The sequence below is a fragment of the Dryobates pubescens genome, chromosome Z (assembly GCF_014839835.1).
Source record: "Dryobates pubescens isolate bDryPub1 chromosome Z, bDryPub1.pri, whole genome shotgun sequence".
Lineage (NCBI taxonomy): Eukaryota > Metazoa > Chordata > Aves > Piciformes > Picidae > Dryobates > Dryobates pubescens.
In genome coordinates this window covers 127,820,654-127,892,742 of record NC_071657.1, presented here as the reverse complement: position 1 = coordinate 127,892,742, position 72,089 = coordinate 127,820,654, and the positions used below count along the sequence as shown (strand labels likewise).

At 41.8% G+C, this 72,089-nt stretch overlaps 1 protein-coding gene across 1 annotated transcript; it reads left to right on the top strand.

Moving 5' to 3' along the window:
• The first annotated feature begins 32,686 nt into the window (after positions 1-32,686).
• Positions 32,687-66,691, top strand: SCAF11 (SR-related CTD associated factor 11). The gene is made up of 14 exons (XM_054178099.1): positions 32,687-32,765; positions 33,581-33,735; positions 42,602-42,679; positions 44,303-44,400; positions 45,237-45,304; positions 45,906-45,961; positions 48,756-48,862; positions 49,875-49,964; positions 51,533-51,654; positions 55,513-58,041; positions 60,382-60,725; positions 63,737-63,955; positions 64,679-64,798; positions 66,179-66,691. The coding sequence occupies exons 1-14, from the start codon at positions 32,705-32,707 to the stop codon at positions 66,305-66,307; spliced, it is 4,176 nt and encodes a 1,391-aa protein (XP_054034074.1). The 5' UTR covers positions 32,687-32,704; the 3' UTR covers positions 66,308-66,691.
• Positions 66,692-72,089: the final 5,398 nt, after the last annotated feature.

Here is a 72,089-nt window from a genome sequence, read left to right as displayed (position 1 = left end):
CACTTTATTTGGAGTCTCTTTAGCATTTCTATAATAGACTTTAAAACAGCTGGAAGAAGCTGGTAGGGCAACAATAAACACCCTTACACTATGTGCTAAACATGTTCCTTTTGAGCAGTGTACCCCAATACTTGAAACATAAGGTTTGTCACACCTCAGGTATGCACTCAGCCACACTTGTAGTGTTGAACTGAACAAGTCACTACTGACTCCTCATATCAGCTTAGTGTTATTAATAGCTAAAAATAAATATAATGTGCTCCCTCAGCAGAAATGTGAGTTTCTTTTCTGTTGAAACTTCTTAACATTCCTTCTCACTAACCTGGGAGGATGGCATTTATGTGACCTACTTAGCTCTCTAGCCTACCAATTCAGAAATGTATAAAGTAGTTAATTTCATTTGATCTCATCAGTGTGTGCAAAAATCTGAAGACAGAGTACAAAGAGGACAGAGGCTCTTTTCAGTGTTGTCACAAGGCAAGACCCAAGGTGGTGTGCACAATGTGAAACACAAGAGGTTCCCTCTGAATATCAGGAAACACTTTTTCACTGAAAGGTGACCAAGCACTAGCACAACTTGCTGAGGGAGGTTCTGGTCTCCCTCTTTAGAAATATTCAAAACCTCATCTGGATATGGCCCTGGGCAGTTACAGAATCACATAATGTCAGAGGTTGGAAGGGACTTCCAGAGATCATCAAGTCCAACCCCCCTGCCAAAGCAGGATCACCTAGGGTAGTCCGCACAGGAATGCATCCAGGTGGGTTTTGAAAGCCTCCAGAGAAGGAGACGCCACAACCTCCCTGGGCAGCCTGTTCCAGTGCTCTGTCACCCTCACGGCAAAGTTTCTCCTCATGTTGAGGTGAAATCTTCTATGTTCAAGGTTGTATCCATTGTTCCTTGCCTTATTACTGTGCACCACTGAAAAGAGATTGGCCCCCTCCACTTCATACCCATCCCTCAGATATTTATAGACATTGATCAGATCACCTCTCAGTCTTCTCAAGACTAAACAGCCCCAGGTCTCTCAGTCTCTCTACATAAGGAAGATGCTCAAGTCCCCCAATCATCCTCGTGGGTCTCTGTTGGACTCTCGCCATCAGATCCCTGTCTCTTCTGAACTGGGAAGCCCAAAACTGGACACAATACCCCAGGTGTGGACTCACCAGGGGAGAATAGAGGGCGAGAAGAACATCCCTAGACCTGCTGGACACACTTTTCTTGATGCACCCCAGGATACCATTGGCTCTCTTGGCTACAAGAGCACATTACTGTCCCAGGGAGAACTTGCTGTCTACTAGGCCCTGCTTGAGCAAGGCAGGGTTGGACCAGACAGCCTCCAGAAGTCCCTCCCAACCTCAATCATTCTGTGACTCTGTCTGATAAACATACAGATACACAGCCATCCTGTATGGGTCACATGGACATATCCAGTATCAAAAGCTCACACAGCCCATGAAGGGCAATCGCTCACTAAGGAGTTGCTGTGGGCAACAAGGGCAGTTACCTGCAGACACACTGCCTAAACAGGTCTATGGTAACAGCAGGGTGTTGGGGGAAGAAGATAGCTAAGACAGTGTTGGTTCCCTTGACAGCTGGCTAACTGGGCTTGATAGCTCACATGCCTTCTAATTTCTGACATTACATGACAGTCACAACCCAGTCACTCTTAGGGATCAGGTTATCTCTTGGGTCCATTGACAAGACATGTTTTCCTTTCAGGCAGTATTCCAAAATGTGTCTTTCACCTGTGTCCCATGAGCCTCACTTGGGGGACATGTTCATATGGTGGCAGTCCCACTGTTCCCCTACAAAGGGCTGAGAGCGGCAGGAATGGCAACCCCACAGCATATGGTGTGCCCCACGGCTCAGGGGCCCTGAGACTGCAGGATGAGGGGCATCAGAAAGTGTCTGGCCCACTTAATTCCTTTTGGCGAGGTTGCCTCACTATTTCTCATTATTGTTTACAAGGATAAAAGGTGCTTACAGTTTGGGGTTGATTTTTAGTGTTTTAAATTCAAAAAACTAAGGAACTTTCAGGTGGAAAAAGCCCCAGTGGGAAAAAAATCATAGCTTAAATGCTGGAAATAATTTTTTTCATGTAACCACAGGAGAACAAAAAAAATCCCACCCAACAGTCTAGAAAAACTTCAAGGCATGTGATGATGAACCTAGGAAATAATCATATTTGTGCTTAGTTTTACCTCCTGTGAGTAAACTCAGCAATTCAACAAAACTCCTCAGAATGAAGAAAGCTAAGCACCTCCCCCAGTCCAGCCCAGATGGTGGCTGCATGAGATTGAGCACCATAGCATTAACAACTCCTCCACCTAGCTGTCTTTCCCCATAATGTCAACCCAAACAGCTGCAGACAGAGGCTCCTTCAAGTGTTATTTTGGGGGAAGTGCCAGAATTCATTTATTTCAACAGACTTTTTGAACATACTGTACTACTATTCTTAGAGTGTATTAAGTGAGGTGTTATTTTTAGTAGAGTGGATGCCTAGTTCTTGTTTTGGGTAAAAATATCATTTATTATGCACTAAAAATACACCAGCCATATTACATGTGATTAGGGGTGCCCTGATTAGTGAGTCTGCCACGAAAAAATGTATTTGTTAGATAGCAAACAGCACTTCAGTTTGTATTGGACCATTAGCTAGCAACCTCATGGGTGATTCTACTGCTGTTTCTGGGTGATCAGATGGGGATTACTGCCTAGGGACTGTCATAACATAGCCCAGGTTGCGTGCAGTAAATCACCAATGTCCAAATCTTGTTACCAACATAAAGCATTTGATAAAGTACAAAGCTAAATGACTCTTTAGAAAAGCTGATGATGGTGGTTGGCACTGATGTAATTCATGTGAGCTATACAGCAAATAATCTGAAGTCTGCAATGACATTTTTTAAAGTTATGGCCAAGTTTTGCTCTCATTTTAGCCACTTGGATAATTGCCTATTGTGCTTGGGACTTGACATTTGCTGTATGCATTTAAAGAAACATAACACAACTCTAAAACTAATTCATAGAAGTTAACAGAAGAAATGGTCTGGAGGTCCTGTGAGAAGGTGCCCAGTCCCTCAGAGTTGCTGCCTCAGAGCAGCTCCTCTTTCCACTTGCGTGACACTGAGCTACACTTCTGTCTTCTGCCTTCTCTGAAGAAGATCCATACAACCAACACAGGAAATCAACAAACCAACTTGGCAGGCTCAGACTTACTGAAAAGATGAAAGGAGGTGTTTCAAAACAGCAATGATTGAGTAGCATCATCCTTCCTTGTCACCACCTCACCAATTCTGACAACTCTACCCAAAGTGACCATGGATCATCCGCCCTCTCTGGGTATTTCCAACAAGCTTTGTTGACTCAGGTAGAGCAATCAAATCAGGTATTACCATCTCTATAGCTATCTGCTTTTCCCTTTTGCTGATGGTTACCACTACATAAGAGGCAACAGAATCAATGTTTCAAACTGCAGAGTATATGTATGTAAAGCACCATCAGATTAGAATTTATTGATTTTTTGTGTGTGGTGGGTTTTGCTTCCTGAAATGGAAACCTTCAGGAGAGGGGCAGACTACACAAGGGAGGACTGTTTCTTGGTATGAACAGATAGGCATTTTCTAGAGACACTGTTCTACACTATATTCTTTAACTTCTCTTGGATCACAACTAGATGGCATGGCAGGTTGAATTTCACAGATTCCTGATCAACCTCCAAGTTACTGCCATTGTTAAATCATGTTATGGATACAGACCTCCTCAACTAGGGGAATAGCAACTGAAAGAGATTTTGAGAAGTATTCAAAACCTTCAGAAGGGCAAATGACACTGCAAGACTCAAAATGCTGAGCATCTCAGGAAGAAAAATATTTCAAGCTAGGTTTTTGGGGGTTTGGGGGGGGTTGGGTTTTTTTCTAAGCACCTTTGAACTGTAGTAGTTAACCAGTACTTTGGAGAAAGTCTGTGCTAAAGATTTAGCATTTTACATTAAATGCTAAATGCCCTCCAGAGAAGGGCAACAAAGCTGGTGAGGGGTTTCGAGCACAAGCCCTATGAGGAGAGGCTGAGGGAGCTGGGGTTGCTTAGCCTGGAGAAGAGGAGGCTCAGGGGAGACCTTATTGCTCTCTACAACTACCTGAAGGGAGGTTGTAGCCAGGTGGGGGTTGGTCTCTTCTTCCAGACACCAGCACCAGAACAAGAGGATATAGTCTCAAGCTGCACCAGGGGAGGTTTAGGCTGGATGTTAGGAAGAAGTTCTTCATAGAAAGAGTGATTGGCCATTGGAATGCTCTGCCCAGGGAGGTGGTGGAGTCACCATCACTGGAGGTGTTTAGGAAAAGACTTGATGGGGTGCTTGGCGCCATGATTTAGTTGATTAGATAGTGTTGGATGATAGGTTGGACTTGATGATCTAAAGGTCTCTTCCAACCTGGTCTATTCTATTCTATTCTATTCTAAATATATAGGACCCTTCTAGAGTAAAACCAGAAAAGGCCAAAGAGTGTTCCTAACCTCTTGAAGTTAAATAAGGAAGATCAGACAAATCAATCCACCCTTATGTGTCATGAAAAAAAAAAAAAATCAACTAATGAACCTTCTGTATCTATTTAAAAAATAACATCTTTCAGATATTCATCTGAGTGAAAAAGTATTGATTCACATGGCACAAAGCTACTAAATTGCAGTGTTATAGTTTTCTCCAGTATGGTTCAGACTGTATAAGCTCTTGATAGATGAGATGTTTTCACCCCTTATGGTAAACAAAAAGAAGGGGGGGGGGAAAGGTAGGCTAGGAACACTGTTTTACCAGCTTATTGATGTGAGACAGTGCTGGTATGCAGCAGGAGCAAAACGTCCGTTTATGGAGTCCAGCTGTATGGTACAAATTATGCGTCAACATCCAAATAAAAGAATCAATGCTCCTATGTGACAGGTGTCAGAATAGTTTTATTTCATAGGGTTCCACTAGGTGCACCTAAATCATTACCTATTTTCAATAAACACATGAAGTTGAAGAAGTCAAACTCATGAATTTGCGGTGAACTACTGCTTTAGTTGAAATATTGTGAAGCTGTCAGAAAGGTGCAGTTTACTCATGCCCTCATTGATCAAGAACATTCATGAGTTTATTCCTGTCAAAAGGAAAGAAAAGATGAGACCTTACACAACATATGTTAAGAAACAGCCATTTAAAAATTCAATATATAACTATAAATGTTCTTCTTTCTACTGCCACATGGGAAAAGGACATATTGTTTTTATTCATATGCTTTTTATATCAAGATGATTATGGTAAAGCGTTTCCCAAATAGAGAGCTGAATCTATTGCAGGTACAGACTGAAACAGAACCAGAAGCACCGTCAATGTTGGCTGAGAAGGACATATCAAAAGCTGTCCAGCTGAACTGCCTATTTAGATAATATTAGATGATAAAAGACAAGGGCACTGATCTGTCATAAAAACATTAATCACCCATTATTTGAGTAAAAGTTTCTCCCTTGAGACATTCAGGATCAGACTTGATGTGACCCTGTGCGGCCTGACCTAGTTGGAGGCGTCCCTGCTCACGGCAGGGGACTTGCACAAGATAACCTCTTAAGGTCCCTTCCAACCCAAAGTAATCTGTGAATCTGTAAATAATACACATAGATTAGATAGATAGATAGATAGATAGATAGATAGATAGATAGATAGATAGATAGATAGATAGACAGACATAGATAATAAATGAAAGAGAGGCATAAAACACAGACTAGTGCTTTTAGAAAGGAGAGCATGAAAAAGCAGAAAGGGATACTCAGCATTTTGCCATTCCTGCGTCTTTGGAGACTGCAAGGATTTTGAAGAAGTGACTTAGCAGCTGCATCATGTAACACATCCTTGGGCAGTATCTGAAGCTAATCCTAATCACAGCTACAGCCTGAAGCATGCAATCCCTGGCTGTAGCTTGTAGTGCCACCAGCTCCTATTATGTACACCTTTATAATGTACAGCTTGCACTCACATTTCATGTATGGAGCAGCTGAGGGAGCTGGGATTGTTTAGCCTGGAGAAGGGGAGGCTCAGGGGAGACCTTATTGCTCTCTACAACTACCTGAAAGGAGGCTGTAGCCACCAGAGGTTGGTCTCTTCTCCCAGACAACCAGCACCAGAACAAGAGGACACAGTCTCAAGCTGCACCAGGGGAAGTTTAGGCTGGATGTTAGGAAGAAATTCTTCACAGAAAAGAGTGACTGGCCATTGGAATGGGCTGCCCAGGGAGGTGGTGGAGTCATTGTCGATGGAAGTGTTTAAAAAAAGACTGGATGAGGCATTTAGCACCATGCTTTAGTTGATTAGATGGTGTTGGGTGATAGGTTGGACTTGAGGATCTCAAAGGTCTTTTCCAGCCTGGTTAATTCTGTGATTCTGTGATGTCAAGTTGGTCTCTGGCACTTGTGAAGGACGTGTGTGACTAAGAAGTTAGGCACCGTTATGTCACTTGATGGAAATGGGTAGTTAGCAGTGTGAGATTCTATGGCTCAGTGTGAGAAGAGGCTGGTACAGGAGTAAGGAATCTTTCATTGTATTTTTGCTTATTCTGGTTATTTGCACAACTGCAAAAGACTTGGCCTCCCTAAACATTCCAGCTGTGCTCTGTTTACTCTTCCCATTATTAGTTAACTCTGCTCACTCTCATCCTTCCCTTGCTCTGTCACATGCAGTCGCAGAGCAAAACCTCTCCACCCAAAGAGTTCAAGCCCATATGTGCCTTTGATTTGAGCTTAACTTGGCTTTTACTTAGCTATGTCCCACAGATCTTCTAAGAGGAAAGGTGGTAGTTACACCCAATGCTTTCAATATTTACCTCAACCTGTTACAGCAGGTTTGAGTGAAACCAGCAAGCCTGTTCTGGGTGATGCAGAAGACCATTGCATAATGTGGTTCAGCTTAAGTCCAATGTGCTAAATTGGTTAGACAGGTCACCATCCCACAAATTAGAGCACACAATTTGGCACTAGGAAAGAATGCAGGCTATTTTTGCTAAGGACTGCACTGTTGGGTTTTTCTGTTAGAAACTGCAAGGTATGCACATACTCAACACTGGTGTTAAAAGCTCCAAGCATTTTCTGTCTTAATACTGTGAATAAATGTGGTTAGTCACAGCTCACTGTTAGAATATTTGTAAAGTGCTCCTGTGAACTCTTGGAATAATTAAAGAATGGTGTCTCCAGGACACAATAACACCCATCCCATTTCTTGCCAAGGAAACGGTATGGTTATATATTACAAATTATGGCTAATTATTTCACATCCTGTTTCCTCATAGGCCTAAACACAGGAAGCCTTTTCTTTTTCATGATATTCAATCCTGCTGTTCATAACATCTTTTATTTCCACAGTGCCACGTGTCCCAGAGGATTGCAGTCTATCTCCACAGAGCACAGTCAAAGTGTGACTATGACTTGGCATGGCAAGAGGAAAATTCTGGTCAAGACCATTATAAAATTCCTCTGATCCTCTATAAAAGGGTTGCTGCTATCAACCAAGAACTAAGAAAGTCTGGTTTTGTAGGATTCTGTTCAAGATCTTCAGCTTCAGAGCCAGAACATACTTTAACTGAACAAGAAAGTCTAAGGAACTGGTACATGGTTACTCTGTATGGAAATACTGTGAATCTGAAATGTGTGCTGCCAGATTTTATTTGATCTGATCCCATCTAGCACGTCCTTGTGAAGCACAGTTTTAACAAAGTTTAAACCAATGGGGGGGGGGGTTGTATTTACTTTACTGAATGGTAAATATGGCTGGTTCAAACACCAATAGCAGGATCCATAGTAGCTGATTAATCTCTTCTAATGAGTTAGAAAACAAAAAAAAAAAAAATCTGATCAACAAACCAACCAAAAATCCAAAGCAGAGGTTTTATAACTTTCCTTCCAATCTGGCCTGTAGCATTTATTAAAACAAATACAAGAGGGGGGAAATGAAAAAGAACAGTTGTCTATATTCTGACTCACATAGAAAAAGAAAGAAAAACAAGAGATACTTTTTCTTTAGGTGTTAGACCAATCTTTTGCATTCCCTTTGGCTAAAAAGCCTAAATCTTGACTTCATCGTTACTGTATGTTAACTCAACCCACTTACTATTATTTATAGAATATCATGCTATATTTCCAAACAATTAAGCTTGCAAGCAAAGGCACACTGCATGCAAATAAAAACCACAATATCTCAATCAAGCAGTTTTACAAAACAAGGAAAGAATGAAAATCTCTAACACTGAAATAATATCCTCAGTGCAGCCAAGTATCTAAGGCATCTTGACATACAAAACACACAGCCTGCTTACTTGGATAGATACCCATATGGCACAACTTCAAAATCAAAAATTCCCTAAAAAGCAATGAGAAGACAAGTACCAAACACAAAGACTTCAGAACACTACATTATTAGACAAATGAGCTAATCCACCTAGCTTATTGCCAGATACTTTTGGGGGGTTGGTTGTTGGTGAGGTTTTTTGCATTATATATAAACACAAGCCAAAGTTGAATTTGAAAAGCAAGCAATAATCCAAATTCACTGCTGGAAAGAGGGAGAGAGAGAGCTCCAGCACATTTCTGGAAAAATATAATTAATCAACTGATTTGCAAGTACTTTGGAGATAAGAAGATAAGCACCAAAAAGACTAATTTTTCAGGAACTTCTGATGCCAAACCAATCTTATTTCCTCTTCTAGCAAAGAAACAGGCCACCTGGATAGATCAAACAGAACACTTATATTTGATTTTAGTAGGCTGTTCAGTGCTGTTTAACCAACAAAGGAGATGGAGAAGGGATTTTAAAAGTAGATAAAAACCTGTTGCAAGGAGAAAGGGGACAATCTGATCCCAGTGCTCACAGTGAGCAAGAGCAAACGTACAGGCTTCTGATGCTGCAGGATGCATCCCAGTTATGAATCAGAACAGCTTTCCAAAAGCATAAATTTTAAACTAGACAAAGAGTCTTCTTGAGGTGGCTTTGGAAGTCCACTACCAGCAATCTTGAAGAACAGACTGAATGAAGGAGCAACATATGCATGAGTGACCCTGTATGGGGGCAGAGAGGGTGAATGAGATCTGAATAAACTTCCAGGAGTCTGCTTCAGACTTTTTTTTTATTATTTCATTTGACTGTATCTGCATTCTACAAAAGCTCAGAATCAAAGAACCTTTCATTGCTCAAATGAGCATCTGAAACCAGACAGCAAAAATATTATATTATCAATGGTTCTTTTCTTCCCTGGGCATATGATATTTTGATGGCTCGAATCAAACACTCCCAACAACTGGAGTACAACTCACAATTCAGAATGGGAAGAACAACTGACTATGCTAAATTTTTTTCACCTTATCGCTTCCAGAGAAAGAATGAAGTATTGGCAGCTTCACGACTTCACCAATACCACTTTAGGCTCATGCAGGCTTATTACATTGATAAAGTAATAACAACAATGAAGTCACCTGTGCTTTTCTTGCAGCGTTCTGTAGATGATAAATGGCATAGGATGGCACAAGGTACTTTCAAGCTAAGATTTCAAATTCACAGCACAAAAATGCAAGCATCTCCATCTCCCCCTCTGTGCTACATGCCAACCTTAATTTATGCACTCTAGGATAACTACCATTTTGTCCTCCAAGAGTTCCACTTGTTTCCATGTCCCGACTCATCCCTGCTTTCTCCATCCACCATCTTCCCCCCGAAGACATACTATATTACAATCAAAAGCTCTTAGGCTGTTCTGCAATAATTTCCCTCCCTCTTTCCCCCAATACCACTCTTATTTCTAGTATCACACACTGTTGTTCCCCTCTCCCAGGGATCATGTCCTCATTCACACCATTCTCCCTGCATCTCTTCCAGTTTTCCTCTGGCACATATAGCTTCTACTTGTTCTCACAGCTGTGCCACTAATACAGCACTGCTTCTGTTTCACACAACACAGCCTTCCTGAGAGATGTGCAAGTCAGCAAGTGGCTCAGCTTCAGGGAAGCTTCCGAGGGAAACTCTGAAAACATGGGCAGAGTACAGCTCTTAGAGAAAACACAGGGCATATGACAAGGGCCTACAAAGTACTGCAAAACACCATCTGCCTCCTACAACTTGGAGTTCACTCATGATCTTTGTGTAGAATATTCTGGAGCGAACTGTGAAACGAAGAAACAGTCCTACTTATGCCTAACTACAAAGACAACCCACAATAGTAACTGTGTTCACTAGTCCTATCCTTCACCTACAAAGGCAGCCCACAATAGTAACTGTGTTCACTAGTCCTATCCTTCATCTACAAAGGCAACCCACAACAGCAACTGTGTTCACTAGTCCTATCCTTCACCTACAAAGGCAGCCCACAATAGTAACTGTGTTCACTAGTCCTATCCTTCATCTACAAAGGCAACCCACAACAGCAACTGTGTTCACTAGTCCTATCCTTCACCTACAAAGGATTTAGTGTTTGTGGCGTCCACTTTGACTAAGGACTATCTCTGCCATCAGTCACTTGAAGAACACCTAAAGCTGAAGGCTTTGGAATACATAAAAATAGACTAAAGAAACTGGTTTTACCATCCTAAAGCATGGGTGGGGGAGTGAAAAAAAACCAAAACCACAACAACCAAAAAAAAGGTAAAAAATCACAAGCTTGGCTCCCAAATAATGATTCTGAAAATAAGAGTCTCCTTTTGGCAAAACTGACAGGTGCTCCCAACTTGTCCCCTAATCCAGAAATGGTAACCATTATTTCTGCAACCATTCATATCAGCTTTGTCCCACTCTAATACCTCTTTTCCTGCCAGCTTCACCTCAGTTCCCAATGATATTTCATCCATCCCTTCAGGCCAAACTGTCCTTCCTTCTTGATTTTCAAGAAATGTATTGACAAGTACGTGAACTAGTGGAGGCTGATAAATTTATGAATATGCCTGTATCATAAGGTTTGCAGAAAATCAGAGCTCATGACACTCTGCTTCCATGTGCGTGTACAAAACGTGAACCCCTGGCTCCTCCTTTCACCAAACATAAAGCAGACAGGAGTTGCATCTCACGCTGCCCTCCTCCTTTGACAGAACTGACCAACTGTTCATCCCTGACAAGGTGATTTGGGGAGCAGACATCCAACTGGACAGCACCATCCTTCAGCCCCAGCTGTCTGGAAACCTTTGCTGGTTTCAACTTCACCTACACATGGAATAGCTCAGGACATATTTGCCAGAGCTAACAGCAGTGAAGTCCCAGTTTTTTGCCTCAATCATAAAGAGTGTACAGTATACAACCATCTCAAAAGGTATTCTTCTGTTACTGTGTATCTTCAAGTTGTGTGAGTAGCTATAAAGGCCAGTGCTGGAATGGATGCAAGATACACAGAGGATCAAACAAAAATATGGATGGTACCTCAGAAGTCATGAGTGTTTCTCTTTGCACGCCTCTCACAGACATCTCTCTCCAGCTTGCCTGGCTCTTCTGTGCAACATGATTTATGCAGTATGAATAGATGACAGCAAAGTCTCCATGACTTGTCACAGAAATAGTGCATACCAAGGCCTTCTCTGCATCGGTGAATCCCAAGTGACTTAGGAAGAATTTTAGACTTAACATTAAAAAATAACAACATATAGTGGTTCTGTATAGTATACCCTCCTTGCAACAAAATGTTGCCTCTGTGGTCAGCTAGTCAAACAGCTGTTTTTCTGCTGTCATTCTCCCTCTTAATCATTTCAGTGTCTTGTTCTAGGCTCATTCAAGACTTCAGTCTATTCAAAATACAGCACTGAAAGTCATCTTTCTTACTCTGTAAACAGCTTATTCCTTTCTTTAGCTGACCCCGTTGAAGACCTGGAGAGTTCATTAACCATAATAACTTTAAAGTCTAACTAACCTTAAACATTTTATTGCCATTCCTAAGTTTGTACTTAGTCTTGCTTCTTACTGCATTTCCCTGCATCCTGCTAGGAACCCATTCCTTTAATTTCTTTTGTGAGGACTCTTACACACTGTCCCGGCAAGCTGTTCTTAATTCGAGCTCTTCTTAGCTAATCCTAAATTAATACTTAGTCGGTAATCATGGCAACTAATAACGTATCATCATTCCTGACAGACTGACGTTCAGAGATTTCACTCCACTCCGGCTGCAAACTTCATTCTGGAGGCAAGGAGACGCTCAACCAAGCCTGTGTGTTTGAAGCAGCGGATTCCCCATGCCTGATGTTTGTTTCTGTGGCAGGTGCGCTGCCCTGGAGGTTCAGCTAAGGGTTTGGAGCTCCGCGGCGTTTCCCAGCTCCCCACTGCCTGTGAGTGCGTACGGAGGAGCCACCGGGAGGCGGAAAGAGTCTGGCACAGCCGTGATGGCGTTTTATAAACAGGATCGGCCCGCAACAGGAACTGCCGCATTGAAAAACTTTTCCCTTTGCCACAATCAGGATACATGACAATATGGCAAATTGGGGGGGGGATATAGAAATACATAAGGACTCGCTACGTCAGTGAGGCCCGCCAGCACCAGCCACCACCGGCGCTCGCAGCAGCCGCGCTGCCTCTTCCGGCACAGCCGCGGGGGGCGCCGGGAGGCTGTGGCCGTGTCGGTGGCTCAAAGTAAACACACAGGGACGCTGCCAGGCACTCATTTACGGGCCCAGGTGAACGCTCCGCACTTTTCTGCGAGCCGTCAGGGCAGCGGCGCGCAGCGCCCTGAGCCTCAGCCTGCCCAGGCTTCTCGCCCCACAGCTGCCGTCGCCATCGCCCCTAGCAGAAAAGAGCAGGCCCAGGCGGGGCTTAGGCCGGCTCGACAGCCCCCATAGCCTTCTTATACGGGTCACAGGGTTCTATCCAAAGTTCGTTTTGTATACTGTTATTTAAATAATCGTTCCATTTCATTGAAAAAAAGAGGGTCACGGAGGATGGCCCGCGTCGCGGCCGCATGACGCCATCAGCCAAGCGTCCTCCGACCACGCCCTGTGGCCTCACCGCCACAAGAGGGCACCCGCGACGCGCGGCTACCCCCAACACCCCCCCCCACTTTCTCCTCGCCCCTGTCCCGCTCTCACGCCATTGGCTCCACGCCGACTGGCGGCGACGGGTCACGTGCCCTCCCCCCCCCCGCCTCCCCTCGCTCTCTTGCGACTGCCCCGCCCCTGCCCCGCCCCTGCCCCCTTCAAACGGCGCTGGAGAACCTATCCCACAATGCTCTCGCCCGCGGCGCGGGACGGTTTGGAGGCTGCTTGCTGGGGGTGTGCGCCGCCCTCCTGCCGCCACGCCACCGTCTTCTCCCACCCCTCCCCCTCGGCGGAAGGCGGCAGAGCAGCGCCGCCCAGCGGTCTCCACCGGAGCAGCGTACTCCCCGCCGCGCGCGGACATGTGGCCGGGCGGCCGCTGAGCGGGGCCTCGCCGAGCCCGCCTCCCTCCCCCCCCCGCTCCCCCCAGCCTCCCCCCGCTTGTCGCGCCTCCCGTCCGGGCAGACGCTCCTCGGCCTCAGCGGCACGGCGGGTGCCGTTCCCGGAAGCACCGGGACGGGGAGCCGGAACGTCCGCCTCAAGCGGGTGGCCGCGGAGCAGTGACCGCAGGAGAGAACGCCGCGGTACCAGGTGATCAGCGGGGATTTGGGCTGGAGGCGGCGGGGGTCAGGTGCCTCCCTCGGGAGTTTCCGTGAGCCAAGGAAAGTGCTTGGGGTTGTTCCCCTACGTGGACCGGTGGCGGGCTGGAGCAGGGTGCTGGCGGGAGGGACCGAGGAAGGAAGGGGAGGCGGGCGGTGCTGCTGTCCCGCTCTCACTGGGGCCTTCGCCTCCGCTCGGAGCCCGCCGGGCTCGAATGTTCTCTCTTTCCTTTCGCTCCGCCGGGCAGAGGGCGGGGCTTGGTGCCGGCGCCGGCCTCGGCTTTTCCCCTTCCCCTCCTCTCGCTGCCCTCGTTGTGGTGCCGGCCGGGAGGCTGGTCCTGCCCGGGGCCGGCGCTCGGCCGCTGTGACAGGCCGCTGCGAGGCGTGTGGGGGGGAAGCCTCATCTCCCGGGGCGAGAGGGGAAACAAAGGGGGGCGGCCGCGGCAATCCGCGGTGCCCGGGAGACCGCCGTCCCCTCCGCGCCGTAAGCTTTTGTGAAGGCGCAACGGGGGGAGTAGCAGCCCTGCCCGGGCATACGTGAGCGGGGTTGGCGCGGGGACTTCTCCGTGGAGCTGCCCTGAACAAAGATCCCCGTCCGGGGAGACACCGCTGTCGCTCTTCTTCCCGGGAGCGGCAGCCTTCTGGCGAGGCGGGTGCTGAACCGGCCTCTCGGAGTTGTAAATCCTGGGAGCGTTTGCTGGAAGAGTGTCTTCGAGTAGCAAGACTTACTGGAAGACTTTGCAGTTGTGGAGGAAGTTGCACGGAGAGACTCGGCGTAAAGCCCAGCTCTGCTCTTAAGGAATCGCGACAAACTGAAACATCGGTAAAGTTGCACAGAGTAACGCTGGAGAGTGGAAGTGATACAGTTCTCAAGTCACTCAGAGATTCTCCAGTTCTTGTGGTTTAGAGTACATTGTGTCCTAATTTTCTTTTTCCCCTTTGGTGAGTATTAAAGAATATTATTAGCCTGAGCTCCAAATGCAAGTTATCTTTGACAACCCATCTCCACGTTTATAACTTCAGAAGAAAACCGTTTCGGTAGGGCTAAAATTGATCTGCTTCCTCTCACAATATTTTTATATTAGCCTACTAATTAATCCTAAATTTTTAGGAAGAATGAGTCAACAGAGAGAAAGGCCAGGTAGTTACTGTTTGTTTGGTATCAGTAACTAGGCACTGTTGGCAAAGAATCGTTTCTTTAAAATGTCAAGAGACAGTTAAGACTGTTCACATCTGAGTAGTAATTATATATAGTGGATTGGAATGCCTCTGATTATTGAATAGCTATTTTAAGATGGTAATTTTGTAGCTTTTTAGGACATCTGTAACCTTAAAGTGAGATCTGGCTAAGTTACTGTCTGATGGTTTGTTTGCATATCACTAATATATTGGGGGGTTTCATTTTCTCTTGGATCATTGTTTTAAGTGAAGTGCAATCTAAAGAGTTTTGCTATGTGGGTGTTGAGACTCTCTTGCTCATGAGAGAAGGACAGAACTATTTAGTAGCTTTATCGTGGGTTTCTTTTGATCTTAGCAGAAATAAATAGTAGGCTTCTTAAATGACAGGATGACAAAAAATTGCTATGATTCGGCTGATGATACATGGTAATGTTGCTTCTATTTTAACTGGGAAGCTGTATGTAGGGATTCACAAGATTACAAAAATGGATAGCATCCTCTTCAGTGACATGGAGAAGACTTGGAAATCATCCCAAATACTTTTTTCAAGTGTTTCCTTTAGAGTTTCTAGGAATATAGTGTTAGCTTTTCTGTTTCCCTTAGATAAGATGAGAAATAGGGGGATGGGGCAGGGGCTACTTAGGCTGATAGTCACAGTGTTAAATCTTTCGCAGCTTTTCTTTAGTGTTGTATATATGTCAATTTCACGTGTGATAAATGGTCCAAATAAGAAATACATCAGTTTTCTTTCATGTTCCTTTCTTTCACTTACCTTATGTCTGTTTGTGAATCAGTAGAACAGACAGCAGCTGTTGCCTTGGGTGAGACTGGGGAGTGGTGGAGGAGGAGGAAATCTCTCTTCCCAATGGTCTTGAAAGAGAATGTTTTTCAGACCTTTTTTAATAGCAATAAATCTGGCTTCACTAATTTATCTCATACTCGGATACCTTAAAGATTGGGAACACTTCTCCAGGATTTTGAGGTTTTTAAACATTAATTTATAGTGCTCCAACACAGTCTGTGAAGATTGTTTAGTCTGACTCAACAAGAAGATGTAAGTTTATCTTATCTTCCAGTTACTCAGCTATCACTTGTGAAATAGCCACATAATAGAGTTTTCTTTCTGCTCTTGACAAGCTGTAGTTTGACTCAGTTGATGCGTAACTTCTACCCTCTGATTTTATAAAACTTGTAGATGATTCTGCTCGTGGTATGTGGTGGTTTGGCTCCAGTTACAAATGTCTGTTGGGAGTTTTGGGGGTTTTAAACCTGTTACAAGGATTCCTTACAGAATCTTCTCAGTTTTCCACTGTCCTGAATACAAAAAAAAACCCCAAAACTATGCAAGAAACCTTCAGTTAGGGGAATTTGGCTTTTAGCAATTAAAGGGTGTTTTGTATCTCAATGGTGTATTAAAACAGACATTATATTAATGGGGGTGAAATACACTGCTGGAAGAATTTTGATGGACTGACTTCCCATACTTACACCAAAATTACTGAAGCATGGTCTTCTGTCAGTTCACTGCTGGGATTTTCTTTGCCAGCAATCTAAGGAAATAGAAATATCCTTCCAGTTAATAACAAAAACATGTGTCAGAGTCATGCAGATAGCTGAACATTATTCAGTCAACCATTGTTATCAATTTGCCTGAACTAATTCTGAAATTGTTAGAATAGATTCTATAAATCTCATCATTGCCCAATTTTTTTTTACATTGTTTTGCAGGTTTGAGATAGTGTTAAATCAGTTTATACCCTGACCCTTCTTTTGCAGTCATAAATACTGGCGGTCTCTAACATATATATTCTTTAGAATGCTTCGAAGCAAGGCTTCCAAGTTCATGGCTTTTCAGCAGTGCAGGCACACTTTGTTTCATCTGTATGTACTAGTAGCTCTGAAGAGCAGTGACCTCAATCTGAGAGGATAGGAGTGCAGTGACAGTGTATCTTCTCTTCCTTGTCTCTTTTTACCCCAGTGATTGAGGATATCGGAGTAGCTTGCAAGCAGAAGGCAACAAACATCTCTGCTTTGGTTTTGAAAGCTGCTTAGGTTTGGTCCCCTGAACCTACTTGAGGAGGGTGATTGTCTTGTGTAGGAAGTTAGCTGTGGTTGTGAAGGGAGGACTGCAGCTCACAGTATCACTAAGGTTGGAAGAGACCTCAAATATTGTTGAGTCCAACCTGTCACCACAGACCTCATGACTAGACCGTGGCACCAAGTGCCACGTCCAATCCCCTCTTGAACACTTCCAGAGATGGTGACTCCAGCACCTCCCCGGGCAGCACATTCCAATGACGAACGACTCGCTCGGTGAAGAACTTTCTCCTCACCTCAAGCCTAAACTTCCCCTGGTGCAGCTTGAGACTGTGTCCCCTTGCTCTGGTGCTGGTTGCCTGGGAGAAGAGACCAACCCCTTCCTGGCTACAACCACCTTTCAGGTAGTTGTAGAGAGTAATGAGGTCACCTGTGAGCCTCCTCTAGCTGCTGGAAGCTCTGCTGTTCTGAACAGTTGTCCATTACCTCTACATCTGGGTCTGGTAAGGCACCAAAGGTATAGTAATTGCACTGGAAGGGCTCTCAAAGGTGAAACGTGTAATCTAGTTCTTCAGTGGCCCACGTTGTGTTCAACAAGTAGCTCTTCTGTCAGGAGGTGATGTGTTTTGAAAAATGAAAATTCTTAGGAAGTTGCCTCCTACTTTTAAAAATACTCTTTCCTACATCTTATTTTTAGGGCACATCACTTTTCTTTAGGACTTCCAGTTGGAGAAACAAATTTAACTGAATGTGGAAGTTGTCACTTGTACACTGAGAAAATTAACTGGCTTGATAAAGGATGATCAAAATACTGCATTTAACTATGTATAGGTAGGCAAGATTAAAATAAACTTTGTGTGAAATGCACTTATTCAGATCACAGGATGTTAGGGGATGGAAGGGAACTCCAGTGATAATCTAATGGACTTCAGGATACGATTGGCCTTCTTGGCCACAAGGGTACGTTGCTGACCCACAGATAGCTTGTCCACCAGGACTCCCAGGTTCTTCTCCACAGGGCTGCTCTATAGCAGATGGCCTCCCAGCCTCTACTGGTGCAGTTTATTATCCCTCCCAGATGCAGGACTCTGCACTTATCTTTGTTGAACCTCATTGGGTTTCTTTTTGTCCAGCTCTCCAGTCTGTCCAAGTCTTGCTTAATGGCCACGCAGCCTTCAGGCCTATCAGCCAAGCCTCCTAGTTTGGTATCATCAGCAAATCAGTGTTGTTGATGATGTTGAACAGGACCAGACCCAGCACTGATCCCTGGGTGGCTCCACTAGTTGTAGCTCTCCAGCTGGGCTTGGCACAGTTGACCACCACTCTTTGGACTCTGTAACCAGTTCCTAATCCATTTCATTCTGTTCTTCTTATCCCACACATCCTGAGCTTGCTCATAAGGATGTTATAGGAGATGCTATCAAAAGCCTTAGTAAGGTCAAGGTAGACTACATCCACTGGTCTTCCTGCATCTACCCATTTAGTTACAACATCCCAGAATGCTATCAGATTAGTCAAGCATGATTTCCCCTTGGTAAACCCATGCTGACTGCTCCTGATCATCATCTTCTTTTCCAAGTGCCTAGAGATGATGTCCAGGATGAGCTGCTGTATCATTTTTCTGGGGATGGAGGTGAGGCGCACTGGTCTGTAGTTTCCTGGAACATATGCACACACCTCCATGCTTTTGGGCTCATGTGCATTTGTGCCTTCTATTTGTGTGTGTTGTGCTAAAAGGAGCATTTTCACCCATCTGTTGTTATCGAGTAATGCTGTCTCACAAATTATCTTGATGAAACAGTGTTATTGTTTGCACTTACTTTTTTTTTTCCCCCCCTCCATGAGAACGCAATGTTTGAATTTTAACTCCAAAATGCTCACAGCAAGCATGAAAAAGTAACATTTTTAATTTTATGATTCTGTGCCCAGTGGTGTTCCTTAACTTTCTGAGATTATTTCATATCTCTGTGTGTATATAAATTAAAAATAGAATTGCAGTATCTGGTCATTTTTTCTAATAGACACTAATAATGTCCATCTTAATGCAGTTTTTATTTAAGGATTGGTGAACTCCCATTAAAATGCAATCATTATTCCTGTGTTATTAGGTCTATAAGTACTGCTTAACTGATTTGTCTTCAAAGGTACCACCTGTGAGTGTAAACCTGAGTGATGTGTTGAATGATGTTTGGAGCTTTTCCAAGGTTGTATGAAACTGCTTGGAAATTACTAGTTTGTTAATACTTGTCTCTCTGCTTGCTACCTGGCTTTTGTTACACTGCCAGCAGTAGAATAGAATAGAGTAAACCAGGTTGGAAGAGATCTTCGAGATCATCGTGTCCAACCTATTATCCAACCCACCTAACCAACTAAACCATGCAACCAAGTATTGCAGAATGTGAAATTCCATGGGATTAGTGTCTGATAGAAGTCTTTGTGTATGTCTATACCTATAGGTAGCAACACAGGCCAAAACTGTAGCAGTGAAAATTTCCACCTTTCTTGGTGTGTCACAGGAGAGATGGAGATCCTTACATGAAACTGAGCTGTAGTGATACTCAAACTTGAGTTTGAAGGTAGAATCTGAAGGCAGATGAGCAGTCTTAATTGGACCTCTCTCTATCCAAACCAAATTACTTCTGCAGTTCTAGATGCAAGAGGGAGAAGAAATTCTCTGCTTTCTATACAGCCATTGAATAAGAACTTACTGTATGCAGATCTGCTTGTCAGAAAGAGCCCTACTTTACTACGTGTGATGTAAAACGTAGTGACCCCTGTGGAAAGATCAGTGTGACAGAAAGCAATTGGAAGTCTTATGGAACAGTAGGAGAAAAGCAGTCTTTTAGGACTATCCTAAGCTCATTGGAGTTTTGATTTAGAGATGTTACCAAATGAGGATACCTATGGCAATAAAGGTGAAGCATATTCTTCTCTGTAAGCCTATGCAGTTGTGACTTTTAAGATGTAGTTTCATCAGCCTGAGCAGGATAAGTCAGTTGGTACCAGTGATTGTGGTGGTTGTTCTAGCAAGAGATTTTGAGTGAGAATGGGGTTCATCATGGTAAGGAGCTCCTAGTATTGCTGATTTGGGAAACTGAAGTTCTTTTTGAAGCTTTGCAATGAGATAGAATAATCAATTTTACAACAAAACCTAGGTTGGTTACCTGAGAATTCACAGTAAAGTAGTGCTTTGGTTTAGGTGATTTCACTATGCCATCTATATAATCCATGATAGTGATTAGCATGTTTTTCTATTAGTAAACTCTTACTGCAGTTTAAAAGGACCAGGTGATGGGATTTTAGTTGCATTTTCAAGTTCAGATCTGGCTTTTCACACTCATGTGGTTAATAGTGTCTGTTGTGTTTTGTGTGTTGCTGTTGGCATTAAGGAAGTGCACCTGGCCATGTATTTGTAGCTTCATTTTAGCTATCTTAAAAGTTATTGCTGAGTAAAGGCTGAGAAAGCAGGTCAGCAGTAATTGAAACTGCTTACTCCAAGGCTGGATGTGAGCAGTGTGCACTTGCAGCCCAGAAGGCTGATATGTCCAGGGCTGCATCAAAAGATGCATTGCCAGCAGTTCAAGAGAGGTGATTCTACCACTTTACTCTGTTCTAGAGAGACCTCACCTGAAGTAATATGTATGGGTCTGGAGCCCTCAATATAGGAAGGAGATGGACCTAATGGAGTGGGTCCAGTGGAGGGCCACAAAAATGATCAGGGGGTTGGAACACCTCTGGTATGAGGACAGGCTGAGGGAGCTGGGGTTGTTCAGCCTGGCAAAGAAGAGGCTCTGGGAAGACCTAGGAGCAGTCTTCCAGTACCTGAAGGGGGCCTACAGCAAGGATGGAGAGACTGTTTACAAAGGCCTGCAGTGATAGGACAAGGGGCACTGGCTTCAAAATAGAGAAGGGCAGATTTAGATTGGATATCAGGAAACTCTTTACTATGAGGGTGGGGGAACACTGGAACAGGTTTGCCAGGGAGGTCGTTGAGGCCCCTTCCTTGGAGATACTCAAGGGAAGGCTCGATATGGCCCTAGGCAGCCTGATCTAGTTGGGGATGTCCCTGCTCAAACTACATGACCTATGGAGGTCCCTTCCAGCCTGGACCATTCTGTGGTCCTAGGATTCTGTATCCACCTACACCTTCTGAAATGCATTGTTATCCTCCAAATACTGTAGATCTTGTGCAAAATGCAATTACACTTGAAATTATTTCAGTTGCCATAAGTCCGTTGCGAACTCTTCCCCCCTCCCCCAATTTCCAAAAATAGAGCATTACTTTTTGTACTCCATTGGTAAGAGGTTAGTGTAGGTCTCTGTCCTGAGCTTATGAAATGCTGTTGTCATTCAACATCAGAAGGACCTTAAAAACCTCACTTTTGACATCACAGTTTTCATCAAGTACTTTTTTTTTAGTCAAGTATCATATATGTGTATATATATACATACACACATATATATATATATGTGTGGCTCTCTGCAGTCTTCTGTAGTGTGTTTTTTCCATATAAGTAAATTTGTAAAATTATAGGGGAGATTTAGTTTGCAGGGGTTCAACATTCAGAAGCTGAGACTACCATGATGAACAAGAAAAAACAATGGTAGTCTGTAATTGGACTATTTCTTCCTTTGCTGGTTTCCGCACTTTCTAGTCACCTATCACTCTGCTTTTGTTTCCCTGTTCAAGTTTTGCATCTTAAATGTGCTTCTTGACATTGCTACTGCCCCTGAGTTTTTCAGCTGAGTTCCCTCCTACTGCATCAGTTTTGCCCAACCTTTTTCCTTCCACTGTTAGAAGGTCTTAACTTTTCCACTTTGGTCTTTGTGAGGTCTTTTGGTTCTGCTCCTGCATCACTGGTGTTTTAGTACAGCTACTTGGGCTTATTTGGGATCCTATTAAGAAAAATAAAGATCATCTTCCTAGTTTCTTTAGCATCAGAGAAATGATTGCAACAAGTCCTGCTGTGTTGCCATAGCACTGCCTGAAGTATGCTCATTCATCTTGTGGGAATGCTGCATGTGCAGTGTAGCAATGGGACAGGAACTTCAAATTATTAGTGTCTGCCTAGCATGGATCTAGTTTATGGGGGGGGGGGGGGAATAAATGCAATGATTAGCAAAGATTTCTTGTATAAATGCAGCCTCTCTTTTTTCTTCTTCCCCCTCCCCCCTTCTCTCTCCAGCTCTCTGACATAGTTAGATTTGGAAGGGTTGCTTGTGTGAAAAGCATGTTCTTGATCTCCATGACCCACTGCCAAATATATGCTCTTTGGTGGAAAGCATGAAAATACTAATGCTTCCAAGTGGCTAGAAAAATGAAGTTTTTAACTTTTTTTTCCCCACTGTTCTTGGAAATGGGTGAGCCATTTTTGCTGACTGTGGTATGTAATGCTATCTCTTCCAGATGCAAAAGTGTGCATGTGACTAAGGACCCTCAGCAGCAGAAGACAAGGTCATGAGTTTATGCTGATTTGATTTAGTTGCTTGAACCATGTGCACCATGACAATAGTACCTAATTCTCAATTAGTTACTGGTATTTATAACTCTCCATTTCACCCAGTTTAGTCACAGACTGTGTAGAAGAAATGCCTAGGTGCTGAACTGTACATTTTGTGGGAGTGTTATGCACATTATTTTTCATATTCCTTTGTATTATGTTAATCACTACAGTACTTCAGTGTTTTGTCAGCAGTATAGGAAACAGCATGACAGCCCTTGGCATATATGCATGTTCTCCCTAGAAGGGTGGTTGTGGTGTGGTGCTTCTCCAGTTGGGTGGCTTATCATACACGTGCATGTATGAAATGGCAGCAGAGTACATGTATTGCCTTCTATTGAAAATACTGCTTTGGAAATCAAAATGGAGTAGTCTTAATTCCTGTGAATAAACATTTCATCATCTTGTATCTGTCTTCAGGAAGTTCTAGTCATCCTACCTTCTGTATCAATTAAGCTGCTTTTTTTTTTTCCACGGGGAGAGTTAACTATGGCTCCAATGAGCATTTTTTTTTCTTGTGGCTGTCAAGATTAGGTCTGGGATTGTCTTGTGTAACTGAGAATGTCTTTGGAAAGCAACGTTATGATTGGCAGCCTTATTGAGGAGCTAACTTGCAAAATTGCCTTAGTTCAGTGTGTAGGGAAACTCCATAGCTTTGCCTTCTGTGCTCTTTCATTATCAAGAGCTGACAATGGTTTAAGTAACCTAGTTTGTCCTCCAGCACAGCAGAACAGGGGTTTCTCACAGTCTTGAGAGATGGAAGTAAAGAGCCAGCAGGGATGCAAGCATAGCTTTAGGTTACAGGTTAGAGTGATCAGCTGTGAATGTATAATTTAAATCAAATGAGACTGCAGTCTGACAACTCCCTAAACTTGTTGGGGAGGGGGAAGGGTTGGGTTTCTTCACTGATTACCAGTTTTTAGCTTCATGTAGTTCTTGGTCTGCAAACTAAAATTTGCCTAAGCACCTGGGCCATCCTAGTTGTCAGTGGTCACCCTGAGTGTAGTGACAGTACAGAACTGCCATTTCACTGTGCTTTGGCATGTAATGTCACGGGGTCTGATGAGTTAACCTCACAGCTGCTGGCAGATGCTGAAAATGATAGGAGAGTTGATTTAGATGGACTTGTGGAGGAAGCTGCTGAAGTACAGTTTCTCATTGCTGCTTACTGGGTAGGAGTCCTTACAATGAGTTCAGGAGACATCCTAAACTTCTGCCACCTATCCTAGTGGAACAAAGTGTTTTGTTTGACAATGCAGAAAGAGGAGAAATGAAATTTGCCTTATGTAGATAATTACCCATCATTGCCTGTAAGGTAACTGTAGTTCAGTATCAAACTCAAATTTGTCATGTCTAAAAGCTGCTAACTGCTGTGTAATCAGCCTTCCCTCACCTATTCAGGAGCCTGCTAAGAAAATGAGGCTCAGTCTGATGTGATAGCAATGTGAGAAATGATGTATGCTTATAACATGTCTTCAGTGTGTTATTGGCTTGTGGAAGTGTCAATATTTATGTGGATTGTCCCAGTAGTTACATGGATGATTCTGATGAGCAAATCAGTGTTTGCATATGTGTCATCTTTGGGGAGAGGAGGGGTTATATAACAGTGTTTCACAACCCTTGGTATTTTGGGTTGTCTTAAGTTGTCTGTTACTTAAGACTGATAAAATGCCTCATTTTTTGGAAGGTTTTCTTGGGATGGGATTTGGAGTTTTGCTGAAGGCCAATGGCTTGCTCTCATCTGAATTTTAGTACAGTATTTTTAAATTTGTCACTGTTACCACATGTTTACCAGTACCAATGGTTGTTTGGTAACCTACATGTGTATTTTTCTTTATTACTAGGTAAGAGACAATGAGAACTGGTTACTTCAAGAAGGAAAGGAACATGAGGGCAGTTAGACTAGGGGGACATCTGTGTGACTAGGATTCTGAGTTGAAGGGATGCTTGTCCCATGTTTGAGTTTCCCATTACAGAGGGAGATGCAGCGTTGCTGGAAAACGTTTGCCTTATAAGGAGAGACTGAGTGATCTGGAGAAGTTTGAGAGGGGATCTTATCAATGCTTATGAATATCAAAAGGGCAGGAGTCAAGAGGAGGGGGCCAGACTCTTTGCAGTGGTGTCCAGCAACAGGCACAAAGTGCAAGACAAGAAATTGCATCAGAACATGAGGACGTTTTTACTATGAGAGCAACAGCACTGGAACAGGCTGCCTGGAGAGTCTGTGCAGTCTCTGGAGACTTTCAAAACCCATCTGGACATGTACCTGCATTAGCAGGGTGTTGTAACAGATGATCTCCAGAGGTCCCTTCTAATCCCTACCATTCTGTGGTTCCTTAAGAGATACTTGTTGGTGATAGTAACTTTGTTACTATTTCCCAGTCTCTTGTATGCACGTCTGAGTTTTGGGTTTAATAACGCCTCTTAAGAGCATAAGATCAGCATCATGCTGTTGTCAGGGGTACTAACAACAAAGTACAAGTGTTGTGATATAAACATGTTGCCCTTTTTTCATGTCAGTAGTCTGTCTACTTTAGTTCTGCCTTGTACTAAAGCTTTTTTTGGGGTAATGACTTTTCTAAGTAGAGCTGCAATACAGTTATTCACTCTCACACTTCTCAATAACCTGTGATAAATAAAGAGTTCTTCACTTACTATTAGAAATTGTGGAATACTGAAGAAACTTGTGCATCAGTATGACTTGTCAATGCACAGATACATGAATTGGTACTACTGACACTGGCCAGCTAATCGTACTGTTGGGTAAACTGAAGTGTTTTAAATGCTAGACACTAGAATTCATTCAGATTGGTAGCAGCATTTAAGCACATAACATTCACTATAAGATATAGTGTGTGTCCCACAGTTTATAGAATATCCTTAAATACATAAGGTCTGATAAAATGACATCTTTTTACCTGACTTTGAACAGGTTACTAGGTAGTGATTGCTGCATGTGAGTCCTTGCATAACTTCCTCAATCTGTACTTGCACATTTCCATTGAGTTGTGCATGCTTTCCTTGCTTGGGAGGCAGCTATCATGTCTGGTATGCTTCTGTGAGTGCTGACTGGCAGTGAGGGTTGAGTGTCTGCAGCTGCCGTTCAGTTTGTTGTTGAGGTGGCCACAAAAATGAAAGCATTGAATCTATCAAGGACATAGCTGTAGCCAGAGCAGCTGCAAGTAAGAAGTGTGCTTGTCAGTGTCTTCCTGCTAGGTTGTGGAAAAAGAAATCCCAAGGGGACTATCCACTGTGTTTTGGTTTTGCTTTTTTTTGTGTGTATGTGTGTAGGGAAGGGGAAATCCAGCAGAAGGCACTGTGCTGTTTGGGATGGTGCAATTCTAACTATTTGGCTTGGACGGTTTTCTTCTGTGACTTCACCTTGCGTTTTCTTAGACTTGGTAGGTAATCTAGGTACTGCTATGTCCTTGAAAGGGGGCATTTTGACAGCAATAGCTTTAGCTATTCTAGCAGGTTGTCACTTCCAAAAGGGGCAATCTCATTTTATGTCTTCCTTCTCCCCATCTGTCACTTGTAATTTCTTTGGCGCACATGTGGCTCTTAGCTGGGTCTGCTCACCATCACTAGTGGTGAGAAACAGAGCTGCTTCTTTTGGTGGCACCAAGCTGTTAGATTAGATTAGCTGTCTTGGGTAATTGCATCCTTAGAGGGTCTGGAAAGAGTCTTAAATCAGCAGTGTCTCCTTGCCTGAATAGCACTGATTCTTTCCAAGACACTGGATCTACGTGAATAGGCTTAAATCACCTATAGAAAAAGGTTTCTCTTTCTGTTCTCCAAAGCATAGCACTGGTCTCTTTCTTTCTCTTCATCTTTGTTGGTTCTATGGCATTCCACTTGGGAATGCAGACAAGGTGCAATTTGAGCATACAAAGACTAAAGATCCTCTTTAAAAGCCCTCTTTTGAGTGTGCCTGTAGTTCTATTCTCAATAATATTCTGGGCCATGAGATTTTACTAGGGAAAGGAGCAAATCCAGTATAAGTGCTTCCAGATCCTCAGTTTAGCCCTCATTTACTGGAGGGCAAACAACATACTGAATTGTCACTTGAAACAAGTCTACCAGGCTCTTCAGACAACTTTAAAAGTTTTTCCAAATAAAAAGAGCTGTGAAAGTTCTTGATGTACTTTTGCAACTACCTAATAGTGTCCTTTTTTTTTTCCTTACTGTGTGTTTCTTAGATGTGGCAACACAACTAATCAATGCTTTTCAGATGTTCACTGGAAATATTAAATGTTTTCTCAGCTCATGTCCAAAAAATGTCACAGGAGTTCTGGCAAAAGCTTCAAAATTTTCATCACAGCATGTTCCCCATACTGGTCCAGAGGTTATGGTGAGCCCATATGAGAAGCTCCTGAGGACTCTGTTCTGTCTTTAATTAAAAAAAACCAAAAAAACTCTGGTTTTGCAAATCTTGCTGATTGTCAAGATCTGGTTTTTGTTAAAAACATGCTGGCTGAGGGAGAGCCTTAAGCCTGCTACCAAGGTTTCTTAAAGCCCATGAAAATGTATGGGGCAGAATAGAGCCCTACTTATTGTTGCCCAAAAATTTGATGGGAGTAAGGAGTGTTACTGTAGTTCTATTAAGCAAATTTCTGTAAACTGAACTTGTGGCTGACTTCTGTTTCAGTTTTGAAACTGATTATTTCTTGAGTTGATAAAGAAATCTAAGTTAAAAGGCTAATTACAGAAGTTTACTAAGTTAAGACTCTTAAGGGAATAAGAATAAGCTAGTCTTGGACATAATTTTGCAGTTGCTTACTGGAGATCTTGTGTGTGTTCTTGATTTTCACCTCTCTTTTCCAATTGAACAAATGTAGTAGATGGGTCCCTAGATCATTACTGCATTGGAGGCAGCTGTTGCATTTTATTTACAGGAGATAAAGAACACTTTTAAAGACTCTGTCTTGCAGTTAGTCAATTTCATGTGTTGCATATACTTGGACTACTACCAATTATTGTTGGATTATTTTTCTTTTGTGTATTTAAAGATTTTAATAGATAATAGGAAGTTCAGTTACATGAATTGAAACTGACAAAGTATCTTCTCTCTGCATGCACAGTGGATTAGTGTGAAGTATATCTGTATTTTTAGGTTATGAACTGTAGTTTGTGCTAATAAAAAAGGCAAGTCCCACATTTTTGTGATATGGAAGATTGTTTAGTAAGGAACTGGCACATACATCAGTCTGGTTTGTGGAGTCCAGTACATCATGGAGTATGTTCCTCAGACAGTGATGAGACTATTCCCAAGTACTACAGTTAATTCTGTTTAAGGACTTTTGTTGGCAGATGTCTATGGCTTCTGCCCTTCATGAAGGCAAGAACAGGAATTTCCTTTGAACAGCTAAGGAAGGTGTGGGCCCCCTCAGAAAGGAAACAGGTGAGCTAGTGACAAGTGACATGGAGAAGGCTGAGGTTCTCAATGAAGGGCTCCAGCCACATTCCTGGAATAACAGAAGATAATGGCGAGGGCTGGAAGAAGCAGCTGCCCATTGTGAGTGAAGAGCAGGTTCATGACCATCTGAAGAACCTGAAAGTGTTCAGGTCCATGGGACCCATTGGGATACACCCACGGGTGCTGAGGCAACTGGCGAATGAGGTTGCTAAACCACTCTATCATATTCCAAAAGTCATGGCAGTCCAGGGAAGTTCCCACTGACTGGAAAAGGGGAAACACAACTCCCATTTTCAAAAAGGGAAAGAGGGATGACCCAGGGAACTATAGGCCAGTCAGTCTCACCTCTGTACCTGGTAAGATCATGGAGCAGATCGTCCTGGAGGCACTGCTGAGGCAGAAGAATAATGAACAGGTGATTTGGTACTTTCAACATGTCTTCACCAAGGGCAAATCCTGACTGACAAACCTGGTAGCCTTCTATGAGAAGGTCACAACATTAACGGATGAAGGTCAAGCAACTGATATTTACCTGGATGTGAGCAAAGCCTTTCACACTGTCCTGCACCACATCCTGGTCTCCAAGCTGGGTTTGATGGATGGACCATTCAGTGGATAAAGAACTGGCTTGAGGGCTGCACCCAAAGGGTGGCTGTCAAAGGGTCCATGGCCAAGTGGAGTCCCTCAAGGATCAGTACTGGGACCAGTCTTATTTAACATCTTTGTTGGTGACATGGACAGTGGCATTGAGTGCTCCCTTAGCAAGCTTGCTGATGACTCCATGCTGTGTGGTCTGGCAGACATGCTGGAGGATAGGGATCCATCCAGAGGGACTTTGGCAGGCTGGAGAGGTGGGTCCAAACCAACCTCATGAAGTTCAATAAAACCAAGTGCAAGGTCTTGTATCTGGGTCAGGGCATTCCTAAGCACTGATACAGGCTGGGCAGTGACTGGCTTAGAGCAGCCCTAAAGAAAAGGACTTGGGGGTGCTGGTGGATACGAAGCCTAACATGAGCCAGCAGTGTGCACTTGCAGCCCAGAAAGCCAATTGCATCCTGGGCTGCATCAAAAGAAGTATAGCCAGGAGTTTTGAGGGAGGTGATTCTCCCCCTCTACTCTGCTCCGGTGAGACCTCAGCTGTAGTACTGCATCCAGCTCTGGAGTCCCAGGAAGGATCTGGACATACTGGAGTGTGTCCAGAGGAGGGCCATGGGGATGATCAGAGGGCTAGAGCTCCTCTCCTATGAGGGCAGGCTGAGAGAATTGGGATTATTCAGTCTGGAGAAGAGAAGGCTCTGAGGAGACCTTATTGTGGCCTTCCAGTATCTGAAAGGAGCCTGCAAGAAAGCTGCTGAGGGACTTTTTAGGGTGTCAGGTAGTGATAGGACTAGAGGGAATGGAGCAAAACTAGAAATGGGTAGATTCAAATTGGATGTTAGGGAGAAATTCTTCACCATGACAATGGTGAGACACTGGAACAGGTTGCCCAGGGAGGTGGTGGAAGCCCCATTCCTGGAGGTTTTTAAGGCCAGGCTGGATGTGGCTCTGAGCGACCTGATCTAATGTGAGGTTTCCCTGCCCGTGGCAGGGCGTTTGGAACTAGATGATCCTTGAGGTCCCTTCCAACCCTAGTAAGTCTGTGATTCTATGATACTTAGAAATGTAAAATGTTGAACTCCTTTAAATACCACAAAAAATGTACTTGTGGTAGTGTCCTTGTTCACTATTTTCACTTTAATATACCAGAGTGTTCTTGCCTTTATCTCAGGTCTGAAATTAAATAGGATATTTCTCTTGAAAAGGAACTCCATTGAAAATTTAAAAGCACCAGAAAGCTGCTATCTTAGCTGAGATGCTTTGCAGTTTTTAGGCATTCTTAGAAAGTATTTCATTAATAGAGTTGTGGGAGGATTGATTTTTGGCTTTTTTCAGCATGAATATAGTATAGTGCTTGTTGCTGTTCTGTCAAGTGCCTTGCATTTGTGGATCTTGCGTTATTTTCACATCAACCACTGAATGATCACAACTAAAACATGCTGGTCAATGGTACCTGGTAGAAACACTCTTTGGATCTTGGTATTCTCCAAATACATACTAGCCTGATTGAATGTGATTAGCCATGAGTATGGGCATGACATGATCTTCATGTGAACTGATACCTTCTGGTAACCGGGAGAATGAGAACCATTTTTCTTGCTGCTTTTACCATCTTCCCTCCAGCCAAAACTACAGATTCTTGCATGGGATGCAGCTGGAATGTCAAATCCTGAGAAGTAGTTCCAAATTTGAAATTTAAAAGAATCTAAAGGAATATGTCACAGTTTGGGACAAAAAGGAGTTTTGTCTTCTGTGCTGTCTGCTCCTCCTAAACCACTAAGCTCTCTTTTTTCCTGACTTTGTTTTTAATTGTATAAATTTAGCAACGGGTGTTAGTGTTGACTCTTCTGTCTGTGACGCCCCTTTTAAAGTAGTGGAGAAAATTAGTCTTTCCAAAGTTAATTCATTAAATAACATGTAAATTTTCATGGTCTTTTAATATTCCAGTAGTATTACATTCCTCTGCTTTGTTGTGTGAAATGCAGTGTCAAACTGACTAAAAGTCGCACTATGAACTGTATTAGCAGTACTCAGTATCTAAGTAATGGGTTTGTGAGAAGTGATGTAATGCTGCATAAATGTTTTCAGTTGCTGCACTTTGAGTTTTCTGATATTCCATCAAACTTCAGGATCTCTGGTTTTGCAGTTACTATAACTGCAAGAATTTTTGGCATGTCTTTGTGTCTAGAAAGAGTACAACGGAGGAAAGGTTACTTTTTCTGGGGGGAGGGGGAAAAACCCAACCAAACCCAAGGAACTTCTGCAGGTTTTACTTCTGCAGTCTGCCTTAGTGAACTCAAGACTTGTGTTACAACAAGCATGAACTCTACAGCTATTTCTTAAGTTACAATTTAGTAGGTAGATTTGTGTCTAAGTAAAACCTTTTCTGTGGATGGATGTGGAGTGCAGAATTCTGAGCTTTAAACTGCCTCAGTTGGGAGGTGTCCTGGGACTTTGAGCTGTGAGAGATGTTTGAGCACAGCTTGCAGGGTTTTCTGCTTCTGTAAAGCATTCCTGAGGTTTTGTTAAGATACAGAACAGAAGTAATGTTGCTGTGTTTTATATAAAAAAGTATGTATACCACCACTGCATGATTTAAACTTACAGGACCAAAGTATGCTCACAAATGGGAGTGAAAACAGACCTCGGTCCCATATTTCAAGTTCAAATGTGGTTTTAGTGGGTTTGCCTGTCCTGACTTAATTTCAGATTTTTCTTGTTTAAACTATTAAAGTAGCAGTTCAGCTTTTGTCAAGTTTTCATCTTGCCTATCGCGCAAAGAGTGGTAGGTGATGGTCTGGTCAGTGGCTGTTCTGCTAACAGAACTTACAGCTTACGGCATTCACTGCGACAGTCTGTTGTAATATTAATGCTTGCAACACCTCTACAGGTGAGGGCATTTACCATAATTATGGTAAATTATAGCACTGTAGGAGGAGAACTCCTTTGTAGCTAGGTTTTTCTTTCCTTTTTCCGTCCTTTCCCCTACTCTCCCTTGACTTGATTCATATATTCCTTTTGTGGGATTCGAAAGTAGTTTCCTTTGGGAACATTAAAGCCATTTAGAATTCTAATTACAGATCTCTGATTAGTTTCACAGTTTTGACCATTTCTTTAATGAACTGTGTTTGAGACTTGCAGATCAGACTTCTGCTTACTTGGATTGCTAAAGAAGGTTAGAAGTGTTTTTGTGTGATGGGTATCTGCAGGAGTGTTTCTTCTCTCGGTAAAAGAAATTATAATTAAAATGCTTCCTGCTGCCAAGATGAAGAAATAAGGTCCTGACCAGAAGAAAAAATGTTGGGAGGCAAATTCTCTCTCCCCCCAACTCCTGGATATCTGGGTGGTAAAGGGAAACCAGTGTAGTTTGTAAGTGAAATAGGAGGAAGTTAAGAAATCTGATGGTGACATTTTTACCTCTGTCCTGCTGCTTTTTCTAGGAAAAGCACTAAAAATGACAGTTTGAAACCTCAGTCGGTTTGCTTCAGGTTTGAGTGCTTAAGTTAACCGTATCTTGGTAATGTCTTAATTTCTTCAATCTTTTGTGAAGTTTTAATTTGTTCTTTTAAATAATTTTTAAATGTAGTTCCAAAGAAAACTGCTGGTCTCTCTAGGGCTTGTTGGGTGCAAGATGTAGGTGCTTTTATATCATGTCTGCTGGCTATTCAGTCCTTGGTGTAGAGTCTGTTTTGGTTTGGGTTTTGGTTTGGATTTTTTGTGTTTTATTCTGTGTGTGGTAGGTAAGCCTCCAAAGAATATACACTTACTGTTTCTTATGAGATTAGATTCTTTCCACCTGTATGATGTAGATCACAGGGATATTCTCTCTCTGTATTACTTTGTACTGCTGCTTTGCAGATGAGTTAAAGGGTGCATCCTCTCCCCATTCATGATACTGCACTGCATCTGTGTTTGTGATTTGTTCCTTGATGGTAGAACTTTCCCTGCATTTTCTTCTGAGTGCCATTACTTTTAATTGTATGAGAGAAGCAAGAAGAAAGCTGCCTTTTTTTTTTTTTTTGACTCATCTGGTTTGTGTTGAAACTTATCAGTGCATTTAACTTTGGAAAGCAAAAGCACCATCGGTGGTCTTCAAACACCCCAAAATCCTTGCATTTGTTGAACAAAAAACATTTTTCAAGTTGAAAATACCAGTTGCTAGACAGCATTAGTGATGCTCATAAATTGCAAACAGATTGTAAATGATCTATATCTAACTTTCAATGCCATGAGTTTCTACTCTACAAGAGTATAATGAAATGGAGAGCGCTCATTAAATCCATAGCGGTCAGTTCTATTTTCAAGTTGCCATCTAAATGAACTGTGTAAACTCTGTGTTTTCCAGACTACATTTGGTAAGAAGATGAAGAACAGAAAGCAGTATATTCAAGATACCGAGGGTCAGAAGCATGAAGGCATGGAAGGTAAAGTCTCTGTGTGTGAAAATATTCAAGTCTATTATTCAGGTTCAAGCTGTGCAGGTCAGATTTTACATTTGCTCTCTCAATTAGTATGCTGCTTGTTTTGAAAGAAGTTACATAAACATAACCACTGCCTCAGCATAATATGTTTTTTTCCTTTGGCCTGTGGTGTCCTTAAATCCTTTCTTGTCTCTTCTGTTTATTATTGTTGACATCTACTAGCAGAACAAAAGTGTAAAATGCAATTGTTACTGAGAAAGAATAATAAAATTCCTTGAGGAAAAGTTCTTGCATTTTGATATTCTGAAAGCAGTTTCTAACTTTAACAGAATTGGGAGCATTTTTTACTTAATATATGTGATTAGGTAAATATTTGAGGATGTTCAGGTTAAAATAGTTTTTACACTAGTGAACTAGAATAAAGGTAGACTGTGTGTGTAAGATAATGAACACAGAGTATGCTGGTCTAATTTATTTCACAGAGAGAATGCAAACATCCAAGGAGAAAGAACTCAGGAAGATCATAGTCTAAATGACTATGTGGCCAATAGGAAACACTGTGTGATGCTTGCTCTATTTAAATAAACCTAGACCTACCTTTCCTTTGGTTAATGACAAATATTGGTACAGTATTCTATGAAATATGCTGCATAGTATTTTTTACCTGAAATATATTCTTTCAAGCTACTCCTGGCCAACCTCTTGAGTGCATTAGACATGAGAACTTGCTTTTTAACTACAGAAAAAATGTATCTTACTGCCTTATTCAAATCTAGAAGGACTTTGTTTCAAAAATTCTGTGTCAATGTTAATACCAGGTGAAGAAAATGAAGAAAACTGTTCCTGCTCTACTTTATTATATGATGGTGACACATGCCCCATCTGTCTGAACTGCCTTCTCGAGCAAGAGATTGGTTTTCCTGAGAACTGCAGTCATACCTTCTGCATGACTTGCATTCTTAAATGGGCTGAGGTAAGACTAAGAACCGAGGTGTGTGTTTATTTTTCAGTAAAATCTATTTCATCTAATAACTACAGATTTATTTATTGATTTAAAAGGAAGTAAGTTATGCATTCTGACTACTTGTGGAGAAGGTCTCAATGACCTGTTCATAAACCACAGGAAACTTTTTCCTTAGTGCAATAAAGTGCTTTGTTTTCTTTCACTAAACATCCTGACATACTAATTGCTACTGAAGATTAGGGATCAGTTTAAAAAAAAAAAATAATTAATAATAGTGTTGGCTCTTTGGAAGATCAGGTAATATTATGTATATGTTGCTATTTTGTGGTGTCACTGGCTTAATCCTGTTTTGTTACCCCTTATGCTGTTTGTCATACTGTCAGCTCTTAGAAATTTCTTCTTAGAACTTCTTAGAAGTTTCTTAATAGAAACGTGAGTCTGATAAACCTTCAGTTTCTAACTGCAAAGAGAATTCAGCCAAAAGGTTTAGTGCTAGTTCCAGTGCTATTCTGAGTTACATTTTTATTTTAATGACAGTTATAGCTGCTATTTGATGTTTTTGTAGATAGTTCAGGGAAAATGACTTGTTGAACAAGTTCTTGATGATCTTGATCTATTTTGTTCCTTTTTCCTCACATAGGTCCTGTAATGATTGTGCTAAGTCTTTAGTATCTTTCTTTCCTGTAACTTTTTGAGTTATCAGTACAATTTGGGGTATGATCAAAGGAGATGCTGCTTTTCATCCTGCTTCTGTGCCGTTGAACGAGTTGTTCATTGTAGTAACATCAACTGCTTGGTTTCTTCGCACTAACTTTCTTTTGAAGTAAATGATTTTGGTTTCAGTATGTCCTTTAGAAGGCTAGTATCACTTGTATATACATATGCAATATAATGAAATATTATTTTTACCTATTATATTTCAATTGTTTATTTCTTAAGGCACACAGTAACATAAATCACTTATTTCTGAAGATTTCGTATGAACTTCAGTGTTAAAGGTTTTTAGATGAAACTTACTGTAGATTTGCAAACAAGATAATAAGTCTCCCATTGCCAGATTTTCTGTTCTGCAAATTATTAATTGCAGTGCTCTTATAAATAAGAGAACAGGAAATTCTAAGCCACAATTTTATCCTGACTTCCTTAGCTGGTTGTTATAATGGCAGATGAAAAGCGATAAATAGTGATGTGCACATGAAAACAGTACAGTAGATGGAGGCTTGCTGCTGGATTGGAGTTTATTCACATGTCTAACAGATGCATTTAAGCCTAAAGAGGAAGGGAAATTACCTTGCTTTAAAGAGGCAAATGAATCACACAACGTGGGGGTTTTGCTATGTCATTTTGGGTTTGGTACAAAACAGTATCCAAACAGGATAAAGACAATTTCTGCTCTTAAGCATTTACAGGTGAAGCAGATATGATGCCATAAAAATGGTGAGGTGTTGCCTTTTTAAGGGTATGAAAGGCTTCTATTGGGAAGAAGGAAAGATGTTTCATTAATAACATCTGATGTGTAAAATCAGCCAGCCTTCCTTTTCTTATGATACTTGACAGTTGGACCTGTTGAGTTCATAAAACTCTGTTGCCCAATCTAGTAGTTTTAGTTTTAAAGGGGGGGAAAAAAGTGCTGACAACTGGCCAACAGATGTTCAGAGGCTTCAGCTGTGAGAAGCAGTTGAGATTTTATAGCGTGGAATGGTAGAAACCTATTATAAGCAGGTGGTCAATTGAAACATGCTGATGCCATGTGGGTTTTGTGTCTAATATTAATACTTGGCAAGTAAATACTTTTCTTTTTTGAGAACTGTTGAATGTGGTTTAGCTTTCTCTACTAGTTTTTGGTTGATATAACCAACAATAAAAAAGAGTAGTCAAATTTAAGTCACTATGAAGAGTGATGATACAAAAAATATCTGCCTTCTGAAAAATATGCTACCAGGTTCTGTTTAAAGTCTTTCTGTTTAAGTGATGGAGAATAACAATTAAGAATTAGGTTATCAGAAAGAAAGACCCTAATGTTCCCATTTACTTGAAGTGCTCATATCTGCAATTATGCTACCTAAAGTACTAAGAAGGCTTTGCCAGCAGTCTGTGTTCAAGTTGGGTATTTTCTCCATCCTTCTGTGTTGTATCTGGACTTCAAAATATAACAGGCACAACTACTTCTATTAACTCATTTTGAAATTGTATATAATCACTGTTCTTCTGACAGTTTATGGCTTTATTTGTAACTGTTTGGATTCTAATTGAACCCAGGGTAGTTTCAGCATACAGCAAAAATTTGGTGGTGGCTTGTTGGTGTTTTTATTTTGTTGTTGTTACCATTCTCCTCCCTCTTCTATGGGAGATTTTCAACGTTGCAACTGCAGTTAAGTGTCTGGTACCTGTGCCTTTGGCCATGCTAATCAACACTCTCCCAAGAATTGCTGGGCTGCACTGGACAGGCAAACTGTGGGGGACTGTTCTCAGTAGGTACACAAAGACTGATTTAAATGCAGCTCATCCTGTGCTAGCTGTCAGCAGCTTCTGTAAACCAACACACTGTAATTTACTAATGCAGACTTTCAATCTTGAGGCTTTGTATTTCAGTGAGGCTATGTTGGAGCATGTTCAAAAGTAACAGGGACTAAATCTGGTGCTGAGGTTATTTGGCACATCCTTCACTGGATCTGCCGAAGGGCAGTGTAAGTGAAGGGTTAGTTTTGGTGTAAAGAACATGTACATGATAATGTTATCCTGCCTACAAAAAAAAAGGGGGGGGGGTGGGGAGTGTGCTTTGGCTATTGCTGTGTGTAGAAAAGAGGGAGAGGTGAAGCAACAACAAAAAAAGTCAGTGTGGAGTCTTGTAAACATGGGAAGTCATTACAGTTTGTGCTTTTCTTGTCTGTAATACCACCAGTAGATAAAAACTGGTTGGATTGAAACTATGCGTTTCTTTAGCATTGTTTTTCTGGTATGCTTGCATTCTGTGTTTCTGTTGGGTAAGCACATGTGTTCTAGTTTTATAATAATCAGTTCTAAAAGTATTTAAATAAATCCTAAGGTGAAGGGAGTTTAACTAGGTATCTATGGCAAGCACATGAAGTGGCCAAAGCCACCTCAGCTAAGGCAACTTCTTTAGCAGCAATAGTATCTTCCCGCATGCATTAAAGGAAGGCTCTTCCTTCATATTCAAATAAAACAATCTTAGAAGTAAAGGAAAAAAATATTCACTGTACTTTATTGTAGGCTTTTTAACTTCCCTTCTGTTCTTCAGAATGCTAATAAATATTTTAAAGACTTCTATCCTTGCTTTTCTATCAGTGCCTCTTATGAATCATGTGAGAAGAGTGCTAAAGGTTCAGGGTATTTGTCTACATTGTCACAATGATTGTAACAGGCATCTATTTCAGTGACCCTGCCCTACTAAACTTGTATCTATCTCTGCACCTAGCTTCCCTCATTCAAATCCTTCAGATAAGTAAACATGAAAGTCAAGTACATTCAACTATAAATTCTCCAAAGTATTGGGGTGTATTCAGAAAGGCCCCTTGCAGTATCAGTGGTTGACTTAAGACTAAGCAGTTGACATTTCTAGCAGCTATTCTGCTCTTAGAATAGTTGTTTCCTTTGTGCTGGTATAAGGCTTAGGTCATTGATTATGTAGAGTGTACTGTACATGTACATTCTTCTGAGGGTGAAGAGTTACCTGTATGATAACTGGAATTCTTGATAAGTGTTCCTTCTGTTACGGGTTTCTATTGTCCTAAAGGATATAGGAAGGAATCCGCTTATGTGGCAACAAGCTCCACAGGGGTCTTCAGTACAGAGCACTGTGGGCAGGAATAAGATTACATAAACGGACCAAATATGCAATGTGTTCAAAGATACACTAAACCTAAACCCCAAAACAACAATAGAAAACCTTGTTCAAGTGTGTCCAAGGTGATGTAAATGTACACAATGCATTTGACAACTGCTGCACAGAAAAACTATATTAATTCAATTCTTTTCAGAAAAACCTAGACTCTACATAAATTTCAATTTTTTCCCCTCTCTCCTCTTCCCCTCCCCCCCAAATGACATGTTTGTGATATACAGTTGTTCTTGGCATGTTCCCCTGCTTAAGCAGAGTGGTTAAAGCATAGTGTAGACATCTGTGTGCTTCTGAGTTTGACTTCAATTCTTTCAATAAGTGTCAAATGAAGTACAATAACATGTGCAGTGTCTTTCTTATCATAGAATTCACAGATCCTTACAAATACTGAATCATTTCATCCTTTTCTGAAGACAGAACTTGTCAACACTTCATGGCAGTTCTGGGTTGGAAGTAGGAGTAGCCGACTGTGTGATACAGGTAGAGAAAAGAGCTGTTTAGAATTGTAACTAGGTCATCTGTTAGTTGAGACTAGGAACTCTGTATCTTTACTATCCATGAATGACATTTAAAAAAAAACAAAGCAGCTAACATCTCCTGTGAGAAATGGTGCTTTCCTAAAGCACAACCACAAAAAATTTCAATGTACTTTACAAAAAGTGAACTGAAAGAGATGTCCTTTATTTATACATGCTTTGAGAAAACAGTGCAATTCCCAATGCCATCTTCCTTTCATCAAAATGTGGAGAGGTGTTTCTCAATACATGTGTTGGTATAGTCTCCCTTTTCACTGAAGCTGGAGGTGGAGTTGTGGACTTTTAATGTACTATTATAATAGGTGAAGTGAAACATACATTATTTTTACAGTCTGAACCTCTCTTTTCTGGTATTGTTTAACAGCTTCTCTAATAAATAAGCAGTAAAGAGCACAGGATTGTGTTTCTTACTGGATCAGCTTTTCATAGAATGGTCCAGGCTGGAAGGGACCTCTGAAGGTCATCTAGTCTAACCCCCTCTGCAATGAGCAGGGACACCCTCAACTAGATCAGGCTCTCCAGAGCCCTGTTGATCCTCACTTTGAATATCTCCAGGGATGGGGCCCCAAACACCTCCCTGGGCAACCTCATGGTAAAGATCCTAACATCCAATCTAAATCTGCTCTTCTCTAGTTTGAAGCTATTGCCCTCATCTTGTCACTGCAGGCCTTTGGAAACAGACTCCTTCCATCCTTCTTGTAGGGCCCCCTTCAGGTACTGGAAGGCTGCTATTAGGTCTCCCCAGAGCCTCCTTTTCCCCAGGCTGAAAAACTTCAGCCTGTCCTCATAGCAGAGGTGCTCCAACCCCCTGATTTTTATGTCCTTCCTCTGGACGCACTCCATCATGTCCATGTCCTTCCTATATGGAGGAGTCCAACCCTGGATGCAGTACTCCAGGCAAGGTCTCACCAGAGCAAAGTGGTAAAATCACCTCTCTGGATCTGCTGGCAACACATCTTTTGATGCATCCCAGGATGTGATACAGTAGTTGAAGGTATTTTACTGTGGGTCACTTGAATGAAGAAGGAAAAAAAACCCACATAGGCAAAGAGATATATTGCAACAGTTCAATTCTGTACTCAAATCTTGTTACTACTTGCTATGAAATGTTATAACGTGGAACTTGATGAGGATATCTGCCAAAGTTGCTTTATCAGCCAAATATGTTTGGAGATTAGCTTGCACCTATTTGTGTAGCTTCCTGAAACGTCCCAGCAGGAATAAAGTAACTGCTTCAGCTTTTTGTGTACCCCACTTTGCTCAAATACTCTTTGAAGTGATGCAGTTAAACTAAGAGGTGTTTATTTCTTGAGTTTCGAGATCAGTTTAGTGGTGCTGTAGCAGTTACAGGAATACTGAATATTAAATTATGCCTGTGCAGCTAAAGCAGGATTTTTCTTAGAGGGTCATCCAAACCAAATAAAAGACTATGCAATGCTTTCTCTTTAAAACTTCAGAACAAATGCACACATCCTCATGGGTAGCTTTTTGGGAGTTGCAGGTTTTGTGAAGAGAATTCTCCAGACATCATGGGGTAGCTGAAAGAATTAATCACTGCAGTTACCAGTTTTAACATGAAAACTATGAGTAGTTTTGTGTGGAAAGTGAAACAACTGAAGGCACTTAGAATAGCTGCTCAGCACACTTCAGTGTTTTTTCCAAGAAAAGCACTGTTGTGAAGAAAAGCAAAGCAAATCACAATTTGATTATATGTTGAGATTTTTTTTTTTTACCAAGCTATGTTAGAGGAAGATATTTTATGAACCTGTGCTGCTTTTAAAGTTGTGACTCATCCTACACCCCTCCTTCAGGCACAATAAAAGTGATAGCTGCTGCTCGGACTCATTCCATCTCAGTGGCTTTTTGCTGCTTTTATTTTTTTTTCTTCACCCTTCCCCCCCAAACAAACAAACCTAAAGCAAAACAACCCACAAGGAAAAACTAGACAAGCCCACCACCAACACAAACTCCAGTGTACATTCGCTTACTTATGCTGCTACTTGAACAGAAGCTTTGGAGGAAGGAGGACTCAACACCTTTGTTACTGAGCCATGTTCTCAAAAAAAGAGAAGAGAGCCACCACTCCTCATGGCTGCTGCTTGTAAAAATGTAGTACTTCTTTTTGTCACCCTTGCCCTTTTCTGTAGCAACACCAATTAAGCCTTACTGTTGGAAAGAATAGAGGACTTTTTTTCTTCTGTTTCCATTTAAAATGCTTGTTCTTGTACATTAGCAGACAGATGAGAGCTGATGCCTACTTAGAGGTTTTATAGATGAAGTAACCCCTAACTTCCCTCAAAGGCTACCCAACAATTGTACTGCACAGGGGAGCCTCGGGGTGCGCATAGGGCTGTCCAGTCTTTACAAGAATTTGTCTTGAGATTTGTTGTCAACTATCCTAGGGCTATGAAAAGCAACTAAGTAGGAGTGGGAAGAGCATCTTCTCTTCTGAACTTCATGGTAGCTTCTGTGTCTTCCAGATTGTTGGTTTTGGTTTGTTGGGTTTTTTTTCTACTGCTCTATATACCTATGTAATTTTTAAACACTTGACCAGAAGAACTGAACATGTAACAGTGAACACTTTCTAGAGGAGCAAAACCACCTGTCATTTCTGTTGCTCCTAGTAACACTTAGTGTTCTGTGATACTTTATTCATTGCAGTGAACAACTTTCTGTGGCTTGAGAGCATAACTTAATATTCACATGTGGAAACAGACTGTGTTCTTGGAAAGGACTAAGGATTACTAAGGTAATCCTGAACTCACACTGAAAATTACTAAGAATTGCCTTCCTCCCTATCTTTGGCAGTCTGGTATATCTAAGAAGCTCAGTATTTACTTTGAAGCTTGCAGCTGATTCAGCAGTTACAGTGCCTTGCATGCTACCCAATCCCCACCTGAACAATGCAATGCTGTTACTGTGGATTGGCTTTACATTGACTACGGGACAAAAACTGTCTTCATGATCTGAGGCCAGAGGGAGCTAGCCTAATTCCTCAGTATGCTTTTCTTACCAAGGCAGGGAGACTGCAGGGAACAATGGCATCCCCCAAGAGGGAAAATCTTTAGTTAGGATAATATACCAAAGCATCAAAAGCAGAGGTAATGGCTTTAGCATACACTCTTGTTCAGCAACTTGTTCATGAAACTACACCTGGGGTGTTTTTTTTGTTTTGTTTGGTATTTTAATGAGTCTAACTTTGTTCTGTCTACCCCATGTGAAATCAGAAGCTGCCTGAATGCTTGAGGTTTGGGGGCTCTGTAGGTGAAAGAGAAGTTGAGCGCTTTGAGGAGAACATAATGAACTGGAAAACGAAAAGCCCCACTGAAAAGAGACCCATGAAGTTCACAGAATGTCAGGGCCGGTGTTTATATGCCAGTCTCTCCTAACTGCTTATGCGATTCTAATACTATCTTGGTTGCGTAAATAAAGTGTAACACTCTGATAGTTCTCTCACAAGCAGAAATTACATGCCTCTGAAGGGCATACAATTCATATACTTGTTCCGTGGATGAATTGGGGCTGGAGGCTGTGTGTGGGTTTTTTTCCTTTCTTTTAGAAGAGTTATGAACTCTGCCTGTGAAGGCCAATGGAATGAAGAATGACAAAAAAAACCCCAAAACAACAAACAAACAGAAAATCCACCAACTCACCCACACCCCTCCAGTATGTCTGGAATTAAAATGGATAAACAGATCTCCAGCAGCAAAAATTAATATGTAGTATGGATTTATTGGAAAGTTGATTCACTACATGATCCAATTAGATGGAACTTCAGTTGAAGCTTCCCTGTTTCATGGTTAATAACATTTTATTGTTCCCTCTGTGTGCGTTATCTGATGTAGTGCAGCCTCAGTAAGAGGACACTGAGGTGATCAGGCAAAAAAACCAATCTATAGTTCCATCAAACTGTAGAGTAAAATAACCTTTAGTTCCATTGCCTTGCCAAGTGATTTGTAAAATTCTATTTTTCTTACATGTGGGAATCTGTTCTCTTTGCTGACTGCACTGACAGAGAGGTAGCATAGTCAAATATGTAAGATGAAGGAAGATGTTACCCTGTTTCTCCCAGTCTTCCTGGATTTGTGTTGTGAGGGGACATGCAGCCCAACACGTTCTGCTGAAGACCACATTAAGAAATAAAACACTAGAAGAATGAAAAATGAAAATGACACTTGCATATTGGTATAAAATTAGCTACCTTAAAGGGGGAAGAGGAAAAAAAAAAGTAGGTAGTGTGTTGTAAAATGCTTTTCCTTCTGAGAGGCATTCTTGTTTCCTTTAGATTTTCCCCTAAGGAGAAATCTACTTACATGAAACAAAACAGCAAGTGCATGGATAACGTGTAATTATCTTTTCTTACTAAGAGCAAGTGGTAATTTGTTGTCTTTCTGTAAGCTATTACAGCAGCAAAAGTATAGAAACCTGAGACTTCCTCTAACTTGGTAAAATTTTGTTAATAAGAACAATAATTTTTCAGACACAGGCTTCATGTCCTATCGATCGCAGACCATTCCAGGCAGTATGCAGGCTCAATACATTAGAAGAGCAGATAAAGGTATGTTCCAGGCTTGTTTTCCTTAAATAACTTCATTTGTAGCACCACCCAAGTTATGCTGCAGCCTTATTCACACGTCTGTGTTAAATGAGGCTCCCTAACAAAATAATTATTCATGTTTTTAGCTAAGAATTAATTACTCTTTTCAAAGCAAGTGTTTAATAAAAATAATTGTAAAACTGCTGTTATGCTTTATAGTATCTTTGAGCATTCCTGATTATATCTAAGAATAGAAATACAGTAATTGGTCTCAAAGTGTTTTTAACTGGGTTTTTGTAAACAAGTATTGTATCAATTAGCATGCAGTCTTGCCCTCATTTTTTTTTTCCCCCCTGAGGTGAATCTGGTACATTTATGGTCTCCAAGTCACAGTCAAAACCACATGAAGGCAAGAGGAATTAATGCCAGGCCCTGTTCAACTTTCTGATTTTATATATTTATTTGTTAGTTGTCAATTCTGCTACATACTGCTGTGAAGAGTGGTTCATCAAGTAGGAAAATAAAACTTGGTTCTTGAAAATGTATATAGGGAGATGCTGATGCACACAGTTCTGAAATTCTGTGGTGAAATTATGGGTTTAACTAATTCTTATGTTTGAGGGGTTGCATCTTCTGATGTTTACAAAGTGGGAGTTCCACTACCCATTTCTTGTGCTTCTGGAGGCCTAGGCAGTCAACTGCAAAGGAACCATACTGACATCTCTATATAAGTTCCCTCTTGTAGAAAACCCTGCTGGCATATTTTATTTTCTTCATTTCTGAAGAATCAAGGAAATAGCTATAACAAAGTAAAGTGCAGGTTTTCTTTGGAAGTGTTTAACAGCTATATCAAAATACGGTCTGAAAGGTTCTTTATAGAACTGCAGTGTAAACAGATGGGCAGAGACATGGGTCCTGTTCTGAAAAGGAGCCATAGGAGCAAGCAGTAGGAATAGAGGGAGTCTGTAGTGAGAAATGCTAGCATAATGATCCCTGTTAACAGTGGCACTCTAAGGAGATTTCCTTTTGTGATATTCATAATATGCTCCTAGCTTAAGGAGTTGCATATGGAGCCAAGATTCTGGAATGAGGAAATAGAAAATGTCTCATGCAAACAATTGCAACATGGCTATTGCAGCCACTTCATGGTACGTAATACAAGTTGTATTGCTTTTGTAGAACTTTAAAGATACAGTGGGGGGGAAGTTATATGAAATCTGTAAGTTACTTAACTTACTGAGGAAAATAGGAGTAAGCATTTGAAATTGAGTAGTAGTAGTTCAGCATTTTCCCAAGCCTGAACCTTATCTATCCAGATCAGTCAACTTATTTTAAAAAAGCTTAGCTTCCAAATTGTCAGTGGAAGGTGGTATATAGCTTAGAGGTACTTGGCCATAGTGGACTGCATGCTGAAGGATTTTTGGTGTATGTGGAATTAGTATGTATCTCTGGCAGAGCCAATATATACATCCAGGTGGGGTATTTTCCATTTCATCAACCAAATTGCAAATCTGAAAACTCTGAGATAATGATAGGAAATGATTTCGAGCTGTTTGAGTTGTATTTCCTCTGTAGGCCTGAATTAATTTAAAGCCCGTGTGTACTGAGATTCTATATTGGCTTGACTTTATTCTTTCAATACAGGTTCAGATTAAAAAACAACTGAGGAGGAATGAAGAGGAGGAAAACTGTGCCTGCAATAAGGGAAAACGTAGACATGCAAAGATGAGAAGTTTTGTGAGGTTGGTGGTCCACGTGGTTGCATGCTTTTTAGTGGGATATTCAAAACATATAAAGTCAACTGTTTTAAAAGGCACAGCCTGGGAAGCTTTTTAAAATCGAGTTTATTTTTAAATAAACTCTTTACCAACAGCTGTAGTTTAGCTTTACTTTTATCACTGATGTAATTCCAACACAAAGAGCAATTAAGAAGCAAGATACAGTGCATTTCTTGCATTGAGCTCTGTGGAAGCTTCATTTCTCAAGCAATTCTGACAAATTTCTTAATATCAAATAAGATTTTATGGCCCGATCATGTTTTAACAATACAAACCTTTAACTGTCTAAACAGATGTCCTCTTTTCCTTGCAAACATTTGTGGTGTTCCTCTTTTGCTATAAAGCACAGTAACTGATTTCATCCTTGTGAGTTTGAGAGGGAACTGGGAAAACATCACTTGTGTTTTGAGAAGCTTTATCGTGTGTACATTTGCTTCATTGTGTAAGGGAAGGTTCGAGATTACACAGACGAATTACGCTAAGCAGTGATAATTTAAACTCCACCTTTTAATGGAATATTTGAGACTGAATTTGAAGCAGACTTTATACAAGCAGGCTTATAACATCTTGAACAGGCTGCCACGAAATCAAAACAAAATAAAGCATTCAGATTTAATGCAGTGTATTTTTGTTGTGTCAGTGTATTATATTTTTCTTTTGCATCTGGCAGTCAGAGCTCTCTTTTATGTACAAGAAATAAAAATTTCTTAAAATAGGATCTGTTTATGTTTGGATGTCTATACTGTTAGCTTAAATATACCCAGAAATAACTTCTATAATATCTTTTGTTAATCTTGCAGAGGAGTTGTATGTCCAGACAGAGGGCCATTAAGAGCAAGATTAAGCAAAATTGTGAAGAAAAAGTACAGTAAGTTGGGATTTGTCCTCCATTTGCTAGAATTGCTGTGTTTTATTAAGGCTCTCTAGACTTTCTTTTCTTGATGAGCCAATTTAATATTTTTTTCATAATTACTTACATTTGCATGTGAAAAGTAAAAACCCAGGAACAGAAGCCTGGAACTTAAGAGAGCAAAACTGCAGCATGTGAAGCTACTGGAGAGTCTGCCTGTTCAATTTCAGTCACGGGTGAAATGGATTTGGTTTCAGCCTGAAGTAATTTTCTGCATCTGGCAGTTGGTGCACAGCTAAGGACTAGTTTTTATTCACAGGAAGTTTTCTAGTGAGAGTTCAGACACAAGAAGCACTAAGCTGTGTTTTTGGGCTGCTGTTTTGAGGGGCTTGGTGCATAGATGTTGTTTGGTTGTGTTCCTAACTTCTGAAGCTAAGCCAGTATCTTAAGAGGTGAAAACTGCTTGATAAGTAAACGGTCAAGGTGCATGCATTTTAATGTTACTCAGATTGTACATAAACACATTGCAAGTACACTTGAGATACATTTTTATTGCATTAATGATTTTGACAATAAAAAACCCCAATATGCTAAAGTTAAGATTTGTTTCTTATTGCAGGTAATATTTTATACAACACACAAACCAAGAAAGCTTTAACTATAAAGATGAACAAGGTTGGTCCTGATACAGATTTGTGCACTATTCTGTTTTTCTTGAAAGCATTTTTTAAAACTACTTTTCTAGTTATTTTAAGGTTAATTTATCTCTGTTAATTTTAGTGTGATCTGAACACAGTTATTTGTTGTCTTCTGGTTTGAAGATAAGCACTAGGTTACATGAGCTTCTCTCTCAGATTAAAATTAGTCTGGTGATAGTAAATGTTTTCATTTAGATTAGAATGTTGTATTATAGGATACTCTACTCTGTTTTCATCTTCCTTTTCCAAAAGATGGTACTGCCTACAAACTGTTAGGCAAGTATCATTGTATGAAAGCTAGGAAGGTTTTCATGAAAATGCCTGGTTGTAATCAGCCAAGTAATTTATGTAAATACACTACACATATTGCATCAAGTTGTGGGTTCTTTTTAATGGGATATTACTCCCAAGAATGTTTCTTTCTAGGATTTATGTTTTGTTCATAAATCTTAGCCTATAACACAGGCTTATAGTTTGCAGAGCTATAAAGGCTCTGTTGCTTAGTATCTGCCTTATCTCTACAAAAATACTTTGTATCTGGGACACAAGTTTGTGAGCAGTGCTTTCCTAACTCATAGTTGTTCCTGTAAATATGTCTGCATGAAATAGAAATTCATGGCCTTAAACTTTCTGAAGTGTAAATGTCGTTGTTCTCCTTAATTCTGTCTTACCTGAACTTCAAAAATCTGGAGAGAAAAACTGTCTTCAGGTGCCTGTTTTGACTACTGCCTGGCTTTCTATAGTATATGGGTATATACTACATCATGTGTCTTCTCTGTATGTGGTAACCTGAATCGTCACTTTGATTTGGTGCCTATGTTCCACAGTTCTCAGGGATATATTTAGCTCCAGCTTTCTTCTTCTAAGTCAGGTATTTAGTATTTTCAGTTCTGTACCCATGTAAAGTTAAAATACCTTTAACTGAGTTGAAGCACATTGAACTGGAAGGAAAACGCCTCTAATTTTACTTCAGGATTGGTGAATGGTTTCATATCAGGTTGCACTGATTTATTGTGCACTGTTTGATAGCGTTAATGTCTCAAATGACCCCTGTTGCAAAAGAAAAGGTGCTTAAACAAAAGCAGAACCATTAAAAACTGACTGTTAGGTGCAGGGCTCAATTAGCCAATAAAGATTTGAAACTTAAAAGAAAGCTTTGGTTTACAACCACTTAGTAAGCATGCCTGTGGAACATCTAGGTAGCTTTTTTTTAGGTGGAGGAAGAAGTTACAATATTCAAAATGGTAGTATTTTAAAAATAAACCCAAGATCTTTTTAGGAGAAACTAACAATTTGCACAGTGATGGAGCAGGGCATCAAAGTTGGATGGAGTGCATGGATAACAAATGCATGCTTGACATATATTCTATTGCAAAGTTTGTTTTTCACAGAATTGTCAGGGTTGGAAGGAACTTCAAGGATCATCTTGTTCCAACCCTCCCTGCCATGGGCAGGGACACTAGATCAGGCTGCCCAGAGCCACATCCAGCCTTAAAAACCTCCAGGGTTGGGGTTTCCACCACCTCCCTGGGCAACCTGTTCCACTGTCTCACCACCCTTATGGTGAAGAACATCTTCCTAAGGTCTAATCTAAATCTGCCTTCCTTGAGCTTGGATCTAGCTTTTCATTAGGGTAAAGACAGCATTTCCCCACATTTTCTTTCAGAATATCAGTTCACACTTTAAAACACCAGTCATAGGGAATGAGCAGCAATGTTCTAGTCAGATTCAAGGTGGCATTAACCTTTTAGGTGAAAGGACATAAATGGCAAGAAGGCATCAGTGTAAGTGTGTGTGTCAGTCTTGAGGATTACTGTTTAGCTTGGGTTTCCCTGCAGTCAGCTCAGTGCACAGCAGCAGAATTTACTGCTCACAACACAAAGGGCAATATGCTAGCATACACTGGGGCAAGGCCTTATTAACAATTGAAATAGTGGGTGGTGGTCATTGAATTGTGAAGTGGGTTCTGAACATTGTGTCTGTGTGTGAGCATCTGGTAAACAGATGCACCAGTCAGTCTTCAGTTTTTTAATCCTACCTAAAGGCAAAGGAAAATCCCAGCTCTTTCACAGAATCACAGAATGCTAGAGGTTGGAAGGCACCTCCAGAGATCTTCGAGTCCAACCCCCCTGCCAAAAGCCCTAGGGGAGGCCACACAGCAATGCATCCTGGTGGGTTTTGAAAGCCTTCAGAGAAGGAGACTCCACAACCTCCCTGGGCAGCCTGTTCCAGTGCTCCGTCACCCTCAGAGTAAACAAGTTTCTCCTCATGTTGAGGTGAAACCCTCTATGTTGACGTTTGCATCCCTTGTTCCTTGTCTTATTACTGTGCACAACCAAAAAGAGATTGGACTCCTCTGCTTGACACCCACCTCTCAGTCTTCTCAACCTTAGGTTTTCATGCTGCTGTGAAACCATTCAGTGAACTGCTGTGAAGGTGCTAGGTAGCAGAAATGGGCATTGTGAAATACTAGAGAAAAGGCTCATTTATTCATAGTTTCTAGATACAGCATTAAATATTTTTGCCATGGGTAGCCTATGTGAAGTGTAAAGTTTATCTGCAAAGAGCAGGTGTTGGCAATTCTAGAGACTGAGTGAGAAAATTCGTTTGCCACAACAGCAAATCTCAGCATAGAACTATAGAGCTACTATGGTGCCTGATTTTTGTGAGCTGCGGTCTTGCTGGCTTGGTTTAATTTCAGGACATGTTTAGCTGTTAAATGTTATTTTATTGTGTAAGTCTTTAATTCTTCTGTTTGGGTGCTTTTGTAGCCCAGAAGACAGACCCACTGGAATGAGTGCTACAGAACTGATTTCTTCAGCACACTTCTGGCTGGTGGTAGCAATGAAGAATCCTTTTTTAGCTGTAGAAATGACTGGTTAGTATTTAGCAGTGTTTAATATAAACTGCTGGCTTACTGTATTGTAGATGCTCAGCGTCCTTCTGCTGCTATGTGTATACTGCCTACAGATAGTTTTAAGATTGGCTGCATTTATGAAGAGCTGTTAAAGGATAAACACAAACAGTTTAAAATGGGTATCATTAAGGGCACACCCCAATTTCTGTCACGCATTCAGCATTGAAATACGTCATGTTCGTACTTTTAACCTTACTGATTTGATGGAACTTAATACAGTTTTTCCTTTTTAGCATCTATTTATACTCCTTGCTGAGTTGAAGCCTGGCAACAGGAAAGAGTTAGTCTATTTACAACAGCATTTAGCAAAAGAGTTAGCAGTAAATATCCTGGTTAGTATCAGAAACAAACTTTTTGTTGTTCCTTGACTGCAAGAAGAATACTTTAAATACATCATGAAGCAGGTGTGCTTTATGAATCGAATACACTTACTGTGTGGAAAACAAAACAAACAAACACCAAACCCAAAACACAACCACACAACTTTTTGGCTGAGAAGATGAGAGAAAAAACATTATTTGGATAATACAACCTAATCAACTGTGTCTGTGGACTGTTTTCAGCGGCCTATAAATGAAAAGGCTGGGGGGAGGGAAAACGCCAAACACAAACCAAACAAAAAAGTCCCAAAAACCCAACCCTTGTTGCCATGCATGCACCAGTGTTAATTTGTCAAGGATGCAAAGTTCATCTTTCAGCTTCCCAGAAGACACATTTCACCTCCTGTCTTCTCTTTTGTCTGCCTCATTGAATAGAAGAGAATAGAATAAACCAGGTTGGAAGAGACCTTCAAGATCATCGCATTCTGTTGTATTTAGTATGACTACTCTTTCCCTCTTAAATTACTATGCTTTGTATCTATTGAAAGATCTAATACAGTTACATGTTTTAAAAGTTGTTGGTAGAAGCAAGTATTAAAATGCAAAATTTACATAGTGCAAAGTTAACTTTTTGTATAAAATCTGTATTTCAGTACAGAACTCACAGAAGTTGATACAGTGATCAGACAGAAGAGACAAGAACTGGAATTGTCCTGTTCATCCGTGCTGGCTAGAGTGGAAAGGTATGTTTTGTATTCATAGTGCAAAGGATCTTAATACAAAACCTGAAGTTTGAAATCTGATTAATTGAAGTTGCTCTTTAGGTGGACTACATAAAGTTAAGTAATGTTTGCATGTGACTTGCTGAATTTTTGTGTGCTTGCTGCATGTCATCTTTATGTTGGTTAATTCTTTTGTATCTTAATGCCTTTTTTTGTAATGTGACCAGCGTAGTAACTCCACTGAATTGTGCCTCTTAACATGTCACTTTTTCACAGAAATGCAATTCTAACTACATTTTCTAGTTGAAAGTTGGTGTTCAGTGTGCTTTTAAAATTATTTAAATCATTAGAAATCAGGCTGCGTTTGCCTTAAAATCAGTCTGATTCTGATTCCATCATCCCTGTTCTCCATTTACAGAGATTGGTTCTAACATCTCTGTAACTGTGTATAAACAAATGCAGATAGTAAGAGTCAAGTGGGATTCTATTATATGAAAAAGAGGACATAAAAAAATGTTGTCAGACAAAAAGATTTTTTTTTCATTATAATTTAAAGTTGTAGCTGCAATTTAAGTCATGAATTTTAATTCTTTGCATGTGTACTTCTTTAGAGAAACTTTCATTCCATGAATAACTTCAAAAATTGTAGGCCTGTGACTAAATTATAGGTTTCTCCAAGGTTTGCTGAGCGAGTCTTCATAAGTATATAGTTATTTTGTATGTTAAAAAAAAAAAAAAAGCCTTTGCTCAGTTGTTGTGTAGACTGTTTCTCATTTGTCTCCAGAAAAGGCTCCTCTTCTGCTGAAGTACTAAATCAGCATTCAGAATTTTATGCCCAGTAGTATAGTTTACTAATTTGGAATAGACTGTCAACAGTTTACCTTTGAAGAAAGCCAAATGTCCATTGCTTTAACATAACCTAACTTGTTCAAGCTGTTTTGCTAGATTGTTTTGCTGGTGAGGGGTTTGGAGCACAAGTCCTGTGAGGAGAGGCTGAGGGAGCTGGGGTTACTTAGCCTGGAGAAGAAGAGGCTCAGAGAAGACCATATTATGCTCTCCAACTACCTGAAGGGTGGTTGTAGCCAGATGGGGGCTGGTCTCTTCTCCCAGGCAACCAGCACCAGAACAAGAGGTCATGGTCTCAAGCTGCACCAGGGGAGGTTTAGGCTGGATGTTAGGAAGAAGTTCTTCACAGAAAGAGTGATTGGCCATTGGAATGAGCTGCCCAGGGAGGTGGTGGAGTCACCATCACTGGAGGTGTTTAGGAAGAGACTGGATGGGGCGCTTGGTGCCATGGTTTAGTTGATTAGATAGTGTTGGATGATGGGTTGGACTTGATGATCTCCAAGGTCTTTTCCAACCTGGTTAGTTCTGTTCTACTCTATTCTACTCTACTCTATTCTGCTCTACCTTAGTGTAAGCCTGAAGTTAAGAAGGAAAGATTTGTTTTTCTGTCAGCTTTGCTTTTCTCTCCAACTGTGATGAGCTTGGAAGTGTCAGGGTTGCCTAATGTTTTGGTTTTATGCATTGCTTCTAAAACGTGCTCCAAACAGGTAAAAGGACAAATGTTCATGCTTTTGCTTTTCCAGAGTTCCTTTAATGTCTTACGGAGTTGAAGCTGAGACCTTTCTTTTCACTTCTGCTGCAGTGGCTGGGACAGTTCTTCCAACAAGTATCACGCCTTTGGAAAACTTTGGTAAACTTTTTTTTGGTAAGTTTTACTTATGGCTCACATGGAGTATTGTTAAAATATGATTCTTGGAAACCAATATCTGTGGAGGGGGCAAAAGTGAAAATCTGGTCTGATTCAGTTTGGTTCTGGCTCAAAACCAGCTAGTTTCTTTTTGAAATTGGAATATGAGCCAGCCACCCCAAAACTTGTTAAACTTAATTCACCTCTGCATTCCCCAGTGCAAAATAAATAGGTTGCTTCCTTAGACCTCTGATGTTCAGCAGTGAAATTTAACTGATCCATAACCATTTCTGCTTCTGATAGTAATGAGTATACAGGCTAGCTCATATCTCTTGACTTCTCTTTACCTTTCTACTGACAGTATGCAACAGAAGCATTAAAAAACAAAACCCAAAACAAAATAAAACAAACCAAAAAGTACCCGATGGGAACAAAACCTGTTTTTTCTCTACTTAGAAAGATAAAGAATATTTAAATTAGCTCCACACTGATCCAGCATTACACTACGTGGAACATGTGAGTAATCATTGTTGATAATATCAGCACCTCATCTACAAATACTGAGAACATTGTCATCTCCTAGGGCAGAGCATGAAACTAAATCCTTTTGTGCTGCTTTTGGAGGGAGAAGCAGCAGATTTTGACTTTGAGTCTTGATAAAGAAAGAAAAGGAAATTGTTTTTTCTACATATTTTTGTTTTAAACTTTAGACCAGAATTTTCTCATTTGTCTTGATTGGAACTTTGATATTTTTTATATAAGTATTCCACTTCCTGTCTTGCTGAGATGCAAAGTTAATCAAGCTAGCAGGATACAGCAAAAGATTCTTGTTATTTTGTTATGTCTCCAAATGTCCTTGCTACACCTGAGCTACAGTTTAGATCTTTAATGTAATCCATTACACTCTGAACAAAGTTGAATGCAGTGATCCAAGACTAAATTCTAGCATGTTGTCATTAAAACTTTGTTAGCTTCAGTTTGACTTAAAGGCTTCCTACTGTTAAGGAGCATGCAGGAAGTAAGAGAGTGCCTTCAAATTTCTTGGTGAAACTAGGGGATGTTGAATATTAAGATGCCAAGGACATACATTTTGTTAAGTGAGTGTTCCTTCCCCATTCAGCCTTTATACCACAACTGAGCAAAAGACAGGCATGCACAAGAAAAGGCAGGAACAAAAGCAAAGAATAAAAGAAGAAAGGAGCAAGGCCCTTTTTTACAGGAGTTAGAAGAGATGAAGAAAAAGGCAGAAGAATGGGGGAAACAGTGGAACTTTCTGCAAAAGTGGAGAACAGGAGAAAAATAAAGCAGATGCATATCAAAAATAGTCAAACTCAATCTTGTGACTCTTAATAAACTGAGAAAGAGACGGTAACCTAAGCATTTTTCCCCCTTATCTCTTGATCATACCTTAAGTATACAGTTGACAGTTGCCTATGGAGTTGTGTAAGGAGGCATACAGATATGAGTTCAGTGACAGTGTTCTACTACCCCAAACTTCCCTGGAGTTGTGCAAGAAGGCACACAGATATGAGTTCAGTGATAGTCTACTACTAGTCCAAAGTTCCCTGCAGCTGTTTCTTCAGTTTCTTTCACCATTAAACAGTCTTTTTATTAATTTGACCCAAAAGGGCATTACTGACTACAAATAGCATTATGATTTAGAGTGGTTTATGCAGTTCTTTCATGGGATTGAAACCTTTTTATGTTAAAAATAATTAGTTGAGCTGGAATGCCTTTTATTTGGTCCTGGCCCAAACACTGTGAAGCTTATCTGTTAGAGTTTTGCAAATAAGGAATGCTCAAAATCAGTTTGTATTCCACAAGCAGACTTTGAAAGTGCTACGAAGATAACTTGCCTTTTAATTCTGTCAGGATTCCCACATTCCATTTGTATTCTGATTGTTTTTTATTATTGCAGGGTGGTTTCCTCCCTTTTGAAGAAAATCAAAATTCTTAATGGCACGTAACATCTGTCTTAATGGCTGTTGTAACGGGTTTGAAGATGTAGTTAGCCTGAGACAGTTACATGTGGCTGAGTAACTGCTGGCAAAGCACCATAGAATCAATAAGGTTGGAAAAGACCTCGGAGATCATCAGTCCAACCTGTCACCCAACACCTCATGACTACTAAACCATGGCTTCAAGTGCCACATCCAATCCCTTTTTGAACACCTCCAGGGACGGTGACTCCACCACCTCCCTGGGCAGCACATTTCCATGGCCAACAACTCTTTCTGTGAAGAACTTTCTCCTCACCTCAATCCTAAACTTCCCCTGGCACAGTTTGAGACTGTCCTCTTGTCCTGGTGCTGGTTGCCTGGGAGAAGAGACCAATCCCCACCTGGCTACAACCTCCTTCCAGGTAGTTGTAAACGGCAGTAAGGTCTCCCCTGAGTCTCCAGGCAGACTGTGGCAGTCACCTAAAACTCCTTTGGAAGTTCTTTCCCACACACATTATTTTCTTTTAAATACACAGATCCTTCTGTGCAATTGATACTGTTGGTTTTCATTACCTTAGCTGGTAACTTGTTCAGTGAACATCCAGCTGCTTGTGGAGTTAGGTGTTGGATTATTACACTGGGTAGACAGTGATACAATTTGCATTCTGCTAACAAAGTAGCAAGTGGTAGAAAGAGGCTTTTGTGCTGTTACTTGTCTAACACCTATCTTGTTTTTAGATAATCTGTTTAAGAATACATTAAACAAATAGTTTAGTGCAGCAAAAGCACTGGAAATAATGTTACACAGAGGTAGAATCAAGAGTCTGTGTGATGTGATAAATTCATTGCAAAGTCCATAGCAATTCATCTTTTTTAGCAAGCTTCCATTCATTTGTGTATGAAATTGAAGCTGTAAAAAGAATTCATTTCAGCACCAAATTCTTGATGCTTTTTGAAGCCTACACGAAGTGTGAAACTAATGGATGTCTCAAGAAATTAATTTGGTTCTGAAAATGAGCATTACATTCAAGTATATTCATTTAATTATTATTAATCTGTAATTTCTGAGCTGTCCCTCATAAGCTTTCATAGGTATCAAGAGTCTCTTTTCCTTCACAGTGAATCTAACCCTTAGCTTACCTATGAAGACTTCTGTAAAATTGTGGACAGCATGAAATAAGTTAATAGTGTCAACCCAAGGATTCCTGTGCTGCTGTGTGCAGCTTTAATCTTTCTTCTTACAGCTTTAGTTTTTTGATCCCCCTAGGCTGCCCTAAAACTTGCACTCTATTCAGCTTGTTAGTTTAAGTCCAGTTTGCCGTGGGGTTTGTCTTATAAATAGTGAATTAGTTTGCATTGTCTGAAATTTTAGAGAGGAATGCTGTCACTGCTGCTTCTGATCAACTGCTTCCTGTGTTATCATCCATTGATAACCATTTAAAAATGTCACTTTCTGGAGTGCTGAGGCTTCACTGCCAATAGGGCTGCGTTACACAACAACAGGAACTGCTATATGCGGAGGGTGTTGTGTGGCTAACTCTTACCATAACAGCTTCAATGCTGGCTATCTTTGAACAGCAATATCAACAGCATTTTCATTGTAAATGCTGTTACTGTCCATGTAACCGTGCCAGCACTGCTTCTAAAATGTGTATTTAGATGTCTAATGTGTCACTTTGTTAGCTTGATTCTGTTCTTTAAAAACAAACAAACAAAACCCACAAAAAACCCCCAAGGGACTGCATTAAAATTTAAAACCAAAAAAGGTGGGGGTGGGAGGGGAACCCAAACACCACAAAACTGTGGCAGCATTTTCTACTAAATCTTAAATTGCATTATTTAAAGAGATCTGTTAAACTGAGAAAGGTAAGTTTGTTATTAACCACGTCTGGATAAATGGTTACTATCAAACTTTAATGTGTTCTGCTTTCATCAGAATCTTTAGGCAAAGGACACGCTGTTGCATGTACCCAAGAAGGAGAAGAGAAAAAGCAAGCTTCTGGTTCGTCTGGTACCAGAGGAACTAGAAGGAAATCAGTTAATACTACTCCTACAAGGAGGTCTGCACGAAACAGCAAAAATGAGACTCTGAGTCAATCTCGGAGCTCCCCTCGCTCAAGCAGTTCTGCGTGCGGTGCCCCTGATGGCAGTAACTCATCCCTGAATAAATCTCCGTCAGAGTCAGAGAAGCCTCCTCCGAGACGGAAGTCTAAGAGGGCAGTCAGACAGAAAGCACCTGTCGTTAAAAAGAAGCTGAGAAGATCTGCACGTTCTGAGAAGTCATCCAGCGACTCCGTGGAAGATGATGACGTGGCTGAGTCTGAAGCAGTTGTAGCTGTAGGTCAAGAGCAGCAGTCAGACGATGACAGCAGTGGTGCAAGCCTTCTGCAGAAACATAATGCAGAAACTGAATCTGCTAATGGGTTGGAAAGCTGTGGTGAGCACGCAGAAACGGAGGAAACTGCAGCGGAATGCGACGAAGGTGAAGATAATTCAGACAACGTGGATGTAAGCTTTTCTGTCCAAGAATCTCCTGCACTAACTTCAGGGGGTGAAAGTCAGGAATTTGTTGTAAAAGGAGTTAGTGAAAAAACTGTTAGTCCTACGAATGAGGACGTCTGTGAAAATGCTCTTGAACAAACAGAAACAGTGGCTAGTCCCAGAGATGAAGTATGTGATGATGCAATTTCTGAAACAGTAGATCAGGCACTGTGTAGTCCTCAGACTGAGTCGATAGAGAATGTAGAAACTCCAACAAAAATAGATCAACCTGTAGCTAGTCCAGAAAATGAACTCTTGGAATATCCAGAACCTTTGGGAAAAGACCAGCCACTAGAGAGCCCCAGAAGTGAATCACCCAAGCACCCAGAAACCATAGAAGCAGATTATTCTGAGGCTGAAGAAAAAACAGTAGTAGACTGTACAAATACAGATACTCAAAACACAGAAACTATTCAGGATGAAGAGCCAGCTACGTTAATCTGCAGTACACCTATGGACAGTACATCAGAAGAGTCCTTAAAGGAACATGCCATGCCAGAAAGTGAAGAGGGTGGAACTCCAGAGTCACCTCAGGTAAATGCTGAACATAAACATTTTGGTGAAGATGACAATGAAATGGTACCAATGGATTGTGACTCATTTTGCAGTGACCAGAATGAACCTCAGATTGAGCAGTTACCACCAGCTGGAAGTACAGAGGAAGAAGTGAGCTCTTTACAAAGAGACGTGGGAGACTGTGCATCAGTTTCAGGACTCTCTGATGAAAAAGAAGAAACCGTAACTCAAGATGAAACTGAAATTCAAGACAGAGAGTGCCAGTCAGAACTCAAAAAAGATAAAAAGATTCGAACTAGGAAGTCTAGATTTCACTCTCCATCAACAACCTGGTCTCCCTCTAGGAAAGAGGGCAGGAAATCTCAGTCACCGTCCCCGAAAAGGGAGATGACCGGAGACTCACGATCACCCAAAAAAGAAACGGACAGGGAGGGAAGACGATCCTCATCTTGGTCACCAAAGAGAGAGACAGTCAGGGATGAGAAAAAAACACCATCTCGATCTCCCAGAAGAGAAACTGTCCGGGAAAGCAGGAGATCATCTTCCCGGTCAAGGACTAAGGATTCATCTCCAAGGCAAAAGTCTAGGTCTCGAAGCAGCGATCGGGACAGTCAAAGAAGAGATCGTGACAGGGAAAGAAGAAGTAGGAGGTGGTCCAGGTCGCGGTCACGATCTAGGTCAAGATCACGATCTAGGACAAGAAACAGAGGTTCTTCCTTCTCTAGAAATGAGAGGGACAGTCATTCACCTCGATGGAAAGAGAGATGGACAAATGACAACTGGAGGTGTCCCAGAGGAAATGATAGATGCAGAAGAAGTGATCAGGAAAAACAGAATGAAAGTCTTAAAAAAGAGAAGGACAATACAGAGAAGAGCAATGATGATCAGAATTCTTCAGAGAAGCGGAGGAATGATTGCCCAGACTGGGTAATGGAAAGGATAAACTCTGTTCCAGAAGTCAGGAACAGAGAGAGAGATAAACCACACTGGGAAGACAGCAGGCACGATAATTCAGGACAGTCCTGGAATAAAAACTTTGGTTCTGGTTGGATTCCGAATCGAGGGAGAGGTCATCGTGGCCGAGGTGGGCGTGGAAGAGGTGGTTTCATGTATGGAGACCGGAATGAAAATCACTGGCAAAACAGAAAGCCTCTCTCAGGGAACGCAAATGGTTCTGGGAATGAAACATCAAGGTTCCCAGAACATCAGCCATACAAGCGTAAGAATGAACAAGATTACTCTTTCGACACGCCTGCTGACAGATCTGGGTGGACGTCTGCATCCAGCTGGGCTGTAAGAAAGACTTTACCTGCTGATGTGCAGAATTACTATTCCAGAAGGGGACGCAATTCATCCAGCCCACAGTCTGGATGGGGAATGAGGCAAGAAGAGGAGACATCTGAACAAGGTATTCATAGCTGTAAAAGATAATAGCAGAGTCTCAGCTTCGGCACCCTAGTAAACTCCTCCTCACCTTGACCTATCAAGTTAATTAGTTCTTCAGAATAATTCAGGGTGAATCTAGAGTCTGTCTTTGCAGTATGGAGGTTTGCAGGTGTGGGGTTTGGGGATTTCTTGTGTTTTGATTACTTTCTGGGTTTGCCTAAAGTTAGATGTAATTTAAGGACTATGCATTTGAAGAGTGCTACTTTCAGTAAAGCAGTTTGGTTGAAGAAAAAACAAGTTTTCTTCCTGCTTATTTTCAGCATCTGCACACCTTTTAAAAAGGGGAGGTTTTTTTCAGGGAGGCTTACATTTCACAGAATCAGAGTGCCAGAGGTTGGAAGGCACCTCCAGAGATCTTCGAGTCCAACCCCCCTGCCAAAAGCAGGATCACCTAGGGGAGGCCACACAGGAATGCATCCAGGCAGGTTTTGAAAGTGTCCAGAGAAGGAGACTCCACAACCTCCCTGGGCAGCCTGTTCCAGTGCTCAGTCACCCTCACATTAAAGAAGTTTCTCCTCCTGTAGAGGTGAAACCTTCTATGTTCAAGTTTGCATCCCTTGTTCCTTGTCTTTTTACTGTGCACCACCAAAAAGAGCTTGGCCTCATCCACTTGACACCCACCCCTCAGATATTTACGGACATTGTTCAGATCCCCTCTCAGTCTTCTCAAGAGTAAACAGCCCCAGGTCTCTCAGTCTCTCCTCATAGGGGAGATGCTAAAGTCTGCTAATCATCCTCGTGGCTCTGGCAGATCCCTGTCTCTCTTAAACTGGGGAGCCCAAAACTGGACACAATACTCCAGGTGTGGTCTCATCAGGGCAGAGTAAGAGGGGGAGGGAGAGAAGAACCTCCCTAGGCCTATGCAGACCCCCCCAGTAGATTCTGTTTTAAATTAAAAAGGTAACTGCCTGGACAGAAATCAACTTTTCAAAGAAAGTGAATTAACTGAATAGCTGAGAAGTCATCTGGACGTGATTAATGCTCTGAAGTCAAAGACAGACATGGATTGTATTTAAAAACTGTGAAATCCACTTCTGAAAGCAACCACACTTTGACTTCCCTGTTGTCTCACTGCTTTGTCTGTCATTTTTATCCATTTTCATCTTACATGCCAGAAGGTTTTTCCCCACTTTTCAGAAACAACCGGATCGGTGGCTTCTTAGTTGTGAGGCAACTTTGTCAACCTTCAGTCTGCTGCAGGCAAAATTTATCAGACCTTTAACTGAAAGTGTTGTGTGATTTGAAGTCTTTATTTCATGTAGTTCAGGAACAGTCATACTGTTATATTCACTTTTGGAACCTGGACTGGGCTGGGAATAGTACACTGATCACTCCAAACTGGATAAAAGAGGCTAGGTTGACATCACAGCATGGTCCTGGGCACCCTGCTTTTGTTGACCCTGCTTGAGGAGGGAGGGTTGTGCTAGATGGTCTCAACAGGTCCCTTCCAACCACAGTGATTCTGTTATCCAGTGATCTTTAAAATAGGGGATTTGGGATAAAGCATAAAGGTCGAACTCCTAATCCCCATGGATTAGGCAGCAGAGTGCCAAGAAAGTGGTTCTAAGGGAAGGACATCTGAATTATAACCCATATTTACTCTGAGCTGATTTCTTGACTTCTGGAATGTTTGCTGCTTGTATCTAGGCAGTAACATTTTAGGCTTCTCTTGAAGACAGAGTGAGAGAGTAATTTACTTTACTTTTTTTAAAGAAGCACCACCCCAAGAGATTTATTTTTACTTCCAGGCTTTACACGCTGTACCATCACAAGGTTTTTGGAACAGCTCCTTGAATATCTTTGAAATTGGTCAAGGGTGTTTTATTATTCAGCAAAAGAAAAGCGTCAGAGTGTTGCTGTAGTTACCAGGAATGGCAGCAGGGAGTGCGCGTGGATGAGGCCAAGGGGAGAAGCGCGTTCCATGTGTGGTGATGTACGGCAGAAGCTGGATCAGCTGTGCTGTCATCTTTGCTCCTTGAGGGAGAATTACTGTGCCATTGTGACAAAATAATTCATTAGCTGTGCTGTGCCAACAAGTAGAGAAAATAGAAATTCAAAGTGCAGGCTTCCAAGGTAGCCTTCTTAAACTCAGAACTTCTGAACTTCTTAAACTCACAAACTCTCATTTGGCCCCGTGATGTGTCTGGTGAGGAGTATAACAGCATACTGAAGCAGCAGATGATAGAAAGGTTTCTTTGGTTCTCCATACTTCATGAAGGTCTTAGACACCTGGATCTGGTTTTGCTTTATAGAGTATGGATTTGCTACTTCATGTACTGTTGGTTGTTTGTTTTTTTGATAGATCCAAACCTCAAAGACCAAGGCAACCAGCAAGGTGATGGGTCTCAGTTACCAATAAATATGATGCAGCAGCAAATGAATGTAATGCCACAAGTGAATGCACAGCACCAACCTATGAACATCTTTCCGTATCCAGTGGGTGTCCCTCCTCCCATGATGAATATGCAACGAAGTCCATTCAACATCCACCCTCCTATGCCCATGCATCTCCCTACCGGAGTGCCTCTCATACAGGTAGCTGCTCCCACAAATTTGTCTCAGGGATTACCTCCGCCTCCACCTCCACCCCCACCATCTCAACAAGTCAGCTTCATTGCTTCACAGCAAGATGGAAAACAATTGCAGGTATGCTTTGTCAGAAGCCATGGCAAGAGCAGATTCTTACATCAAATACCACAGTCTTCATAAATGTATACTTGCAGTTACTTTCTCTCTTGCCTGTCTTCTTCCACCCCGCACCAAATTTAAGGTGAATGTGTCTGTGAGGATAAGGGGGGGTTGGGCTGTTGTTTTTAAGTAACACGCAACACCACCGCTGGGGTTTTGTGGAAAAGAGGAGTTGCAGCCGGTAATGAAACACTGACAAATTTCATCAGTGTCTTCCATTACCTTTTTCCTTTTAGAAGTGACTAGTTTCCAAGATTTAAGTTTTCCCTTCCAAAAGTTGCTGCTTTTAAGCTTTGGAAAATGCTTGAATTCCCTTGCAGCAGCCTGTAGGAAGTGACCTAAATGTCTTTGTTGCAGTCACCATCTCATGGGGAGCATCAGTGGAGGAGAACTATCTCAAGTACTGCATGGCACCCATGTGTTCCACACTTCCATTCTTCAGCTGTCATTATCACTATCTCAGCAGCTTCCCCCCACACATGCATTTTCTATTCTGTTTAATTTTTGGAGCCTTTTTGTTAATAATTTCCAAACTTTCTTTGGTATGTTTTACTTCCCTCTCCTTGCCTGAATCTCCTTTTTCTGTATGCCCTGTTTGAGACCTAACTCTTGCTTCAATTCTCCAGTTCCAAAAAGGCTGTGGTGCTTGTGGCAGGTCAGACCGTCTTGTGCCTTGCAAGATACCTTAAAACAACCTTTGTCTGTGTGAACTCCTCCTGCAGCCAGCTGTTTATACTAAGAGCATTTATATCAGGGAAGGGAATATGAACAACTTCCAGGAGGATGCTTGGTCCTGTGAGCAGATGTAACACTGCATGTGTGATGTGTAAAGGGCTCTTCAGGGGCTGACTGAGGTTTGTGCTTCTCCTCTGCTGCTGGCTGCCTCCTATAACCTAAAATGCTTTTCCTGGCAGTCCAGGTTTTAAAAATGATGTTCTAGAACAGTGATTTCTAACTCTCTGTTTTTATGCATTATCTCTATGAAGTGATAAGTAGCCTACATTCTTTCCAGCTGCTTTTACCACGTTTGTTAACTTAGAGCAAAAGAAGTTAAGTACTGGGGGGAAATACTGAGTGGGGTTACAGCCCCTTGCCCTTCAGTGCAAGGTAAATCAGTAAGGTACTGTTGGAAGTAAAACACTGATAGATTGCTCATTGGTTTGATTAATGGCTGATACCTGTAATTAAAACTTCCAGAATTGGAGATAAGGTAGGTTTAACCTCTAAAGAACACAGGCTGTGAGCCTTGGTGTAATACAGTATCTAGTGCAGTAATGAATCTGTTTCTACAAAGACTGCATGCTGCTCCAAAATGACAGCTACTTGTTAGTAAAACCCCTGCTACAATCGATGCTCCTACCTGCTTTTGTGGAATAGTGCCTGTGAACCTGAATGCTCTTGGCAGCTGCTGCTGCTTTTTCCTTTGAGCTTCTGTTGGACAAGTCCTTGGTGGCAGCACCATAGAAACTACTGAACACTGCAGGACTCCATCTGTCCTTCCTGTTGAGAGGAAGATGAAGAGCATGCGCTGGCAAGTGTTAGCATGCTGCTTATAACAGCTCAGTATCTCTGTCCTTTCCAAGGAGCTCAAATTCCTGTTTCATTATCTTCCACCTGGATAAATGCAGATGTGGAAAAAAAAGTCAAGTTGATGACCTGCAAAAAAGTAGCATTGAGGGTAGCCTGACAGAAATATGTTGGGTGAATGCATTCTTGGCTTTTGCCAGAACAGACCTCAATCAGGTCAGAGAGCTACCTGATTCTGAGTTCCACGGTATCAGCAATGCTGGTGCTCCTTCGGTGCTGTTTGGAAATGGACAGAAAATGGCTTTTCCTGAAGAACAAACAGCTCCTGGCTTCAACCAACATTTCACCTCTAGCCTTCAGTAGATTTGCAAGTTCAAGCTGATAACCAAGTGAAAGCAATTGTTTCCAGAGCAGCATCATTAGGTGCAGGGATGCAGGTGGGGTTTAAGGTGACATCTCATGTATGTTTAAAAAGATGATTTTAAAAGAAAACAAAAAAGTTCATCTGTTACACTAAATAAGGCTCCAGAGACAAGCAGAGAAGTTCTGCAGCCATAAGCTTCTGTTCTAGTTTTGAGACACAAGATGCCCAGGGCAGAAGGACAGAAAAGATGTTTTACCCCTTCCCAAGGAGTCAATAAAAATGCTCCACACTGGATAGGAAGTATAAATGGAAATTCTATTTACAAATACATACAAAAGGTGGTATCCAGGTGAAAGGAATACATTCACAAGTTAGGCTCAGTTCTTCACCTGGGCCTACCAGGCCAAAACCTTCCAGAGCTTTCCAGAAACCTCCACCCCACTCAGCCTCAGCAGGCCCAAGAGTAGTCAAACTGCCCCCAGCTAAACCCAGGCTTACCACAGGCTTCAATAGGCCCAGTGGCGTAGCTGGAAATTCACTGCCAGCCAAGGCCAGGAGAAAGCCTCTCCCCCACAGACCATAAAGATAACAGCACACACATCCTGACACAGAGAGAAGAGAAAATTGGCTGTACATTCCCTTAAGTAGAGGTCCAGGGAAATGGAATAGAATAACAGATTACAATATCCTGGGACAAGCTGCTCATCCCCCTGGGACTCTCTAGCCTCTGGAGGACGTTTCTTTATGGTTATACCAATTAACTCTTGATTTCCCTTAACCTACACTACCTTCCTTCCCCTTGTGCTAACCTCTTCCGTGCCTGTTTGCAGGAGTTTGCTTCGTCACTAGGATATGAGATAGAATCTAGCACCCACTGTGGTGATGTGGAGGGTGCCGTACTTTCCAAGCTTTGTTTTCCCCTTGAGTAGATGTGACACAACATGTGTACCTCCCATAGCGACGGGCAGTGTGGAAGTGGCTAATGAACACAAGCATGTAGTGTCTGTGTGCTCTCTCTAGCTGCTGGGACTTCATTGTCATACTGAATGTAATCATTACTGATAACTTTTTGAAACAGGGTGTTCCAAGTGCTGCTCCTGTAAGTAATAATGTGAGTGCTCCAGCCTTGCCTGCTCCAACAGCAGTCCTGGGAAACGTGGGAACAGTTCAGGGACCAAGTTCGGGTAATACAACGTCGTCAAGTCACGTCAAGAGCTCTAATGCAGCTGTAAAACTGGGAGAAAACAAAGCAAGTGTAACAGTGGAAGCTAGTGCAGATAGCTCAAAGAAGGACCAGGCAAGTTCAGAGTACATTTATATATACTCTTTTTTTATACATTTATATGTAAAATGTATATTGCACATGAATTTTGACATACTAAAAAGGTAGTCGGCTATGACAATACCCCTTATACTTGATGGCATCATAGAATGGCCTGGGTTGGAATGTACCTCCAAAAGTCATCTAGTCCCACCCCCTCTGCAGTCAGCAGGGACATCTTCAACTACATCAGGTTGCCCAGAGCCCTGTAGAGCCACACTTTGAATATCTCCAGGGATGGGACCCCGAACACATCCCTGGGCAACCCGTTCCAGTGTTCCACCACCCTCATAGTAAAGAGCCTGTTTGTAACATCCAATCTAAATCTGCTCTTCTTCAGTCTGAAGCCATTGTCCTATCCCTGCAGGCCTTTGTAAACACTCTCTCCATCTTTCCTGTATGTGATCATCTCACATATGTGATACTGTTGTGGCAGCTGTTAGACATAAGCTAGCAAGCTGACTCTTTTGAGTGTAGCCTTCTTTAAAGCTATGACGAGAATTCATGGAATTGCTGTGGGCTACCATTCTGCTGTTTGTAAAACAGGCAGCTCTCGGGAGAGCTGAAACGGGAGTGAGGAGAGTGTGAGAGGTTTTCTGGTCTTCTGCAGTAACTTTTTGCTGTAAAGATTGAATTTGTGATAAAAGGCTACCGATGCAGGCAGTGAGAAATAACACGTTTGGGGTTTTTTTTCATCAGAAACTGTTAATTCAGGAGAAAGCAGCCCAGGAAGTCAAACTGGCCATTAAACCTTTCTACCAAAACAAAGACATCACCAAGGAGGAATACAAAGAAATCGTGCGGAAGGCTGTAGATAAAGTAAGTTGATCCTACTAATCCAAAGTGCATGCACAGCAACAGAGGTGGGGGCTGGACTTAATCTTGTGGGAACAAGAGGTAGTTGCTGGGATGGGGGAAGAGGAAAACCAGAAATTCACCGAATACCAGGTTGGAAGGGACCTCAAAGATCATCTAGTCCAACTTTTCAGGGTAAGAATATAGTTGAAATGATGTGGCCCAGCTTGGAAACTGCCTAATGTAGGGGAATCCATTATCTCCCTTGGGAGTTTATTCCAATGTTTAAGAGTTCAAATGGTGAAAAGTTTTCCCTGGCATCCAGTCCAAATCTCTCCAATAGCAACTTGTCCTCATTACCCTTTGTCTTTACCATGGGACTCTAAAAAAGCAGTCTCCCTCCTCATGATAGCCACCCTTTACGTAATTGTATGTGGTTGTGAGGTCTCCCCTAAGCCTTTTCTTCTCAAGACTGAGACAACCCAGTTACCTCAGCCTTCTTGATATGATAGGTCTTTTGGTCCTCTAATCATTCTTGTGGCCCTTCTCTGGGCCCTTTCACCCTGTCCTCATCCTTCTTGCATAGCGGGGACCAAAACTCTGCACAGTGACTCAAGGCGTGGCCTGACCAGCCCTGAGTGAAAACACCATACTTTTGTCTTTCACCACAAGAGCCGTCCTAGCTCCTTAGAACTCATTTATTGTGTGAAAGAATTGAATGGGAATTCAGAAATATTTGGGAAGCAAGTGGGGAAGCATTAAGAGTTTCATAAAGTTGTTCTGCTTGCCATAGAGAAATGTGGAGTGTTGGGAAGTAGTGTGGAAGAGTGGCACATCAGCAGAGATGTGCCTTGGCTGTGAGCAGACAAACTCTTTTACCCCTCTCCCCGAAGGAGTAAAAGAAAACTATTCCACACAGGACTGGAAAGAATTGGAAATTTAAATGGAAGTACTGTTCACAACTATATACAACAGTACAAAACACACAGACTCTCATTCAGCCTTGGCCCCGTTCTCTACAGTCTGGGCTTTACCAAACCTCACTAAGCCAACGTCATCCAAAACCTTGCCCCCACTGGGCCAAAGCCCCAGGCCTCAGTGCCTGCTCCCCTTATCTCCCTACCCACACCCCAGTGACGCAGACAAGTTTAACCAGGCTGCTCAAGGCCAAAAGCCTCCCCCAAAATTCCAAACAAGAAATAGCAGGAGAGAGGGCAGAACAGCCTGTGCTGTCCATTTATAAAGGGGAGATGCAGGCACGATGGGATGAAATGACAAAAGATTACACTTTTTGGTGTCACCTCTCTGGTACTTGGAGGACTTTCAGCTCCATGGTTAAGATATCCCAGTTCTTAAACCCACATGTTTCAAACGTTTTTTGTTCTGTCTTTAAAACCTTTGTAGGTTTGTCACAGCAAGAGTGGAGAGGTGAATTCTGCCAAGGTGGCCAATCTAGTGAAAGCGTACGTAGACAAGTACAAACACTCGCGGAAGAAAAACCCCGAGGAGGCGGTCTCCGGCGAAAGGAAATGAAAGAGCCACCTTCTCAGTTTGTCATTTCTACTCTCTCTGCAAAGTGCAATTTCGAGATGAACCCTTAACTGAACACTGATTGGGAGCTGGTTTTGATAAAATTTATTTTTCAATGTAGTATATACAATGTTTTGTTCTCAAGAAATTCTAGAGCTGCAGGGCGACTTCTTTATTCCTTTTCTAAAGAGCCAACAAACCTGTCCGAAACAATCAAGATGTAAAGAAGAATCATTAGGGATGTACGATTGTGTGGATACTTAGATGTACAGCATTTTGACTTCAGTAACACAGTACATGAAATTAGAATCTTCTGAGGACATTGGGTTTGCTGCAGGTATGTACAGTACTTGGTCAGATTAAGTAAAATTTTTCTTTTGATTTTCCTTCCCCCCCCCTTCCCCCTGCCCCTTCCTAATTACAGCAAAGAGGATGTATTGCCTTGACAAATATTTCTAGCATTAACTGGACAGGCTGAATGCACAGGGGGTGACAGAATGTGTATATACAAAGGCAAAAAAAAAGCAAAGCACATGGAGTTGTCTGGACAGAACTGTTTAGTTTTTAAAAAGAGAATTGATGAACAGTAAAATGCAGTGCCCAGGATCATGGGCCTGCATGTCTGTTGTAACACCAAATAAAAACTATGCTGCTTGGTTTTGTTTGTGACGTTGTTGAATTTGTTTCAAGATAGAGGGATGAGCCTGAATGATTTTTATGTGCTGAAAGGACTCCGTTGCCACACACCGACAACCTCAGTTCCTGTCTAACCCTGCCCTTAGCTAGTAGGGAATTACTGTCCTAGAGCTGGTTGTTCAGAAGCACAAACCAAGTCAAGAAAGCTGGAGTTTGTTACTAGGCTTCCTGTTGATCAGAGATCACCAGTTGTGCCAATCCTTGCTTTGTTAACTAGGGACTGTAGCATGGATCACCAGACTGCTCTCATTGAATGGGTGCAGTCTGAAGTCATGTACAGCAGCTTTCCTACTTCCCTGAGCACTTTGGCATAGAGAAGTTGGTAGAGATACTGCAAGCATTTAAAAGCAGTGAATGTGCTAAGGGAAATGCCTACACTTGAAGTAAAACCAGTTTTACTGAGGTGGCAGCAGGGAGGGTTGCTGAGAGACTGAGATCACTATGTGCTCCTTATGGAAGGAACAGCTTGATGTCCTCCTGGGAGTGTTGGGAGAAGGAGCCTTGCTCTGAGATAGAAATTTTTATTCCCTTACTCTCAGACAGCACTATTAATATTCAGCATTTCCCTCCAGTCCTGCCATATGGTAGCAACCTTTGGTGTTGGCTCCTGCTCCAGCCCAAGGTCTCCTGGCCCAAAAGTATTAACATGAACCATTTGGACAGAAAATACCAATGTGACTTTTCTGCTCAATTACCTCTTCATAGCCAGTAGCTCCCACATTAACTTTCCTTAGCAAAAGCCACAGTCATACCCTGTAAGAAGGAAGTCCCATCCCTGGAAGTTTTTAAGGCCAGGCTGGATGTGGCTCTGGACAACCTGATCTAGTGGATAGTGTCCCTGGCCATGGCAGGGTGGTTGGAACTAGATGATCCTTGAGGTCCCTTCCAACCCTGACAATACTGTGATTCTGTAACTTACAGAAGCCTGAGGATGAAATGAGGGAGACAGCCAGCTGTACCCATGTGGTTATGCAGAGAGCTCTCTGTGTGCACAGGAGGTGATGCTTGTCCCAGCAGTCAGTCAGTTTTAACCATAACTTTCCGCAGAGTTAATGAAGCATTTGACTGTCTGTATTTATGTTCGTGTGCCTATACACTCTGTAAATTAGCAGCACAATGCATTTTCTACAGTCAAGCCAGGTTTTAGATGTTGTTCAGAATACTCAGTGTGACTCTGGTAGCAATTTGTATGAACTCTTGAACTGTGTGAAACTAAAACCGATTAGCGCCTTTTGGGGACCGCTGTAGCAAACGGCTGTGTCTCTCCAGGTTTTTATCACGCCCTGTGTCCTTTCTTACTTTTACTACACTTATCCTTCTCTAAACTTTTGGATTTTAATGAGTTTTTATATCTTTATACAGTTGAGCCTTGCTATAAAGCTGCTCTCAGGAGCCAGAGAAGTGTTTTGTGGGGTTTTGTTTGTTTTAGAGAAGAGGTAGCAATTGGGTGAGAAGGAGGAAGGGAGGATTTAAACTGGGAGAGGGGAAGGGGCATTCATTTCTTGTTTTGCAGCTCCTGGCTGGAAGATAAAACTCATTTGCCTGCCACATTGTTGGGGCAGTGACCATAGTGATGCTCCACTGTATTTCAAAAGGTAATGAAGAGTATCAGACAGAGGAGCCTGTGACCAGTAACTCTGGTTTTGACAATGGGATACTATGGAACTTGCCAGAAACTAACACAGTTCGTTACAGTTTCTGTGTTGAATTCAAAACTCATATTGCCTTAGTCCACAGATTATTCCTGCTTTTCCCAAAAAGCAGTGAAGTCTCTGTTGATGCAACTGCTACTTTAACCTCACAGTCACGGTCTTGTTCAAGTAGCATGGAAGCTGTATTCCTATTTGTTGACGCTCCTTGCACTGGAAGTCCCACCGTGGACTAACAGCTAAAGGCAAAGTGCTGGGGACACTGAGCCCTTTTGGTGTCTCTACAGGATCAGTCATTCACTCCTTTCAGATGGCCTCAAGGAACACAGGTACAAAGCTGTATCCCTTCGGTGAACTTATGCAACTCAAAAGGGTTTTCCTTGCACTTCTTCCACTGTCTCACTGTGCATGCTGCTTGAATGTCTCATCCTAAAGATGGATCTTAGGAGCACAGTGGCTGTCCAAAGTGTTTGTAGCATAAAGGCTGGAGTGCTGTCTACTGAAAAAAAAATACTCTAAAAAACTAGTTTTGTATAGTGCTTAACAGTTTTAATAAATTCTTTTCACTAAGATGGCAGTAGTCTGTGTTTGCTCTTCAAAGGTTCTGGATCAAGTGGTTTAATTCAGGAAGCAATGTCCCCTCCCTCCTGACACCCAGTCCTCAGATACTTACCTATTTATTAGATCCCTTCTTGGCCTTCTCCTCGCCAGACTTAACTTTGTTGTTCTTCAAGGTGGCTGTCTGGTGGCTCTGTGAAATGCAGAGGTTTGTAGAAGATTGGAGTTGGATTAGCTGGGTGACACATCCATGGAGAGCAAGGATTGTCTTACCTTGATACTGCTCAGGTGCTGTTTCTGTGTTAAATGAACAGGCCTTAGCAGACAGGCCTGTAGTTTTAGGAAAGAGTGTGCCAGTTTGAGGAGCAAGGGTAGACATTAAGGCCAAGGCTCAAGGGGTGGCTTGGTGTGGATAGTCACTGGGAAGAGGGAGGTCCAGCAGTGTCAGTTACTTGAGGACATTTTTTGAGATGAAGAGCAGGGCCTGCAGTTGTAACCATCTCATGACGCTGGGCTACTGAGATTAAGCCAGGAGGCTTAGCCTTAATCTGTCATGACATTACCTCAAGTAGGTGGAGACAGAGTGAAGATCACTGCAGGGAGGCTAGGGTAAGACATGCTGAAAGACATTACTTCCAATAAAAAAAATGGTCTTGAGGAAAGTAATTTAAACCAAATGACTGCAGATAGTGAAAACCATTGCCTAAGCTCTAAGGCAATCATGTTTCCACTTGCTTCCGTGAGGGCATGGACCTTTCCAAGCATCCTAACAGCAAGTGTCACCGCCTCATCTATTGCTGCAAGGAGCTTGTCAGTACGTTGGCTTGACTTAAGCCACATCTGCTGCTGCTCCCTTGGCCTTCCTCTGCACTTTGCTGCATGCCCCATGCAGGCATTGCAGAGCTTTCTTTGCACACGTGAAGATCTTGATCTGGGTCCTGCAACTATAGACAGGCAACCTTAAGCAGGTCAGGAGTTTCGTGCACTTAAATGACTTGTGTGTCAGGAGAACCATCTGCCTGCTCTCCTCAGAGGGTGATCACTGCATAAAGCAAAACAGCAGGCAGAAGGGCTCTGCATTTTAGCTCTGAGCAGTGTTACCACCACTGGGATAGAAATTTCTGAATGTGAGCACAGGGAGAACATGCAAAGAGGAGAGGGACATAGGGAGAAGCAGCAGGAGCAGAAGCAGCTCCTAGGTGAGGACTTTAGTTTGTGCTGAGTAAGTACCATTGCAAGCCAATTTACACAGCTAAAGCATTTCTAGAGCCTGCCTCTGCAAGCAGTGCCTTGAAATCTGCTCAGTTTTGCTGTAGGGATCACTCTGCTAGAGCCTCCTGCCAACAAAAGGGTTTGGCTTTTCCCCAGAAGCCACATCTCAGGCATCATAACACATCATTGGTGTGTAAAACAAGTAGGTAGATTCTAAAGTTCAGCTTACACTTGAAATCGGAGCGATGAAACTACTGTGACAAAGATTTTTATGAAGTATTGCACTAATCACATTAATCAATAGCTTGTAAAAGAGCAGAAATGAGTAAGGACTATAAAGCAGATCACTGAAAGGGGCTGTAGAGTACTTATTAAATGCAGCAGCCTTCAAAAAAAATATGAAGACCTTCAAAATCTGTGAAGATGCTTTAAAATTCACTAACCTGGAGCTGAAAACAAGAAGGATGCTCCATAAGCTGCTTGCATGAAAGGAGATACAGCTGTGAGAAGGCACAGGCTGGGATACAAAATTTTGCTTGACTAAATTAAGTAATTTACTTAAACTTGGCTCTGACTTTTCTGCTGTTTCTCACAACTTCCTGAGACACACCAACAGTAAGCTTGCAAGCTGCCCTTCATTTCCATAGACTGTGCAGTAAACCCAGGGGGATTACAGCAACACAGGAGCTGCTCATTCCTCACAGTAAACAAACCCGGAGTGGAATCCAACACCGAGGAAAATTACCGCAGGAGCCAAACCCAATGGATTTTGGCAGCAGGTTAACTCATCATTAGTTCTAAAGTGCTGCAGAAATTAAACCTGAAACCACTGATTTTATTTTTTTATGTGAAGCATCAATCAAAAATAGCTGTGGATTCTTGGGTGCTTCGGCACAAAGAGCAGCTGGGATTAAAGAAAGGAACAACTCTTAGAAGCCAGAGTTTACCTACAAACTCTAGAGCCTTTTACAGAAAGTCAGGGCTCTCCAGGACCAGGAAGGTAGCTTAACCATGATGGGTAGGGTCTCCTCTAACACAAGACAGGAACATGGCTGCCTTCTTTTCTCTCCACAAGTTAGAGGGATGCTGGATGTGCAGGTATTTGCAGTGCAGGCATTTATGAGGCGTGCTGCTGGGGAAAGCACAGCCACTGCCCAGAGCCAAGAGGAGAGCACCAGGGACCCCCTGCACCACCTGCAGGTGTGAAGCCTCAGGGACCACATGAGAAAGAAACGTCCTATTAGAAAGCACCTAGGAGAAAAGGCTGTCACACACTCGGCTTGCTCAGTTGTTGCTATTTGCCATTGCATGGTGCCTGGTGGTTAACTGACCATACCACAGAACAACAGAACATTAGGGGCTGGAAGGGACCTCGAAAGATCTTCTAGTCCAACCCCTCTGCCAGAGCAGGGTCACCTATACCAGATCACCCAGGAACACATCCAGGCAGGTCTTGAATAGAGAGGGAGAATCCACCCCCTTCCTGGGCAGCCTCTTCCAGTGTTCTGTCACCCCCACAGTGACAAAGTTTTTCTTCATGGTTCTATGCTACTTCCTGTGCCTCAACTTCCACCCATTGCCCCTTCTCCTGTCATTGGGCATCGCCGAGCAGAGCCTGGCTCCATCCTCTTGGGACTCACCCTTTAAATACTTATAAACATTAATGAGGC

What these genes read in the sequence shown, in the direction of transcription:
- SCAF11 (XM_054178099.1), top strand. Translation starts at nt 32,705, where the DNA reads ATGAAGAACAGAAAGCAGTATATTCAAGATACCGAGGGTCAGAAGCAT. An exon ending in TAACTATAAAGATGAACAAG is followed by an intron (nt 45,962 to 48,755) that starts GTTGGTCCTGAT and finishes GTGCTTTTGTAG; the next exon opens with CCCAGAAGACAGACCCACTG. An exon ending in TTTAGCTGTAGAAATGACTG is followed by an intron (nt 48,863 to 49,874) that starts GTTAGTATTTAG and finishes TCTGTATTTCAG; the next exon opens with TACAGAACTCACAGAAGTTG.